Genomic DNA, 72,089 nt, shown 5'->3' on the forward strand with positions numbered 1-72,089 from the left:
ACTGGGTCATGAATTATATGGAAGAGAATGTAAGAAGATGGGAAAGATGAGAAGGGACCAGGTTTTAAGGAGGAATTAATATTTTATATTTAAGACAATAAGGAGCCCCAAAAGTTTAATGAGTGGAGGAGTGATGTATTGAGACCTAAGGTTTAGAGACAATCACTTTCTAAGCTGAGTGAAGTTTGGCTTGGAATAGGGAGAGACTTGAGGCAGGCACCATGCATCACTGGTATCTTTGTGACATCTGGAAAAATTGAGAACAGTCTCCTGGAAACTGAGGGGATCACATTTGGTGGATAGCACAGAAGAGGTGGGCATGAATGGAACAATCTCTGCTTTGGGAGGTTCTGTCCCTAGAGCTGAGATCACAGTTCAGCTGGAGTATTTGCATAGGTAGAGGCACAGTAGTTACAAAAACAAAATGAGAAGGAGTTCCTCCCCTCAAGGACCTTACATTTTTTTTTTTTAGGTTTTTGCAAGGCAAATGGGGTTAAGTGGCTTGCCTAAGGCCACACAGCTCCTCCCCTCAAGGACCTTACATTTTTTTTTTTTTTAGGTTTTTGCAAGGCAAATGGGGTTAAGTGGCTTGCCTAAGGCCACACAGCTAGGCGATTATTAAGTGTCTGAGACGGATTTGAACCCTGGTACTCCTGACTCCAGGGCTGGTGCTTTATCCACTACGCCACCTAGCCGCCCCTTAGGACCTTACATTCTACTGTGGAGATGTGAAGGAGGGAGAGAGAAAGCGCAGTAACAATTAGGGTGATCAGATAAAGCTTTGTGTTCACTATGGTTCCTGAGCCAAGCTTGCGAGGAAACAAGTGATTCTAAGAAATAAAGGTAAGGAAGGAAAATGTTTCAGATATGGGATTGCAAACATATAGGGCTTTAAGATTTACAAAGTGATGTGTATTTGTTCTCTCATTTGATTCCCAACTATTATTAGTCCCATTTTGCAGTTGAAGAAACTGAGGCTAAGAGGAATCAAGTGATTTGTCCAAGATCCAAGCCAGATAGTGAGTGATTCAGGTGGGATTTGAACTCAGGTCTATGCCATATAAAGACAATCTATGCAAAGACAGTGTCGAATTCAAGTCAAAGTAAGTAGTTCAGATTGACAAAAATATAGAATGCATGAAAGGGATTGAGGTGCAATCAGCCTGGGATGGTCAGCTGGAGTCTCATTGTAAAGGTCTTTGAAAATGAATAACCCACATTTAACAGATGAAGCTGTTGGGGCATTGTTTCTGGCATGTCCAACTCTTCATGACCCTTTTGGGGTTTTCTTGGCAAAAATACTGAAGTGGTTTGTCATTTCTTTCTCCAGCTCATTTTATAGCTGAGGAAACTGGGACAAACAGGGTTAAGTGACTTGCCCAGGGTCACAACAACTAACACGTATCTGAGGTCAGATGTGAATTCAGGAGGATGAGGCTCTACCCACTGCACCACCTAGATGCCCACATGAAGACAGTAAGGTCCAAAGAGGGAAGATTACATGGTCACAGATCCTATGGCTAGGAAATGAGAGAGCTGGCCATTGATCCCCCATTGTCCTCCTCGAAAAGCAGTCTTCTTTTCTCTGCACCAAATGTTTTTAAACCTTAAAAATTCTACTGATGAAATGTAGACCTCTTTCAGTGAAGGGAGGAGAGGGTCAGACAGTTTGTGAAGGAACAAAGAGTTCCAGAACAACCTCTCTTTAAACTGTCGCAAAAACTTTGCCTCATTTAATAAGCAGAGGTTCCTTTTCAATCTCAAATTGCTTGGGTCTAGGTTATTGTGCTGTTAATTTTGAGGATTTACAGACACGAAATCTCAGTGTTTGGCTCATGTCGAGGAGGGAAAGGGAAAGATGGCTGAGAAGTTTCACGTGGTCAGAAGATTCAAATGAAAATTATCCCTCTATTTTAGACACCTAATTTTCTCTAATGTTCTCTTGTTGAGTTATTCTGATGTCTGAAGTACATTTTTAAAGTGGGAAAGGATGGAGGAAATATATGTAATCATGGATCTGGAACTAGAAAGGGTCTTAGATGCCAACCAGAACTTATTTTTATGGCAAGGAAACTGAGGCACAGGGATGTTTGAACTTGGGGGGAAAACATCACAAAGTAGTAAAGTGAGCAGTCAAACATCTAAATCCAGTCCTCTTTTCTCTGACCTGGGAGAGGGAAGTACAGGCAATGTTAGAAATAGAAGGATAGTCGGCCTTCTGGCCACTCAAGTTCATAACTTTGTCCTCATTCTCTATGCCTCAGTTTCCCTTACTTCAAACCCTATTATTACAATAATTTCTAAATCTTGTCATTTCTCTATCTACAGTACCTCTTCTATCCCCTTTTCTCTATGCACAACCTCCCCCCGGCCAGAGGAGCCCCTCATCAATTCTTCCCTGGGCTATTATTACCACAGTCTCCTCATCAGTCTCCCTGCCTCCAGTTTCTTCCCTCTCTTGTGCAGAGCAGGCAAACTGACTTTTCTAAAGTCTGGATCTTACTTTTCATTACCCCAATAATACTCCAGCAGTTCCCCATGACTGCTAGTATCAAATTCAGACGTTTCTGTTGGATATTTAAAGCCTTTTACAACATCTCCCTTCCTAGTGTTATTTACAGTATTCCTTGGTGCCTATGATAGAGTCCTCATCTCATGTCAAGATTCCACCTCCTGTTTGGGCTTTTATACAAGTCATCTCCTTTGCCTCAAATGCACTCCACCTTCCTCTGTCTTAGCACCCCTGGATTCTTGAGGGGAAGTGGCTCAAGAGCCATCTCCTATATGAAGCCTTGACTGATTCCCTCCCCACCCCCCGCTGCTTAGATTTCCCCTTCCCTCCAAATTCCCTGTATTTATTTTGTATCTATGTGCCTATGTTGTTTTGCCATCATAAACTGTAAGCTTTTGAAGGCAGGGATGAGTTAATTTTTGTCCTTTCATCCCAGGACCTATTACTATTCCTAGCCCATAGTATGAATGAATGAAAAGGCATTTATTAATTATGATTTAGACATTGGAGTAAGTGCTGAATATATAATTTTAGAAAGAGGAAGGAAGGAAGGAAAGAAGGAAGATAGGGAGGGAAGGAGGAAGAGAGAGAGAAACAGGGAGGTAGAGAGGCAAGAAAGGAGAAAGGAAGGAAGAAAGAGAAGGAAGTAAATGAAGAGGGAAGGAAGGAATAAAGAAAGGAAGGGAGAGGGGGAGGAAGAAAAGAAAGGAAGAGAGGAGGAAAGAGGAAGGAATGAAAGTAGGGAAGAAGGGAAGGAGGAGAGAGAAAGGGAAGAAGAAAGGAAGGAGAAGAGAAAAGGAAAAAGAAAAGGAGGGGGCAACTAGGTGGTGCAGTGGATAGAGTACTGACCCTGAAGTCAGGAAGACGAGTTCAAATCCTGTCTCAGACATATAATAATTACCTAGCTGTGTGACCTTGGGCAAGTCACTAACCCCATTGCTTTGCCAAAAACAAAAGAAAAGGAGGGAGGAAGGGACAATGAAAAGGAGGGAAGGAAAGAGGAAAGAAAGGGGAAAGGGAAAAGAAAGAAGCATGGAAAGAAGGAAGGAAGAAAAGAAGGATGGAAGTAAGAAAAGAAGATTCATCCTTTGATCCACCAGACTGACTCCTTACATGACTCATTTTCTTAGCTGCTAGGTCAATCCACTGGTAGACCAGGTCAAACAGTCTAATCAAGCCTTGACCACACTTGACTTCTATTGCTACGGGCGGCAGCGGTCTCTGCTCCTGATTCTGATTGCAGAGAAGGTCTCTGGTAGCTTTTCCAACCTTTTTGAACCTCATCTGGTTGTAGCCTGGTCAACTCCATCTCCAGATACTCATTCATCTCTGATCAAGAAAGAACAAACAAAAAAAGAGACAGGATGAACCAACAAGCAATAGAGCCATGTGTTCACAGACACATGGAAGCTAGGCGGGAGATAAGGGGTCTGCTGCCCTTCTCTGACCTGGTGACTCAACAGCAATATTCCTCACTCAAAAGCTCCAGGGAAGAGACAGAGAGATCACATACTTTTGAAACTTTGGCATACACGCTTGGTCCTAACTCAGCAATAAATTCAAAGTTGTTGTGTTTTTTTTTAATCACCATGCAGAACATTGACAGAAAATAATCAGAACATAGTTGTGCATGCTCTGAAGCTGGGGGTGGGGGTGGGAGCAGGGCAGGCAGGAAAGACCTCTCCATTCAGCATGCCAAGAAGCAGACTCACCGAGCTTCCATGAGTTGGATTGGCAGTAAATAGGGAATATTATGCGTGCTCTGAATAACTCACCAGGAAGGGTGAGTGCTCTAAGGACTGGGCCCTCATCCATTATAAAACCTTCACAATTTAGAACTGGAAAGAACATTTAAGGTCAACTAGTCCAACTCATTCTTTCTATCATGGAAGAAATTGAAGCAAGTTTTGGGGGGAATTGTAACTATCAGAAACCACAGATTTAGAATTTGTAGACCTCACAGAGCATCTATTCCAACTGTCTCATTTTACAGATGAGGAAACTGAGGCCCATGGAGATTAAATAACTTGCCTAGAGATGCACTAGCTAGCATGTCAATCAACCAATAAACATTTATTAAACATCAGGCACTGTGTGAAGGCTCTGAGAATACAAAATCAAAATGAAAAGGTCCTTGCCCTGGAGTATACTTGCTCCAGAGATACTGGAGTATCTCTTTTTACAAATGAGGAAACTGAGGCAAACAGGGTTAAGTGATTTGCCCAGGGTCACACAACTTGTAAGTATCTGAGGCCAGTTTTGAACTCAGGGAGATGAGTCTTCTCTAACTCCTTTTATTTCCAGTATTTTTTCCTTTTTAAATTATTTCCTATTTATCTGGTATATATCTTACTTCATACATACTAGTTTATGGATCGTCGTCCCCATTAGACTTGCAAGCTTCTTGAAGGTAGCCATTGCCTTTTGCCTCTTTTTGTACCCTAGTACTTCACACAAAGTCTTAGAGATAGATAAATGTGTTTAATAGAATTATAGTATCATAAATGGTAGTGATTCAGTCCAGACCTTAACCTCAATGGTTATCCATCTTCTGCTTGAAGAAGACCTTTGAGGAAGGGAAACTTCCCACCTCCTGAGGCACTTTGGAAACAGCTCCCACGGTTAGGAAATTTTTCTAGACATGAAGTCAAGATCTGCCTCTTTGCATCTTCTACCCATTCCACCTCTTCTTGGGAGATGGGACAACATTCTCTTTTTACCGTTCTATACTAGATCTGGAGCACCCCAATTTTCAGTGAGGGCACCCCCACTTTTAATTATTTTTTTTTAGATTTTTCAAGGCAATGGGGTTAAGTGGCTTGCCCAAGGCCACACAGCTAGGTAATTATTAAATGTCTGAGGTCAGATTTGAACCCAGGTACTCCTGACTCCAAGGCCAGTGCTCTATCCACTGTACCACCTAGCCGCCCCCTTGATTATTTTTCTTAATGCAATCACTAAAACTTAGATCAAACAAGTGACATGACAGAGAAAGTATTGGACTTCTGCCTGACCTAGGGCAATTCTCTCTCAGGCTCAGTGTCTTTATCTATAAAATAGGGATACTAGGGATAGCTAGATGGTGCAGTGGATAGAGCACTGACCCTGGAGCCAGGGGGGACCAGAATTCAAATCCAGTCTCAGATACTTGATACTTAGTAACTATAGGACCTGGGGAAAATCCCTTAAATCTATTACCCCACAATCCCCCCCGGTACCCCCTCCACCATCATCATCACCAAATGGGAATACAGGGTGGTTGTGAGACTTAGATGAGAAAGTACACATTTTGTAAACCTTAAAATGCTAAGTAAATACCGCCACCACCACTGATGATGATGATGATGATGATGATGATGATAAACCACACCAGCCTGACAGATGACCTTGTTTTCCCTCAGTGAACTCCCAGAGTGAGAAAGGGGAGTTTTCTAAAAACATATTTTAGAGCAGTAGGTTGAAAGCACTTATTGGGGTGATTAAGGTTTCTTCAATCATACCTATTGGCTCCTCACTCCACTACTGACTTGTTACCCCATTGGGTTTCCTCAACATAACCATTTTTCTCCATTCTGGTAAGATAAAAGAATCTATCATTCTCTTTTCATCCTTTTGTTTTATCCGAATCCCTCGCCTGAGATGGGCTTTTGGCAACACACGTTAGCGTTAGATCTATCTTTTCCCTTGAAGCATCTCCCTTTCAGTAGCCTCCTCCTAACTGTACTCAGTAAGTTCACACTGACTAGCAATGAACACAGTTTATAAAGACAAAGTCAGCATGTCAAACAAAGATAAGGAAACCTATCTGCCATGCCCAGGAGAAAAGGCTACAGGCTCCCATGAAGGAGCTCAAGGGAGAAAAGAAGTTAAAAGATTATCTCCTTGGAGTCTGGCACACCTAGTGCCCGATCAGCCCGAGTAGCCTCACTCCCAGAATCTTGACCCTTTTCTTTATTGTGTTTACCTCTGCATATCTTGCCTAGAAGGCAGTTCTTGTCTATTCTGGGGCTTATACTACTTATACTATCTGCTCTTCCAAGAGGAACTCCATGGAATAAAGGGGGTCCTCATGAGCAATCACCTTTCTGGGGGTTGGTGCAGAATATTCTGGATAGACTAGTATAGGCTCTAAGCCAAGGACTCACTTGGATTCTCTAAAGTCTTTCTGCAGATAGGGAAGGAATGGTAGGACTCAGACTGAAAGATGACCCTTCCCAATCTGGTTTGCCGGTCTGGGATTGCTCAGATGGCTTGTCAAGCCCATATTCTTTCCCCATTTGTTTCTTTTTTTGTTTTGTTTTAGATTTTGCAAGGCAATGGGGTTAAGTGACTTGCCCAAGGCCACACAGCTAGGTAATTAGAAAGTGTCTGAGGTCGGATTTGAACTTAGGTACACCTGACTCCAGGGCCGGTGCTCTAGCCACTGTGCCACCTAGCTGCCCCTTTCCATTTGTTTCTTATCCACCTAGAAAATAACTGCTTATCATCAGATAGGAAGCAGGACAAAGGCAAAGAATGATGAACTTGGAGCCAGAAGGGCTGAGTTCAAATTCTGATCCTTCATTTACTACTTCTATAGCTGTGGGAGAGTCATGTGATCTTTCCAGAAACAATTTGCCCATCCTTGAAATGGGGATAATAATTTTTCTCTATTTTCCTCAAAGGATGGTTGTGAGAAAGTTTTTTGAAAACCTTGATTTTCTATGAGAAAAGTGAGTTACTATCATTAATATTTCTCAGGCAGAATAAGTGGAAGAAGAAACACCTAGGAGAGGCCATTTTTAAGTTTCCAGTTGATGCTAAAGGGTATTTGGCATGAACTTTTTCAGATTACTTTTTAGTTTTAGTGGAATATAAGCTTGGCAGCTAGATGCCACAATGGATAGATAGAGGACCAGACTTGGAATCAGGAAAATTCATCTTCCTGCATTCAAATCTGGCCTCAGACATTTACTAGTTGTGTGACCTGGTCAAGTCACTTTACCCTCTTTGCCTTGGTTTCCCCATTTGTAAAAATAAACTGGTGAAGGAAATGGCAAACCACTTCAGTGTCTTTGCCAAGATAACCCCAATGAAGACATGAAGAGTAGGACATATCTGAAACAACTGAAATTTGTAAACTCCTAGAAGTAGAGGCTATTCCAGTTTTGTCTTTGATCCCCAGCACTGGTACACAGAAAGCATTTAATAAATGCTTATTGCATTCATAAATGAATGAATAGATGAATTCTAACCCTGACTTGGATTATGGGAGCTGCCATTTTTATAGTCTATTATGAGAGTGGAGAAGCCATTCATCTTAGAGGTATGTGTAGAGCACTGACTCTAGACCCACCTAAGGAAAAAAAGTGGGTTTTTTTTGTCTTACTTATTTTTTGTATTTTTCTTTTCTTTCCCATACACTGGCTTTCCTTGGAGTCTGTGCTGGTGTTGAAAGCCATACCATCAGGCCTCCTTTTACCCTTCCTGGAGTGTTCTGTGCCAATGTCATGTCTACAGAGTCTGAGATGAATGACCCATTAGTGGGCCTTGGGCAGATGACTGAGCTTGGAGGCAGGGGAAGAGTTCTATCCAAAGAAGCCAGGATTTGAGTGCCCTCGGGTCTCTGTAAGATACAAACCAACTCAGATCACCCCAAATAGTCAATATATGACCACACACACACACACACACACACACACACACACACACACACGGCAATTTGAGCTTCAGAGTTTGATTGCTTATCTTGGCTCTGGATGAGAGATTTCCCAACACAGGAAGAGACAACAAACCAATAACCTAACTTGAGAGACATTTGATAGAGAAGTCCTAATAAATCCAATTCAGTGCAATTCAATAAATTATTAAAAGCCTACAGTAGACTGGTATTGGAAATACAAAGATAAAATTAAAATAGTCCCTGTCCTTAAGAAGTTTGCATTCTATAAATAATACATTTACAAACATTTATTAAGTGCTTACTGTTTGTGTGCTGAGGGGAATTTTTTTTTTTACCAGAATCTGGGTTTCTTCAATGTAGGGAACTCCATGCTTTGGAAGCTCTATCCTCTAATACAGATCAATGACTCATCTGTAACTTAGAACTTCAGAAATTACCTGGGGCATCAAGAGGGCACAGGATCAGAGGTTTGTAGCTTGAAGTCCAAGTGGTTCAATTCTTCATTTTGCAAGGAGGATCTTGAAGTTCGAATAATTGATTTTTCCATGATTGAACAACTAGTTAAATGTCAAATGCAGGATTTGAATCCAGGTCTTTCTGATGTCTTCTATTATTATATAACTACTATATACTATATGCTATAATATTATACTATTATACTTCTGAGGGAATCTAAATTAAATAAGACAAAGTTTTTACCTCTAAGGAACTTAGCATGCACTCAGTGAATTCAACTATATGGATATAGCCAGTGGGCTTTCTTAAAAATGGCTAAACTTCCTAGATACATAGGTATAGCAGTAATGGCTGGCAGTTATACATCATTTCATAGTTGAAAACATGTTTTCAAGCATGTTAATGAATTTGATCCTTACATAAGTCTTATTATATGCGTTTTGCAGATAGAGCAACTGAGGCTCATTTATTTGACAATACTGACTGTATGATCTACTCTGTGGGAAAAACACCTGTCATATATGAGGCAGCCTGGTCTAGCCTAGGGGTGTCAAACCTACAGCCGCTGGGGCCAGGCCGTGTGCAACTGCCAACACTCCTGAGAACAGTGATCAAGATTAAAGTGTAATTGGAAAATATTTAACAATATGGATAAACATACGATGAAATATAGATTAGAAAGGAAGGAAAGAGAGAAGGGAAGGAGAAGGGGGAAAGGAAGAAAAAGAAAGGAGGGAAGGAGGAAAAGGAAGAAAAAGAAAGAAATGGAAAGGAAGGAAGGGAAAGGAAAAGAAAAAGAGGAAGGAAAAGAAAAAAGGAAGGAAAAGAAAAAGAGGGAAAGGAAGGGAGGAGGGAAAGAAGAAAGAAAGAAAGAAAGAAAGAAAGAAAGAAAGAGAGAGAGAGAGAGAGAGAGAGAGAGAGAGAGAGAGAGAGAAAGAAAGAAAGAAAGAAAGAAAGAAAGAAAGAAAGAAAGAAAGAAAGAAAGAAAGAAAAGAAAAGAAAGAAAAGAATCTTTTTCTTTGTCCAGGATGGCAGACCCAGAAAGAATGGTTCCCTGATCCCGTCGTGTCTCTACAGTCTTCACTCCTCCTTTCCTCACCCTGGTGCCATTTCTTATTTTCCTCATTTCCCCTCACACTCTCCCCCACCAACCCATTTTGGCCCAGAGGTACCTCAGCTGTCATGAGTGAGGTTTGCAGCTAGACTGTGAGAAGGGCAATGAGGCAGGAGGGCTATCCTTGTCTTCTTCTTCCAGCTGTGAGTCCAGATGTGAAATCCCATCTTCTCTGGCCCTGTGCCAGGTTCCTTTTGGTGTGGTCTAGAGAATTCAGCTACATTGATCCTGCAAATAGATTTGACTTGGAGGGTCATCTGCTTTTAGGAAGTAATTTCCCAGAAGGATAAAGACATATTGCCTGGAGTAGTGATCTCCAAACTTTTTTGATCACTCATTTTTTTTTCAGTATAAAAATGTTTGACATAAAAATATGTCTATATTTAGAAATCATATACATGTCCTATTGTACTAATATACATTAGAAAACATACATAAAAATAGAAATGAAAAAGGATCAATGAAGATGAAATAAAGCAATGCTTTAAACAATTTTACTTTCTATATGAATGGTACAAAAAGCCTTTTTGCACTCATCAAAACAAATGTATTTTTATTGAAAGCAATGTGAATAGAAATCCTTCATCATTATTATTTTTCAAATTTTGGCTTAGTACTTTAGAAAAGATGTTTGAGTCTAAATTCTCCAATGCTTAGCACAGCAGGCCAAGAAGCAGGCGCTTAAAACTCTTGTTGACTTGACCTATCTGGCTAAGGTCAGTTTATTTTGATACTTGGTCTTAATGGCTTTTATAGCTGAAAAAAGATACCTCATAAAGACAAATGGAGGAAAGTGTACCATTTGGCTGTGTTTGGTGAGTAACATGATATCTACATTTTGGTACCATCCGCCAATCGTGCAAAAGGTTTTGTTGTTCTTACCCCTCGGGATGAAAGAGATTGTTCTCTGACTTGGGTCTCAGGACTGAAGGGTGATTCTGGGTGGAAAGATGGAGATAGCAGCAAGTTGGTAGGATATCCATGTTGACTCTAGTATCCTGGAGACGAATGCTTTTCATTTGCTATCAGTTTGACTGATGGGTTTGATGAACAGGGGTCTTGGGAGCAACAACAGAGACCCGAGAGAATTCAGGGCCTGGACCCTTGATCCCAAAACCCACCACCAGCAGTACCTCACCTCTCATCAATCAATGGTTACTGCTGAAGCTTCTAGCAACCTGGTTCAAGGATCTCTCTTATTTTCCTGGGAGAGAAGAGCTCAGTGGTTGCACTTTTCTCATAGTTAAACATTGGAAAAGAGCACTGATGTTGTGGTTATGGGAGGAGAGTGGCGAGCAAGAATGACTGCCTGCCCAAGAAGGAGAGGTCCTTCAGGGATCATCACCAGGTCCCATTTCCACAAATCTGCTTCCTTGTCCAATGGTTTCAGACACTGGGGTGGAAGAAGAAGAATGGGTGGTGTTATTCTTGGAGTTCTCTGGCTTCTCTTGGGCATGGACCCACTGTATAATCATCAGATGCAGTTACTTTGTAAAATGGTTGGGCTTAATAATTTTTTTTACAAATGCTTTATGTGTGTTTCTTTTTTTTTGGTGCATGTGGGAGAACACTGGAAAATGATTGTGGTCTAAAAACCAAACATTAGTAAAATATTTACAAAAATTACTTCCACATAAATAGTCTTTGATAGCGCCTCATTGATCAGTATATCCTGGCCCTGTATTGTGTATCTAATTCTTCTACATACCCACTCCACCATCAGCACCACCATGAATGTGCTCCATTGCTTTCTGGTAAACTCCATCATTCCATGGAAGGCTCTCCTCCCTTTAGCTACTAATTTGGAAATCCCCAAGTTGCTCATGGTCACGCTTACTAAGCATTGTGGAGGCGCTGGTGAATCCTGTCTTCTTTCTCACTCCTAAGTGACCCATTCGTCATTGCTCAGTCCTGGCAAATGCTGGCATTTCCTATTGTGACTGCCCCCCCCAGTTGCCTTATCTATAAATAGATAAATGAGATTCCACGTGGCCCAGTGAGTAATCCCAACATCCTCTTTGAGACTCGATGAGATCTGAGTCATAGGCCCCTGGCTCTCCAGTTCCAGTATTATTTACTTACATGGTCTCAAAGGAAATTTCATCCCTACCAGTGAATCACTGGCGATTGAATAAGGCTTCAGTGAGTCCCCTGGTATTTTCCTTCTCTTATAGCCAGACTACCAATACCTTCATCTCTAGTCGTCTATTCTCAGAAGTGTATTGTGGTGCACAAGGGAGGTCTGAATGTTGACATTATCCAGTCCTAATAAAATGGACTCACTTCATGCCACTTAGCAGTTTGAACTTTTTCCTTTCTCAACTGGCTTTCTTGTTTTGTGTTTGCTGGATTAAAAAAACAATAATAACCAAAAAATCCTTAGAAGGATTTGGATGTTCTGCCTTTTGGATGTGACTCATCCAGGTGATTCCAGAGGGCTCTTTTGGATAGAAATGGAAGTAGATAACCACTTCCCCATAGATGTATTCTTTCGCTTCACCAAGCTTATGTGACAAGATTCGATGGGGTTTGACAGGTGTCCTCTACCCCCAACCTAAAAAATATCTGCCCCATGCAGGCGCCTATCAGTACATGAAATTCCACTCTTAGAGATTCACTGCTTTGTGTTGCCAAATAGAATCTCTGGTGTCATCTGATCCAACCCCTACCTGAAGTTGAATTCTATCTTGGCCTCATCTCCTCCCAAACATTCCTTCCAGGGAAAGGGAGCTTACTAATATATGAGGCAGTCTGTTCTATTAAAAGATAGTTCAAATGACTAGAAAGTTCTAATATAATTATGGTTAATAAATTTTCGGCTTCCTACAGACTTTCACTTACCTGTCTTTGGTTTACCCATAGGCTAAGGCTACATTTTGACATGAGAGGCCTTCAGACTTTGTTTTCTTTCATTTTAGCTAATGGAAGTGTAGGAAAGAGTCAGGGGAGTTGAAGAGAGAGAAAGAAAGAAAAAGAAAGGAAGGAAGGAAGGGATGGATGGGAAGGAGGGAGAGGGAGGAAGGGAAAGAGGAAGAGAGAGAAGAGGGTCATTAAAATATCTTTTGTAATAGAGAAGGAAGTATAGGGAAGGGGTGACTAGGTGGTGCATTATATGGGCTGGAGTCAAGAGGACCTGAGTTCAAATCCAACCTTAAACACAGATAAGGAAGCTACTTCGCTGTGCAACCCTGGGCAAGTCATTTAACCCCATTGCTTTGCCACTTTGTGTAATTTTGAGAAAGTCACTTAATCTCTGAGTCTCAATATCCTTATCTGCAAAACAGAGAGTTGGACTAGATGACCCCTAAGGTCTCCCTTCTGCTTCTAATTCAGTTATCTATGGGCTTTTCTGACCCTCAGTCTCTACAGTTGTAAAATTAGGGGAATGAACATCCTCATCATCCTCATCATCAAATTTCCTTCCATACAACCCTTTGAAGCTTGCAAAGTTCTTTCCTCATAACAACCCTGTGAAGTAAGTTGTATGTTTCAATACCTTCATTTTACAGATGAGAAAACAGGCTTTGGAAAGTTGCCCATGACCACACAGCTTTCTAAAGAGGTATTTGAATTGAGGATTCCTGACCTCAGCTCTAGAATGCTACCTCCTAGGCAATACTGCCTCTTTTAGAGGTTCTCCAAAGTCCTCTCAGCTCTAAATCCTAAGATCCTTCCCAGAAGAGGTGGAGGACTATGGGTATAGAACCCTACCTAGCCATCAGAATCAGTTGTTGGGTAGTTGGTTTTGTTTTGATGAAAGACTCACTGTGGGGATAGGAGGGGAATATAATTGGACATGATAACATCAAAATAAAAGTCATTTGGGGCGACTAGGTGGCACAGTGGATAGAGCACTGGCCCTGGAGTCAGGAGTACCTGAGTTCAAATCCGACCTCAGACACTTAATAATTACCTAGCTGTGTGGCCTTGGGCAAGCCACTTAACCCCACTGCCTTGCAAAAACTAAAAAAAAAAAAAGGCAAAAAACCCCCAAAGAGTCATTAATAAAACTTTAAAGAAATTTAAGGGTAGAAAACACTCATTATTCCACAGTCCTATAATCTTGTCCTTTCCAATCTTGTGCTATCCAGAAGCACTCTGTCTATAGCATTTCCCAGATCTACTGGGGGGGGGGTGGTGAAAAGGATGGAGAGAAGGAAAGGAAATTAGTATCAAAAATTCATTAAACACCTACTATGTGCCAGATACTTGTTACAAATATATCATTTGATCGGTTCAGTTTAGCAATATTATTTCCAAAAAGAAAGGCAATAACTAGCTCCAATTATTGTTATATATCAAGATGGAAGACAAAATAGCTAACAATTATATAGCACTTTAGATGCAAAACATTTTGTAAATATTATCTCTTTTGACCCCCACAACAACTCTGGGAAGTTGTACTACTATCACCATTTTACCGATGAAGAAACTGAAGCCAAGGCAGGTCAAGTGATCCTTTCTGAGACAGGATCTGAATTCAGGTCTTCCTCATTCCAGCATTCTTTCATATTTACCATGACTTGATCTTAGTGAATCCAAGATCACCATTTTTCCTTTTAAAGTCTCATTTAATCATCTTTCCCAGAATTTTGCTGAGCATTACCATCGAGTCCAGGAGTCTGTAGTAATAGTACAGTAGATTGTCTTTTCCTATTTGGGAAAATCTCCAACCTTTTGCTTCTTCTCTTATTCTCCTTGATTCCCTAAGGATTACCAGTAGTGATTTAGCACTTTAATCATCTGTCAGAATTTCATTTCTGAGAGTCTCAATCATTTTTCTCTTTTTTTGAGTCTCAGGTTATAGGATTGTTTCTCTAAAAATATTTTTTTAAACCTGCATTCCTATAATCAGGGTTCATAACTATGCCTGTGGTGTATGTTGCAAACTCTAAAATGGCGATTCTACTCTCTCCCAAGGTTCCTGCTGTTCCTACTTTCCTAATCAGATCCTCCTTTAGGGTTTTAATCAGATCTAGAATAATAGTTTTTCCTTGTCATGTCTATTTTCTGAGAAAGGAAATTATTTTCAAGTTTATTGAAATACTTATTAGGTGCTTTTTTTTGTTAGAAGGAGATTTATAGATATGTTTAGATTCACTATGTGATCCTGGACAAGTCACTTGACCTCTCTTGGCCTCATTTTCTTCAATTGTAAAATGGGGATGAGAGAAGCAACCTTTTTCATGGTTATTGTGAGAGTCAAGAAAGATATTTATAAAATGCTTTGCAAACTTTAAATATAAATATATGTGTGCATGTATTTTTAGATAAGTAGATTGCCCTATCATATTACTATTCTATATGATATTTTGTTGATTTGTATCAAGAAAAGCATCATTTATAATCTTCACTTGGCTGAATGAGTTGTGTAGCATAGTATAGTAACAATATCACAACTATCTATTCTTCTCTTTTTATCTTTTTCCAAATGCTCTCCACTCTGATTTCATTCTCAAAAATAAATATCTTCTTTTTTTCTAAATTCGGGAATTTGTTTTTCTTGACTTTGCCATCATAGCAAAAAAAAATTCGTATAAAAATGTTTTTTGGTAGACTGAAAGCTCAATACAAATCAACTGATTGCATGTCAACCAAAAAAGTTGATACTCTCCTAGGCAAATGATTGTTCTGCCATACTCTGCCCTGCTCAGATGACATCTGGATATTGGATTCATATGGACGCCATATTTTGTTATTTTTTTTAGTCATATCCATCTCTTAGAGGTCCCATTCTAGGTTTTCTTGATAAAGATACAGGAGTGGCATGCCATTTCCTTCTCCAATTTATTTGGCAGACAAGGAAACTGAGGAAGACAGGGTTAAGTGATGGGTCCAGGGCACATAGCTAGTACTGGAAGCATTTCACATTTTAGGATGAGGACTGAGAGCAGAGTGTGTCTAGAAAAGGACAATTGGATGGATTAGTTGAAAGAATTGGAAATATTTAGTTTGGAGGAAAGAAGACTTTAGGGAAGGGAGGTATCTGTTGCAACACTGGGAGTCACGGCATCTAGATTCAGCTGTTACCTCTGCCAATTTGTACTTTTGACATCTATGTACTTAGGAAAGTCGATTTGCTTCCTCCATCTGTAAAATGAGAGGGCTTGGCTAGATAGTTCCTGATGGACTTTCTCCACCTCTATGATTCTCTCATTCCATGCATTTAAAGAACTATCACCTGAAGAAAGGAGTCTATTTATTCTATTCCTTTTAGCCCTAGAAGACAGGAGGGAGGGGTCAGCATTGCAAAGATGCTAATTCTGGCTTAGGTCTGAAGGAAGACTTCCCTAAAATAGGAGCTGAACTTTGAAGGCATTTTTTTAATTAAAGAATTTATTTGAGTTTTACAATTTTCCCCCCATCCTTGCTTCCCTCCCCCACCTCCACCCCCCACAGAAGGCAGTCTGTTTGTCTTTACATTGGTTCCATGGTATACATTGATCTCAGTTGAATGTGATGAGAGAGAAATCATATCCTTAAGGAAGAAAAAAAAGTGTAAGAGATAGCAAAATTAGTTTTTTTCCCTAAATTAAAGGGAATAGTCCTTGAACTTTGTTCAAACTCCATGGTTCTTTATCTGGACAGATGGTATTCTCCATCACAGACAGCCCCAAATTGTCCCTGATTGTTGTACTGATGGAATGAGCAAGTCCATCAAGGTTGATCATTACCCCCATGTTGCTGTTAGGGTATACAGTTTTTCTGGTTCTGCTCATCTCACTCAGCATCAGTTCGTGCAAATCTGAAGGCATGTTTTACATTAAGTTTTATCCTGGCATCTTTAGGATCCAATACAGGACCTTTTCCATAGTAAATCTCCAATTCACTTTTGTGGTATTGAATTGTCTGTTGACCAGGATGCTGTCAAGCCCTGAACTACCCTTGAAAAGACAAGACCTGTTCTCGGTACATTGGATCTCTTGGCTCTCTTCTTCCTTTTCTCCCATAGATTACCTTCTTTTACTTGCCAACATCATGCCCTTCCACACTTCCCTCTCTTTTTCTTCCTGACTTCTTTCACCAGTGCTTTCTTCCACTTCATCTTCTCTAATGAGTAGGAAGACAGAAAACAACCTGTCTTGAGTCTCTCCACCACCTGCTCATCTAGGGCAGTTGGTTTGCAATGAACATACTCCTAGATAATGAATCCCTCCTTTAGGAACACAAACCAAAATCATGGCTGCTTTTGATTTTTATACTTTGTGATAATAGAAAGGTTAGGGTTGGGGATTAGTCCCATCTTTTTTGTGGCTCTCCCTGCAATCACTACACCTTTGGATGGGTTAGCCCTTTTGGTAGTTCCTGTTTCTAGGGGGGTCTTGGGTCACCCATCCCTTACTCCCCTGGAGCCCTTTGGGGTGCCTGCTCCACAGTTCTCTGTTCTAACATTCTGTGCCCTAACATTCCACATTATGAGACCCCTTGAACTCTGACATTCTAGGACTCTATGAGAGAAGGGGTAGTTGAGTAACCAGGGCTCTATGCGTCCTGGGGGAACGAGTGTGGAGCTGGGCCATTCCCTCCGGAAGAACAAGCGCCTCACCACCTGGAGCAAGGACGCGGAGCCCGGCGCGCAGGCGAAGACTCCCTCCCCGCCTTCTTCAGCCCCCACAGCTAGGGGTTGAAGGGACGAGGAACACAATGACTGAAACCCCAGGACAGGGCCGCGGCGAGTCATGTCCAGACTATGGCTTCCTCCGCTCCCTAATGGGCATCCTGATGATCGTGGAGATCCTGACGGGTTTGGTGACCTGGGCCCTGATTGCAGACACCCATTATTACTACTATTCGATCTATGAGTGGGTGATGTTTGTGGCAGTCTTCACCTGGGTGATGACAGTCATCTTCTTCATCATCTACCTGTGCCAGCTAAATTCCAAACTCTATATAGTCCCCTGGCCTTTGGTGCTAGTGATATTTAATGTAATCGCTACAATTCTCTACATCACTGGATTCATCTGCTCCGCAGTCGCAGTTCGAAGAACATCCATCCGTGGCTCCGAGGCCTACGACAAAAAGGCTGCGGCTTCCTTCTTTGCATGCGTAACGATGATCATCTATGCCTTGAGTGCCTTCTTCACCTTCCAAGACTGGAAAGGGGGCAGCGGGGGAGCCTCTGGCCCAGGTGGTAACTATTTCTGAATCCAGCAATGTTCGTGGACCACCTTGGGGCTGAAGTCTACACAACCATCCATCATCCATCACAAGGAGGCTCCACCCAGCAGAAAACCAGCCCAGCGATGACCCAATTTGCTATCCTCTGCTGATGGGATTTGTTACCCTCACCCCACTCCTAATGGCACACACTCCGCCACCCTAGATGGGCAAGCAATGAGCAGTGGTGAGCAGGGACAGGGAATGATGCAAAGAATGTGAAAGGCTCAAAGATGTTCAATGACCTTCCCAGCCCTTGAAATCAGAATTAGACCTGCCTCTCCAGAAGTGGGGTTGTGGCCATCTCTCCTTGGAACTCATAAGGCTTCAGTTTCTAAGGCCAGGGATTCAGCCTGTTTTACCACCATTAAATCTGCTAACAAATTGTCCACCTCAAACCTTGTGATCCTGTCATGTATGTCCACCTCAAACCTTGATGAGATGAGTAAGTCCATCAAGGCTGATAAGATATCCTGTCATGTATGTACTCTAAAAGTAACCACAGTAATGGGTATTTAGTCTCATAGTTTAGTGAAGTGTCTTCAGCTACTCAAGGCGTCTCTTGGAGTTTCTCATACTGGGACTCCAAAACTGGTCGCACCTCAAACAAAAAGCCAATGTTCAGTTAGACAGTTATCTAGCCATGTAAATTCTCCTCTCCTATTTCAATGGGAAAAGGAAGAGATTGTCATCTTCATTTTCATCATATCCATGGCTAGTTAGGGCCTATAAAATGTTAAAAATCAATCCCATGAATAGGCTACTAAAAATAAGATAATGCTTAAGTATTCGTTTAAGATCTCACTAATGGATAGGGGACATCAGGAGGATTTTCACATTTTAGAAGCTTGTATTTAATGGAAACTCTTGTTTTTACATGCTTCTCGAAGATCCTTGTTCAGTTCTTTCTCTGTTTTAAAAGATCATTGTCACTTAGATATCCCTTCCTGACAATACTAAATACCAAGACTGATTTTTCTTCTCGACACTACTGACTGAGCCCAAAGGTTGTGGATTTGGGGGGGGGGTGGCTCACAAGCTTGCCTGATTGTTGGCTAGTAATGATTTTGTTCTAGGCACATAAAGACTCTGTAAACAAAAAAAAAAAAGGAAAGGGGTAGTTGGTAGAGGGCAAGAGAGCCTGAGCAGGGGCCCAGCTCCTTCCCAGACCTCATTGAAAATGCTGACAGCAGAGGCTTCCATCAGATGGGACTAAATGACAAACTCTCAGGAGATTTACAACTGGGCTTCAGCTGGCAATTCCCAGCCATAGGGCACTGAAATTCAGCCCAAGGGTCGCCCTGCTCCAGCTCCATTGCACAAAGAGCAAGGGAGGAAGGGGCTCCAGGTCACTTCCCTTCTAAGGGCAGATCACTTCAACTGAGCCAGAAGCTTGTTTGGAGACTGCCTCTTTCTGACCTTTAAATCAACAAGACCACTTTGGAGACAAGAGAGGAGCTGTTGGTATTCTAGGGGGCAGAAAAATGTTTCTGTCTCTCTGTCTCTCCTTTTACCCTTCTTTCTCTGTCTCTTCCCCTCTCTTCCCTCTCCCCCATTTGTCTTCCCCCCATTGTCTGTCTCCCCATCTCTCCTCCCTCCCTTCACCCTTCTCTCTCTCTCATTTGTCTTCCCTCCCATTGTCTCTCTCATCTCCCATCTCTCTTGTCTCTCCCTCATCTCTTTGCTCTTCTCAACTCTCCTCTGTCTTTGTCTCTTCCTCTCTCCCTTTGCTCTTTATTCTGTCTCTTCCCTCTTTCTTCCCATTTGTCTCTCCCCACTCTCATCTCTCTCCCCTCTGTTTCTTCAATCTCTTTCCATTTGTCTCCCCCTCCTTTCTCCCCTCTCCTGTCTCTCTTGACTGTCTCATCTCTCCTTCCCTTGCTCTCCCCTCCTTGTCTCTGCCTGTCTTTGTCTGTCTCTGTTTCTGTCTCCCCTATTTATGTCCCCTCCTCTGGTTCTCTTCTGTCTCTCCATTTTCCTCTGTCTTTGTCTCTCTCCTCTTTGCCTTTCTGTTTCTTCCTTCCTATTTGTCTCTCCCCTTCCCCAGTTTTCTGTATCTGTCTCTCCATCTTCTGTCTCTGTCTTTTTCCTCTCTGCCTATGTCTGTCTCTATTTTTGTCTCCCCCCTATTTGTCTCTCCCCCTTCCTCTCTGGTTCTCTGTCTCTCCATCTCCGTCTGTCTTTCTCCTCCCCACCTTTATCTGTCTTTGTGTCTCTCTCCTCTTTTCTTCCTGCCCATCCCATTCTCTTCTTCCCTCCTCCATCCCCAACTGGGTGGTCAGATTGGGTGAAGCTGAGCATCCTGAATCCCCACAGGTGCCCAATGGGATTTGGAATTGAAAAATTCCCTAGGGCCCATCTAGTCCCAAACTTTCCTTTTACATACGAGAGGTTCATTGGTTTAACCCAAAATCACACAGGCAGCTAATACTCAGGTAAGACATAGGTCAGTGGAGGTGGCAGGGCCAGTGTCCACCAATAAAAGTGTTTCTTCTACCTGAGTCATCACAGAGCAATCACTGACCATTAGGAATGGAAGGGGACTTGAAGCCGCTGTTGTTGTGTTCAGATCATCTGACTCTGTGTGACACCATTTCAGTCCCTTCCTCTTACAGTGGAAGAACATTGAAAGGGCTTGACTAATGGGCCATAGTTGGTCAGTGGTACAGCCAGGGTTGATAGATAACAGTTTCTTGATCCCTGATCCTATTGTATAGTCACCTAGAGTTCAGTGAATCTCTTTAGTGAACCTGGGGAAGAGTCAAATATTGACCATATCCCTAGCTTGGGGAGTTGGAGAGGGTCTCAGACAGTTGTCATGGTTTATAGCTATGGAGGAGGCCTCAAATTGGGTGGTCACTAACCGGGCCTTGGCATGAGTCCATGCCAATCTCATTAAAAATGTGACTGAGCACTATGCCCCTGAGATGTATTTTGTTTCATGTTGGCTCCTCCAAGTTTCCTCATACCTGCCAGCAGTCAGACACCCTGACGAGGACAGAGATGTGCTTGGAATGCCAGAGTTCCTCCTGGTGCCTGTCCTATGCCCAGCCTGTTGCTCCTAGGAAGGGCATTAGGCTACACTTGGGGTAGCAGAGAATGAACCCTCCTTAGATTACAAAGTGCAGGTCATTTAGCTCATCAAGACGCAAATAAAACAGCCTCTCCAATCCAAGGCCGACGAGCTGGGGCCACATTACTCAGCCACTTGGCAGCCAAGGAGCCCCAGTCACAAGGAGCCTTGCCTAGAAACAAGGGCACCACTGAGGCTGGAGGCTCCCCAAACTCAGCTATCCCTAAGCATTCCTCATATCTTCTTTCCCCTCACAATAATCCTATCAGAGCTACCCAGAAGGAGCGAGCTAACCTCTTGACATGAGATGACTTTTTCAAATTTATCCAAGGATTTCATTCTCATATCTCAGTTAATTAAAAAAAAGTTCAGTTAGTTTTTTGAAAAAATTTTTTAAGGCAAGTGATTTGCCCAAGGTCACACAGGTAGGTAATCATTAAGTATCTGAATCTGGATTTGAACCCAGGACCTTCTGACTCCAGGATCAGTGCTCTATCTATTGTGCCAACTAGCTGCCCCTTAATTTTTTATCAATACATTTTTTTATTCATTTTATTTGAAAAAAAATTTGAGGATGCTCTCAATACAATATAGTCAATGTCTTTGCTCACCTTAACACCATTTCCTCAACCTTCTGCGGGCAATAGAATATGCTCTGGAAGAGTTGACTCAGTAAATTAAGGGACTCACATGTCTTAGTTATGTTCTTAGTTTTATTCATAACATTTTTTTTTTTTAGTTTTTGCAAGGCAAATGGGGTTGTGGCTTGCCCAAGGCCACACAGCTAGGTAATTATTAAGTGTCTGAGGCCAGATTTGAATCCAGGTACTCCTGACTCCAGGGCCAGTGCTCTATCCATTGCACCACCTAGCCACCCCTATTCATAACTTTTTAAACAACTTCAAGTATAACCTTCCCCTTCTCTCTCCCAAAGAAACATCCTTTATCGAAAAGGATTTAAAAAAAAAGATCAAGAAAATCAATTTTGGCTATATTATATCATACAACTAAATTATAGTCAGTGTTCCTCATTCAGAAGTCAATCAATCAACATGTATTCATTTATTAAGCATGTAATTTTCCCAGGAAATCCCAAATGGGGTCATAGAGAGTCAGCTCCAGATACTGTGCTCTGCTGCTAGAAGTACAAAGACTGAAACAATTCCTGCCCTCAAGAAGCTTACATTCCGATGCTCGAGAAGGGAACCACAAATACATAGATATAGAAAGGTGTGTATGTGTATACAAATTAAAGCAAATAAATACATAAGGAAGTTAAATTCAAGGGAGTTTGGGAGGGAGGACACTAGCTTATTGGGAGATCTAAGATCTTGCAGATGGTGTCTGAGTATCTTAAAGAGTTGAGAGGGAGGCATAAGGATGGAGCTGATGCCAGGTAAAGACCCATAATCCCTCACCTCTGCAAAGGTAGGAAGGAAGGTACCTTCTCAGATTTCTTCCTGATTTGTAAAATGAAGGGGCTTAGACTAGATGACCTCTAAAGTCCTTTCACGACTCCATGATCCACTTTCTAGCTGTGTGACCTTGGATAAATCACTTCATCTTTCTAGGCCTCAATTTCATCATCTGTAAAATGAGAATATTTAAATTTAAATTAAATATTTAAATGAGAATATTTAATCTTTTTTTTTTCCTTACATGCTCCCAGATCTACATTCCATTCCTTGAATGGTCAGGGGTAGATCCTCCAGCAGGGTGAATGGGGATACCACACCTTAATTAGGATGCCACATGAACATTTTGGGGGAACTACATTTTAGCATGTGAATGGGTTGGACCAACACCAGGGTGCTGAAGGGAGATGGGGTAGAGCTGAAGCTTATACCAATTATTAGGTATTAAGAGAAAGATGAAAAAGAGAGATAATATCTGCCTTTACCCATAAGAAGGGCTGCCCAATGAAATAAGAGTGTAGACTTATCTTTCTGGGCTCATCTAAGAGCAATATTGCAGGCTTGGGGTTTGATACGAATAGGGAAAAAACATCAGGGATGGGGTCTGCAATTTCGCTGACATCAGAGACAGGTCAGTGACACAGGGACTTCCCAGATGAGGAAACTCCCTCCACCGATACAGGTCAACAGGTGTCTCCAAAAGAAGGACTTTGCCCATCTTCAGTTTGTTTCTGAGGTGATACTTGAACACAGATCTTGGCCCAAAGGTCAACCATTGGCCTTCCAAGTAGCAGCTGCAGGGCCTATCAAGGATATATAATGGTGTCCCTGCTTTGATATGGGTTGGATGAAACCAAGAGTTCTAGATCGAGCTTTCTTGTGTCCTGGGTCCTTGTGTCCTGGGGTAAAGCCTGAGAAGCACTTCTCAGAATAACATTTTTAAATGCATTAAACAAAACACACAAGATTCCAAAGGAAACTACATGAAAAAAAGCTATAAAATAATTTATTAAAAAAATTCATGGAACCCAAGTGGAGAATTCACAAATTAGATGACTTATAAGGTCCCTTCCAACTTTGAGATTTTATGATTAAATTTGCCAGATGCCAAGCCAATTCAGGAGGTGAGTTCCCCCCACTATATATACACTTCTTTGTTTTAAATGCTTTGTTGAAACTTTTTTACATCATTTCCCCATGATTCCCTGAATTCTCTTATTAGAACCCATATTGGTCTTTTTTTTTTTAAGGTTGTTGCAAGGCAATGGGGTTAAGTGACTTGTCCAAGGCCACACAGCTAGGTAATTATTAAGTGTCTGAGAATGGATTTGAACTCAGGTACTCCTGACTCCAGGCCAGTGCTCTGTCCACTGCACCATCTAGCCACCCCTACATTGTTTTTTTAAGACCAGTTTTTAAGACCAATTTTCCAGCTCCCTTCAAGGGAGCACTCACTTCACCATCAATCCTTCAAACTTATCATTGATCACCAGATTTGATAGGAGTCCTGAATCCTTTAACCAGTCACAAATATCTATTATTTGTACTTGGAAACCTTGAAGGAGGGGAACCCCTTTTTCATTTAACTTTTATTGTTACTTTGCTTTCATTTCCAAATATTCATCTCTCTTCTTGCCTCCCCAGAAAGCCTTCTCTAGCAACAAGGTTTAAAAGATAAAAGGAGGCAGAGAGTGGTTGCAAGAGAAACTATTCACTGATTGAAAAAAAACATTATTTAAAAAACATCAAAAGAGATAAAAAGATCATCAAAACCAGTCAACATACAAACCAAGTTTGTCAATATTTAAAATATTCCACACCCAGACTCTCCCTCCTACCCCCCCCCAGTCTCCACTGACTTTTATAATGTTGGCAACATGTTGTATGTTCTCAGTTCTTTCATGGGCCAAATTTGTCAACAACAATGAATGAGGCATTTATTAGGCTTTTACTGTGTGCAAAGAATAGTGTTAAGCATTGAGGAAAACACAAAATAAATGAGGGCAGTCCTAGCTCTCAGACCTTCCCCTCTAATTGAAGGTTTCAGTCAGATGGATGGTCCCATGATCCTTAGGATATACATTGACAGAACCTTTCCTTTCATGCCATTTCTACCCACAAAATCTTTGCCAGAATTCTTACAACCCCTTCTCCATCTCCCCTACTTCAGAAGGTACAATGTTTCTTCCCTGTCTTTGCATCCACAACATTATTTGATGGAACCAGAGAAATTATTTGGTTCAGTCTCCTACACAAATGTTGAAATTCAATCCCATTTGGAGCTTGAGACTGGTTTGACTCCATGACATAAGGTCTACTTTCATTGATTAGATAGAAGAAACAGAACACAGAGATAAGGCCAATTCCACCCTCTAGTCCAGCCAAACCAAATAGCCTACAGGCTTTCCTCAACTCTGTCTGATCCCCAGAAGAAAACTGGCAAGTGAAGAGAAACACTTTTGTCCCATCTTGATTTCACTGGCCTTTGTCTAGGGAATGCTTCAATGAGGACTGTGTCTCCACTTGTTGGGCTGAAGCTACAACAGGTCCTTCCCCCAGAAGACCAAAATGCAACAGGGTTACTGGGAGACTGGTAACAGAGAAGAAGGCAAAGGGTCTGAGGTGGTAAAGGGTGGCAGACAGGGGATGGATATTGGATGGTGAAATGGCTGAGAGGAAAGAACAAGTCATTACCCATTCAGGCTTCAGAAAGAAGGAAGGGGCAGGTAGGTGGCACAGTGGATAGAGCACCTAGCCCAGGAGTCCTAAGGACCCAAGTTCAAATTTGACCTCAAGACACTTACCAGCAGTATGACCCTGAACAAATCCCGACAGCTTCCAGGGGAAAAAAAGGAAGAAGCATGAGAGGGAGAAAAAGCTCCTGTCTGGGTAATGCCTTCAGCTTTGACATCTAAACCTTTACATGATGCAGTGAAAAATAGGAATGGAGATTGGAGTTAAAATCCTAGCTTTGCGACTTACCAAGTGTGACAAGGCATAATAATAATGTATGTATTACCTGTCTCATAGGTAATTGTAAGTAAAATGCTTTGGAAACCCCAAATTGCCATTGAATTATCATTTTTCCTTTTTATAAGTTTGTTATTTATTTTAAATAAAATTTTTATTGACAGTATGGTACAGTGGAAATATTGTTGACTCTGAAACTTGCTTGTCTTCCCTGGGCCTCAGTGGCCTTGTCTATGAAGTGAGGAGGTTGGATTAATTGACCTTAAAATCCCTTCCAGCCCTTGATCAATGTTCTTTTATCCATGAACAAATTACTTAATCAACCTGGCCTTCTGTTTATTCATCTATAAAACTAGGGCAAGGACATCAGGACCCAGGACTTCCAAGGTCCTTTCTAGGTCTTAATCTGATCTAGGTCTAAGTTCCCAGATCTTGAGTGAAAGATATTAGTCATCCCTAGTTCAGATAGTTAGAGTTCTGAGTTAAGTGACTTGCCCAGGGTCACAACAGCTAACAAATTGAGACGAGGTTGGAACTTGGGTCCGGACTTGGGCTGGTGCTCTATCCATTGCACCACCTACCTGTCCCAGTACAAGGAAGTTCTGACAGGATTGACCTGCAGGTTTTCCCTACCTGGCTCCTCAACAGAGAAGGGGAAACATATTAGATCATGGTTAGAAGGAGATCAAAAAAGGCTATACATTTTCTAGAAAGCTGGTTTAATTGGTCTCATTTCAGGCCTGACTTTGTAAATGGTTCCAGAGAGATGAGTGGGGCAGGTTTTAGCTGGCAGAGGACATCAAGGGAAAAGAAAAAAGGTCTGAAAAGTCAATCTGAAAAATGACCAATCATATCTCCAGACCTGTGATGAAAAATGTTACCCAGCTGTTGATAGAGAGGTGATGCTATAAGGTGCAGAGACATACATTTGTGGATGTGCCTGCCATTTTTTTTTTTTGTTTGAGTGCCTTTATTTCTTACAGGGGTCTTTTTTTCCCCCTTTCAATTTTTATCAGAAGAAGAGGAAAATGGAGGGTTAAAAGGTTAGCAATAGTACTGGAAAACGTAAGAGGACTATTGTAATTTTTTTAAAAAAAATGCATGGAAAAGAAGTAAGCATAGACAAGCAGGACAGTTTTGAAAATAAAGTCTTTTTTACTACTTGTTAGGCTGCCACCCTATCTGCCACCCTTTGCCACCTCAGACCCTTTGCCTTCCTCTCTGCTACCAATCTCCCAGTAACCCTGTTACATTTTGGTCTCCTAGTGGGGAAGGACCTGTTGTAGCTTTCAGCCTAACAAGTAGTAAAAAAAATAAAAAATTTTTAAAAAGTAAGTGGTACAAAATGGAAATTCACATTTCATATACAATACTATTTTTACAAAAAAAAAATCTGTGTATATGGAAATGATTTTTAAATTTTTTGGGGGGGGTGTTTAGTTCAGAATTTTTTTCTAATTCAAGCTAAGAAAAAGAATCAATCTGCAAGGGTTGGCCTCTGGTGTTCAGGGGTGGAGCAGGCAGGCCAGGGTGAGGTGGGAAGGCATGATGCCAAACCAAAGAGGGACTGAATCTGAGCTATTGGGCCCTCCCCACAGGAGCCTGTGAGCCTGGAGAGCAGCCACAAAATCATATGGGGAACTATGGTCTTCCACCCCAAGACTGGTTTATCTCCCCAATCTGCAGAGTAGCCAGGGCCTAGCAGGGAAATGCCCCCCGCCAGCACCACCCTCCTTCACTCTGTCCTCCTCTTTCCCTCCTCACACACACACACACCCTGCTTGGGCCAGACGCTTCCTGGAGGGGACAATGCATTGGTTTACTCACTGTGCTGGCTTGAAGCCTGGTCGGCAGCTCCTAGCTGGGCCAGGGTACATGACTCCTGACAGTCTTCCTGATCAGAGAAGAGGAAGAAGGGAAGGTCTCATTGGGTGAGGGAGGATCCTGGCTTCCAAAGGATAGGGCAGCCCTGGAGTCTGAAAACTGGCACATAATGTCCATCATGTCTCCAAAGACAGGTCTGCTATTTATGGTATCGTCTCCATATGTCAAAGAGATGTGTCACCTGTGTTATCTACACTAGGTCGTAGATGAAGTTATTGATTAAATGTCCTCAGGGGCAAAGGAAAACTTTGGATAAGCCTCATTCATCCAGGTGTCCAAATCCAGAGCATGGCCCAATGTGGCATCAAATAATAACTGATTTATGGACCTTAGGATCCTAGAGAAAGAGGAAGAAAGAGTCAGCTCAAAGCCACTTGTGAGAATTGGATGTTAAATCTTCAACATGAACGCAGATACCTCAGAAATGGGTGAATCCTACTAATAAGGGTTTAATTGATTGTTTTGTTGATTGTCTTCACTTAAGCAGCAATGCAAAAATTGTTAATAATACAGATCAAGTATATTCTGCATACAAATATTCCCCCTCTCCCTCCCTGCCCCAGTCATTCTGAACTAAACTAAATTCTGAACTAAACACCCCTCCCAAAAAAATTTAAAAATCATTTCCATATACCTATAAACACTTATCAGCACACCACTGGCTGAAAGGGATCCTAGAAGTTACGATTTTCAATCCCTGTGTTTTTTCAGAAGAAAATGAGCTCCAGAGAATTTAACTGCCTTGCCAAGGTCAAGAAATCTTAGTGTTAAGCTGGAAAGGGTCTCAACAGATCACCTAGTCCAAACTTTTCACTTTTATGGATGGGGAAATTGAGGCCCAAGGGCAGTCAGTGACTTCCCAAGGTTATGCAGATCAGTAGAATGACAGAGAGGGGATTTGAACCTGAGACTTCTGACTCAGTCAACATTTTTCTGCTATACTTCATCAACATCCATTTATTTTTATATTTTGCTTTTAACAACTAATTGTGTATGCTGTGTCACCTTATAGATGGGCACAGGAAAGGGTGGCTGAGAAAAGGACACTTGAGAGAAAAGGAAGAATGGGTGAAGAGGCTAGTGTTGAGTGAAAACAAGACAAGGAATGCAAAGTGAGAAAAGAATGGATAAATGATCATGAGAGGCAGAGAGAGAAAGGGGCAAATGGAAACAGAAAAAGGAGCAAAAAAGGAGATTGAAAGGCAGAAAGAGACAAAGAGATGCAAAGAGAGGTGATGAAGGGGCAAAGGGAGGGAAAATGGGGAAGAGAAGATAAAGAGAGGGGCAAAGGAAATTGATGAGAAGAAGGGAAAAGGGAAGGGGGAATGAGGAAGGCAAAGAGAGGAGAAAGGTAAAGGGAGAGGGGGGAAGAGAGGAAGACAAAGGGAGGGGAAGATGAAGAAAGGAAGGGATATTTGATGGGGGAGGAGGAAGTCAAGAGAGGGAAAGTGAAGGGGAAGGCTAAAAAAAGGGAAGGGTGTAAAATAGAAGCGCAAAAAGGAGGGAGAAGAAATGGAGGGCAAAGAGGAAGGGAGAAAGGGGGAAGGGCAAAAAGAAAGTGAGGATGAAGAAAGGGGGAGGGTGGGTAAAGAAAAGATGCAGAGAGAGAGAGAGAAAGAGAGAAAAGGAGGAGAATCTAATTAAAACCTACGCCACATCCTGGGTGTTGGCACAATTTTGTATGCCTTCATTATTTACTTTTACAAAGTGAGCCAATACCACCACCACCACCAGTGAGTTTCCCACCTTGGAGTGGGTTGGTAAATACTTAACAACCAGCTTCCTGTGGGAAGAAAATATACAAATGCTAGATTTTTTTTAAGAATAATGTGCATTAATAACATTTTACCCATCCCTTTGTTAAATCTAGGTAATTAAGTTCTGATTGGTAGCATTTGCTGATTTCCAAGTTATAAATGACATTGAACATTTTTGACAATTGGGTCTCAGGACCCCTTAGAACCTGCTCCCTGTCCTGCTCCATCCATATAAATAGATGCACAAATACCAGACGAGTTCATATTTCTCTTTGGAAATCTGTGCCCAGAGAAGGTGGTAGATAGAGTCTGCTGAGTAATCCTGGCTTCTTGAAGACCCACTATGTGAGAGCAAAAAAAAAATGGTCTTCTGATTGCAGGAGATTTCAGGGAGGTAGAGGTCGACAATGGGTGAACCTACAGAGGACATAGTCATTTTTTCCAGATGATGAAAGAATAAGAACTGGTGCCTTGGAACATTAAACAAGATGAAACAATATCCCTGAATACCTGGTGGATGAATTTCTTTGTTGCCATTTAAGACCAACCAAGTCCTGATTCTCTGTGCCTGTGGGAAATGTCCTGCCTTGCTGGGCAAGGTTTTTTTTCCCTCATTCCCATAAGTTGGAAATGGTGATTTCTGGCTTAAGGTTTTGGAGTTTTGGAGTGAGTATTTTTTCTTTCTTTTCTATTTTTTTTTAGAGGGAAAGGTGTGGTTCCTATTAGTTGAATTTATTGTAGTTTTAATTTATTTTTTTAATTTATGGAATAAAAAAGCATTTCTATGATATAGTATGATAAAAAATAGGATTGTGCATGAAACTACAAATCTGTCATCTACAACTAGCTATTCCTTTTAAATAAAATATAATTTGTTATCATGGAAATTTCTTTTTCTTCCCTTTTATTGAATTTTTTCTTTTACATTTTAAAAATTTAGCTTTTATTGAATTTTAAAAGAAGCACAGAGAAGAGGTAGCTGATTTTGGAGACAGGAAGACCTGATTCAAGTCTTATCTCTGATACATTTGCTGTGAGACCATAGGAGTCTCAATTTCTCAGGGATCTTTCTAAGGAAGAGTGCTAGATTTAACATCATTGCATCTGGTTTTGGAATTCTGCCTCTGCTACTTACCATCTGTATGATGTATCTCTGACCTTTAGTTTCCTCAATTGTAAAATGAGGTAGCAAGGCTTGGTGACTTTTAACTTTTCTTTGGTATTATATGTCCTACCTTTTTATTTTCTTTTTCTTTTTTAATTTTAATTTTATTTTCTCCTCAATTACATGCAAAAACAAGTCTCAACATTTGCTTCCAAAACCTTGAGTTCCAAATTCTCTCCTTTCATCCTACCCCACTTTTTCTCATTGAAAAAGCAAGTTATTTGATATAGGTTAAAAATATGTAGTCATGAAAAATATTACCATAATAGGGTAAATGACTTTTAATTTCACTTCCAGCTAAAAGTCTTTGATCTGTGAAATTACAGATGAGCTACTGATCTCCATTGGTGGAGGGCATTTCCACACTGGAAGTTACCTGTTATTGGAAGTTCCCTGTCTGGGTTTAAAAAAATTGTATTTTGACTATCTTCCAGAGATCCTTAGACCAATTCAACTGAGTTATGTGCCTCTAGCACAAAAAAAAAATAGTGGTCATTTATAACTGAGAACTTTGTAAGAAATATTAAATATCTTCTCATCAGAAAAGAAAAAAATAAAATCAGAGAAACTTCAGTAAATAGCATAGAAATCTGATTTATCCCAACAACAGACAAGGATGGCAGAGATAGACAGTTTCCATAAAACAAGCCCAGGAAATTCTCATAATCACAGAATTTATGGGACCACGGAATTTAGAACTAAAAGGAATCTTAGAGATTCTCCAATCCAGTGTGGTTTCAGGACCACTGGGGATCTCCCTAGTTGTCAAATGAGATGTCAAACACACAGCCAGAATAGAGGCAGAATCAAATTAAAATGTAGTTGGCAAATATTTAACAAAATAAATAAGAATATAATGCAACATAATGCTGCTCTGCGGTTTTCTAAGTTAATATGTAACTCAAAGGGATCTGTTTCTATTTGGGTTGGACACTACTACCCAAAACTGTCTGAGGAGATCTAAAATACATCCAGGAGGTCAGAATTCGTTTCATAATAACATTAAGCAGACTGTAAACTGCATGAAGTAGGGATTTGGCTAATTTCATTTTAGCCATCAGTACTCCCAGCACAATACTCTGCCTTCATCACTTAAAACATATCCTTCAAATCGAGTTGAATCCCCTGACCCAGGGAATCAGTTGAATAATGCCAATCCAATCAGCATCTAAAATTACAATTACATTAAAATTATCATTATATTATTAATAAAGACTGGTGTTATGTTTTATAATTGTTGTCCCTGGTTTTTATATCACTTTCATTTCCAAATATATTCTCAAAAAAATTGAGAACTACTGATCTTAAGTAATCTTTCATATTATTGATGGACAAATGGAAAAATGGAGAGGTAAAATGATTTGCCTGGAGTTCCATGAGTAGGAGTATCAGAGCTGGGACTGGGACTTGATGGGTCTGATTCAAAATCCCCTTTCTCATTCCATTGTATTCAGTCCCTAATTTTACAGATAAGGTAATCATCAACAATGCAGAATTTCTGTGGCCTCTCTGGAAAAGTTCACCTTTCATAGAAATGGATGATCATGGATCTGAAGGGATCTCAGGGTCTACCTGGTATGACTCCCTTGAGGAAACTGAGGCCCAGAAGAATAAACAAGTAATTTTTCCAAGTTCAGATAGGTAATAAAGTGTCAGAATTTGAACCCAAGCCCTCTAATTATAAAATCAATGCTCTTCCCACCAAACCCATCATACCCCACTCCTCTCTCATGAAAATGTTCAAAATGGTCCATGAGGAATCCCTTGCGGTAGTATCTATTCCCTTTAATTACCAAAACCAACTAACTGGATGTATTCCCTCTATAACCAGCTATGTGTGGTTATGGTGTCTTCATTATCTTTCAGTATAAACACTTACTCTGAAGCTTCTTCCACAGGACGCAGCCCATTCTGGTTCTCTTGAGGATGGCTGTTCCGCTCCTAGAGGATGCTCTATGATCAAATCACAGATTACCTATTTTTAAAATAGATGGGTTTTATTCTGGGTGATGGACTGTTGAATCTCAGAGCTCTCTTTCCATTTTGAGGAAATCCCAGGAATCCCTTCTCTGCAGCCTTTTCTCCATGGAGATGCCAGATGAACATTGCAAGAACAATAAGGATTTTTAGGGGCATTATGACTGAGTTAATAAAACACAGCTGCCCCTGAAAGTCCCTCATTTTTCTTGCTGCCTTTGAGGGCTCTCCAGACAGGTTGGAAGATGGCAGATTGGTCTGAGGAAGCAGGAGATGCTAGGGCCTGAGAAGAATCAACTAACCAAGTTGGTACCAAGATGGTAGCTTGGGAATCCTTGGAGATCTGTCAACATAAGCTGAACTCTTCCTAAAGCAGGGAATGTGGGCAGAATCCCCAGTGACAAACACCAGGTCACCAGTGAACTCACCACCCATCCTCAGCTACTTCTCACCAATCAATGATCTAGAAAAAACTGAAAATCTAGAAAAGTTTATTTTCTACCTCAACAAGATTTTTTTTTTACCAGATCCATGATTTTTATTGCTATAAAGGGAATATCCAGTAAGGGAGTTCTCCCTGTTCTCCATCTTACAGTCTGGGAGAGCTGCCTTGATCACCAAGTGGGTAAATGACTTTCCCAAGGTCCCACAGACAAGATGTGACAGAGGCAAGGACTGAATCCAATTCTTTCTGGGTGTGAGGCCAGTTCTTTGTTTACTTCTCTATGTTGAAGGAAGGAAGGAAGGAAGGGAGGGAGGGAGGAAGGAAGGAAGGAAGGAAGGAAGGAAGGAAGGAAAAGGAAGGAAATTTATGAACTCCTTAGAATGTTCTAGTTACTGAACTAAGTACAGGGAATACAAATACAAGTAAATAAGATAGAGCCAGCCTTTGAGTAGCTTGTATTCCAACTGAGGGAAGACAACACACAGAGAGGAAATGGCAGCAGATGCCAGAGTATGGAGCAGAACAGGAATGGGACAGATGAGGAAAGAAAAAGAGGTTGATGTCTGCAAAATATTTTACAAACCCTGAAGCACAATATAAATGCTAGATTTGGGGGGGACTGGAGGGAGAACTTCCCTCCTGGATGTTCCTTTTATAGCAATAAGACCCCTTTGGCAGAGTTTGGTAAAATGTATGATCCCCTTCTCAGATTAATGTTATAAAAAAAAAAATATGCTGCATTACAAAAGAAAGGATCCAATGACCAAACCATTGAAAACATGGCCCCCCTAAAATCCAGCCCTGGCTAAGAACCTCATCCCCAGACTATAAACTGCATGAAGGTAGGGATTTGACTAATTTCATCTTAGCCTGCCTTCATCACCTAAAACATATCCATCCAATGTAGCTGAATCCCCTGACCCAGTGAATCAGTCGAATAATCTCAATCCAATCAGCATCTAAAATTATCATTATATTATAAAAATTGGAGTTACATTTTCTAATTGTTGTCCCTAGTTTTTATATCACTCCCATTTTCAAAAATATCCCTTTCCATCTCCTATCCAGGGTGCCAGTCTTTGTAACTAAGAGGAAAATATGAAGGGGAAGCTGTTCAGCAAAACTTAAACAACCCAGCACCTACATCTGACTGTCAATCCAGGCCACATAATATTCCATACCCATACTGCTTTTCCCGCCCCCACCCCTTCACACATAAAGAATGGAGGGCGGACACATTTTCTCTTCTCTTCTCTTCGACCAAGCTTGGTCATTGTAATTAAACAGCATTCAACTGGGATTTTTTTTTCTCCAATTGACATTTTTTAAGTTCCATATTAAGGTGCTAGAGTTATAAAGCCAAAGCCAAAAGCAGTCCCTGTCTCAAGAAGTAAATTCGACATCCATCCATCCATTCTAGTTTCTACACGTCCATCTGAGGGGGGGAAAGGGAAGGAGAAGGGGCCAGTGGTAAAGATCAGTCAAGGGTAGGCAGTTAGTTCAATGGTCTGCCCCTTCTGGAGAGCTCATACAAGTGCTAGCAGCAGAGTTTAAATGGAGAAATCAAGGCTCCTCCTTGACCTTGCATACGTACTCTGTGAATCTCAGTTTTCCCTTCTGGGAAACAGAGGAAAGGACTAGTCCTTTCCTTGCTTCATCTTATTTCAAAAGCATGAATGGGAGGGAAAACAAGATAGGATCATAGGAACTAAAGATGTTTTTGATGAAAAGATTTCAATCTTGCTCTATTGTTTCTGCTAGGAAGAAGAGACAGAATGAATGTAAGCTCCTTGAGGGGAAAGATTATTTCCTTTTTTTTTTAATCTTTGCAACTCCCCGCCCTCACCCCCCCCAGTACCTAGCATGTAATATTTGTGACAGGATGATGATGGGAATACTAAATATAGCCAACTCTCTACACATGAATTATTCACTTTGTGGGTCAAAAATTTGGGCATTATAAACCCAAATAGTCCTCTCCTTACTATGCAAACCCATTTTTAGTGAATTTACTCTACTATCATTATGGACATGTATGGTAACTTGGTCAGAGGGGAGAGTCCACATCATTTTAAGTAACTTCAGTGTGGATATTGTTTCCATGGATGCAAATAAGTTACCTCTTATCCTTTATAGTCCTAGAAATGTTACTCAGGCCCTCTTTCCCTTTTTCCCTCCTTCCTTCTTTACATTTCTTCCACAAACTATCTAAAATTAAAAATGTTTTACATGATTGCACATGTATGACCTATATAAGATTCCTTACCATATAGGGGAATGAGAGAAGTATAAAATTTGGAAATTAAAACTTTAAAATATTAATATTAAAATGGTTTATACATGTAATTGGCAATAAAAAATCATTTTTTGTTTGTTTTTACAAGGCAATGGGGTTAAGTGACTTGCCCAAGATGACACAGCTAGGCAATTATTAAGCGTCTGAGGTTGGATTTGAACTCAGGTCCTCCTGACTCCAGGGCCGATGCTCTATCCACTGCGCCACCTAGCTGCCCCCCAAAAAATTGTTTTTTAAAAAAGAAAATTATCAGGCTAGCTAAGTGGCAAGGTGGGTAGAGTACTGGTCCTGGAGTCAGGAGGAAATGAGTTCAAATGTGACCTCAGACACTTAATAGCTACTTATCTGGGAGACCTTAAGCAATTGCTTAGCTCCATGGCCTTGTGATTATCCAGAACACTGAGGCTTAAATAATTTAGCCAGGTCATACCCAAGTCTCCCTAAGCCTAAAACTGGCTCTCTATATACTCCTCAATCTTGCCTTAAGTCACAAGGGTTCTTTACTTGGGGTCTGTGAACTTTTAAAATATATTTTAACTGTCAGTATAATTGGTTTTCCTTAATTTAATGTATTTTATTTTATGGTTTTACAAACATAATTCTGAAAAAATATCCATTAAGTTTCACCAAAATACCAAAGTATACAGAGGAACACAGGGACACACACACACACACACACACACACACACACACACACACACCCCAAACCACCACCAAAAAACCCCATTAAGCATCTGGAGTTCACAGGTCATATAGCTGTATTGCCCATGCTCTAGAAGCAAAGCTTTAAATGTCTATAAACGGAGTTTAACTTTGAGAACTTCTCATACAAATTCCTTTTCCTCCCCCCCCCCCCCCCGCCCCAACCACAACAGCAAAACTCCTAGGACAGATTTCTACGTTGACATAAATCATGTTGAGTTGTTTTCTGATTGCAGGACTGAGGTCCTCTACCTATGAACTGACTGGTCCCATGGCTCAAAACAAGTCATTGGATAGAACGCGTCAGAAACCAGTCAGGAGGAGGAGGAAATTGCTGCTCAGAAGAGAGGAACAGGGGAGTCCTTGTTCCTCACCTCTCAATCCCCTTTTCTATGACATCTGACATCCCTGGGAAGGCAGAGTTGTTCAGATCAATCCTCTATAGTATTTTATTATCTGAGAGAAGGATAACAGTTGTGAATCAGAGGCCCTTCTGAAATTTTTTTGTGAAGTCAAAACTCAGTTGAAGAGAGGTTAACAGAGAATTATGGTTTGAAGAGTAGTGGAGAAGCCTAGGAGACCCCCACAGGACAAAGGGATTAAGAAGACACCCAATGCTCCATGGGTAGCCCGGGCCAGGAAGGGGATGACCTAGCTTAGCTTGTAGGAGGGTAGCAAACCTTAGCAGAAGATGTGGGATGTGTCTAAAAAGATTTTTTTTAAAAATTCAGCTAAATGGGAGGTTATTCAGGGTTCTGACTCTAGCCCATAAGGCTAATAATTCATCTCTGGCTTCCGCTTCTAGGTCCACAGCTCTCTGCTCTACCCCAACCCATCCCCTAATGACATCAGGAGGAATGTTATCAATTCTAGGAATGTCACCAATCAGCAGAAACTCTCTCCCCCCCACCCCAGCTCCACCTCCTCCCCTGGCCAAGCCCAGCCACCCATCCAGGGCCCTGACCCCATTGGAATTTACCCAGTTTATTTCCCAGAGGGTCAAAGAGACTGCCCAGAAGCCTTGCTCTTCACACCAGCCAAGAGTCACCATTGTCAGTCTCCTCCAGGAAACAAGCTCTCCCTTCCAGCTTTCCCTTTTTCTTTCTCACAAGCTTCTACATTGAGTCAGATTTGAGTCACCTCCCCACACTACCCATCAGCAGCCAGGAGCTGCAGTTGTTACCAGTCCCTTGGGGTCTTTATATGAATCACTGTGGGGAAGGGAGAGAGATACTTTCCTGTATGATCCTGTGGCTCCGAATGTTTAGATGGACCCTCAAAACCCTCATCCTAACCTTGCTCTGCCCCACCTAATACACTGTCTAACTAGGGACTAGAACCAAAGCTTTGAGTTCCTACAAACTAGGTCCAATCTTCAGAACTTCTCAGACAAATCTCTCTTTGACTTGTACTCTTACTTAAGGTTCCCCCTGGGAATATCAGAATTTGGCTTGTATCTAGAAAGACACTAGAAAAAAAAAACAAGGGAGTAACTAGGTACATAGAGTACTGGCCCTGGAGTCAGGAGGACCTGAAATCAAATCCAGCCTCTGATACTTAATAGTTAGCTGTATGACCTTGGGCAAGTCACTTACCCCCCCATTGCCTTAAAAAAATGAAAAAAGAAAAAACAATGGGTCCTCAGAACACATGCAAGCATGTTGCTAATATGTCATTTCGAGGACAAGTTTTAGGATGCATAATATAAAAGACAAAAACTCATGCCCTAGTCAAAAAAAAAAAACCCCACAAAAACTCCCAAAAGCTTTATACCTCATTTCAAGAGAGACAAGGAAGGATTCAGAATACCTGACTCCAAGTCAGGAAGACCTGGGCTCAAAAGTCACTTTGAAACCCCTTGTTATTAGTTGTATGACCCAAGGCAAATCACTCAACCTTTCTGACCCAGTTTCTGCATCAGTAAAATGGTGGTGGTGGGGTAGTAATAACTCCCATTTCACAGTGAGGCAGCTAGCAGGAGCCATAGTGCAGAGAGTGCTGGGAAGATTCATCTTCTTGAGTTCAAATCTAGTCTCAGACTCCATTTGCATGTCCCTGGGCAGGTCACTTAACCCTGTTTGCCTCAGTTTCCTCATCTGTAAAATGAACTGGAGAAAGAAATAGTAAAGCACTTCAATATCTTTGCCAAGAAAACCCTAAATGAGGTAAAAAAAAAGCTGGATGTGACTGGAAAATGACTAAAGAACAACATTCTTATAGGGAACTGCTACTATTATTAAATTCGTTAAATATTCATTAAGCATCTACCTTATGCTTGATAATATGCAGTTTGGTGGCACAGTGACAGAATGCTGGACCTGGAGTCAGGAAGACCTGAATTCAAATCCTACCTTAGATACTTGTTTAGCGACCATGGGCAAGTCACTTAACCTCTGTCTTCCTGAATTTTTCTCACCTGTGAAATGGGGATAATAACAGCACCTGTCTCCTTATGAAGATCAAATGAGATTACATTTATAAAGTGCTTTCAAATTCTGTATAAATGCCAGCTATGATTAGTGCCAACCAACTCTGCCATTAGTTGACTATGTAACCTTGGGCAAGTCTCTTCCCTTCTCTGGGTCTTCATTTCCCACAGCTGTAAAAATGAAAGGTTTGATCCTTTTCTTTGTCATGGACCCCTAGAGCCATCTAGAGAAGTTTATGGACTCCAACTCAAAAGAAGGTTTTTAAATGCCTAAATATAAACACATAGAATGACAATGGAAACGAATTATATGAAAATTTAATTTTTTTGAAAACCAAATCCAAAGTCTCCAGTTTAAGAAATCCTGGTTTAGGTAGACTCTAAAATAAATATATCCAGTTCCTGATGAGTATAATACCATGAAGTGGTTGCATATTAGAATTTGTATTCCATATTTACATTGGACTGGAACAAATGACCATATTTCCCATAATTATAACTTTCAACAGTGTGAATTCAAATACATATGACCACTTCCCGGGATTCATTTCTTGCACAAATCTCTATATAGCACCAAATCATGACAGCGTTTCAATTTGGCAGTTTGTAAAATGAAGGGGATTGAACAAGAGAATCTTTGAGGCTCCTTTCATTTCTGAATTTATGATCCCAAGTCCATGTGAGCTGGGTAAGGCAGGAGGGTGCTGCAGCAATGATGTAGAGAATGGTGTAGAGTAGACTAGCCCACACAGGGCTTCCACCTGCCCTGCTAGTTTTGTTCAGGCTACTTTCTAACTCATCAATCAATAAACATTTATTACATACTATGCATTTAAAGACCAATTTGATATTATGGATTGCCATTTCCTTCTTCACTTCATTTGATAAATGAGAAAACCAAGACAAATGGGGTTAGGTGACTTAGCCAGGGTCACACAACTAGTAAGTGTCTGAGGCAGTATTTGAATTCATGAAGATGAATCTTGCTGACTCTAATGCTCTATCCACTGCAGCGCCACCTAGCTATCCCAAAAGCAATAATGATAAAAATATGCTAGGGATACAAAGGCAAAAAACTGAAGCTAAGAGGTCTGGACAGCCACCAGATCTAACAAGTAGCCCACTACTTTGAGCTCCTGGAAGAGGGATAGCTTTCATCCCTCTGTAGAAGCCCCATCTGCTTATTATGAGGAGGACCCAGATAGACTTTAATTAAGAGCATTATATTACTTAAAAGTTAAAAAAAGAAACACACAAAACCAATGTAAATGAAAAAAAAAAACACACCAGATGTTTAGCTCCCATTTGGAATTTGCTTTGAGAAAGTATGTACCAACCACACCCCCGTAGGGAAGCAGGCCATCCAGGCAGAGGGAGACTTTCCCAAATTACTGGAGAAAAGAAGAAAAAGTCTCCCAGCCTGGGATCTAAAAACTAATTAGGACCTGCTGGAAGATGGACCTTTCAGAACTTCTTTATTTAAAGTGGTCTAAAGAGAGAGATATTGTGTTGAATCAGGGAGAAGAACATTGAATTTGTTTGAGTTTGAATCCCAGATCTGCTACTTACCGAGCTGCCTCAGACCTGTCCCTCACCCTTCCTCAGTTTCCTCACTCCAAGTTTTCTTCAGGTCTAAATCTCTGAACCTGTGAGCACTTAGAGGCATTGGGTTCGAACCTCACTCTGGTCAATTACTAACTATGTGATTTGGGGCAAATCAACCTCTCTAGGCCTCAGTTTACTTATTCATAAAATGGATGGAAAGTACTTTAGGAACTGTCATTGTTTGAGCCTGAACCTAAGATTCTATAATGAAGCTATGGGTTCAGCATGAGCAGAGAGGACAGAGTCCCAGAAACATATGCATCAAGGATTCTGCACCTTCCTGGATCACTGGCAAGTCTTGGTTATATGCACCCAGACCCCTACATAGATACTGGGAAGGGGGGAATGGTATCAGCCTGTGGGGCATAAAAGGGGCATGGGGTGGGGTGGGGGGGATAGGAAGGGTGTAACTATCCTAAATGTAGTCTAGATATACTCAGCACTTGGGGCAACTCCACCCAACCCCATTCTCCTTCCCACAGTCATGCCCGTGCCAACCCAAACCCAGTAGGATAATAAAAGGGTTCAGTTGGACTCCACGAGGCCTTGGCTTGATGCTGTGGCTAGGACAGACCTCTGACTCACTACTCAAACCATGTTGAACTTTCTGGGAATTGTGAAGAATGCCAGGAGACCTGAATCCTATCCACCAGGGCTCCAAGGCTTTGCAATAATCTGAATGTCTCTGCCAAAAATTATCTTGCTGATAAAAAAAAATATATATTGGCTCTTAAACATCCCATGTTCCCCATTTCCCTCCCTCTCCCTGTCCTCACAAGGAAACATTTCTACAGATGTGGCTCCCTTCCCAGGGGCCAGCTTGCCCGATTTCAACAACTTTCAGGTTCCCAGGGGCTCAGGAATTATACCCATTTACAATAAAAGTTCTCTCCTCCAAGAGAGGATATTTCTCTCCCATCAAATGAGATGGAGCCTCAATCTCTCAGCTGTAGGGGAGGACCCTGATACTAAGAAGAATTTTAGACACAGATGGAAATTTCTGCAAAAGAAACTGATACAAAAGAGAAGAGAGGCTTCACTTAGCCAATGCTCCTGACTCTAATTCCAAATACTGTGGAATACAATAGAAAGATAGTTGATGTGGAGTTGAGGGGTTGGGGTCAATTGTCAGCTTTGCCACTTATCTGTGTGACCTTGGGCAAATGACAGAAGCTCTCTGAACCCCATCTATAAATTGAGGGTTGGATTAGATGATGTTTCCACCTTGAAATCTGTGATCCTTTAATGCTAAGTCTAAGAAGGAGGAGGAGGAGGAGGAAAAGAAGAGGAAAGGAAAGGAAGAGGAGATGGAGAAAAAGGGAAAGGGGAAGAAGGAAAAGAAGGGAAAGGAGAAGGAGGAGAAAAAGAAGGAAGAGAAGGGGAAGGGGAGGAGGAGGAAAAAGAAAAGAAGAGAAAGGGAAAGGATGAGAAGGGAAAGAAAGGGAAGAGAAAGGAAGAGGAGGAGAACAAGGCTAAGGAGAAGGAAAAGAAGGGGAAAGGAAAGAAAGAGAAGAAGGGAAAGAAGGGAAATGAGAAGGAGAGGGAGGAAAAGGAAAAGGGGAAGGAGAAAGAGAAGGGGAAGAAGGAGGAGGAAGAAAATGAAGGAAAAGGGAGAGGAGGAGAAACAAAGAGGAAGAGAAGGGAAAGAGGAAAGGGAATGAGAGAAGGAAAGAGAAGGAAAAGAAAAAAATGAGAAAAGCAAAGTAAAGAATGAGGAAGAGGAAGAAGAGAAAGGAAGTGAGGGTTTTTGGGGTTTGGGGCTTTTTTTTCTTTTTCTTTTTCTTTTTTTTCATTTTTGGTAAGGAGCACATCTGAGTCACGGCCTGGGAGTGGCAGGTGGGGAGGCCAGAGAACTTTGAGTCTAGGAAAGAAGACGCCTCGTGCTCGGTGAAGATGGCCCAACACAGCTAAAGCACATTCCTGTGTAGGTCAGATTTTCCCTTTCCCACAGCACAGGAAGGACTTACTTCTGATGGCATTAACGCCTTCTCACAGTGGCAGCTGGGCATCTTTGCCCACTCACACTCCCATCCCCATCCAAGTTCAGCAGCCTCTTCTCTCCTCTCCCACTGGCTTTTCTCACTTTCCCATTTCCCTTCTTACCCTTTTTCTTCCTTTCCACATTCACCTGCTGCTGTCCCCTGACAAACTGTCCCTGGTCATGAAGAGGAACATGAGGTATCTTCTGTGTGGTTCAGAACAGAAGCTGCCAACAACAAAACAGCTGGCTCCCTCTGTCCCTGTCTTTTAGTCATACAATTGAAGTTTTGCTTTTTTTTCTTTCAGGGGAAGAGAAAACTGGTTTTAGATTCTAGAATGTTGTCTTGGACCAAAGAAAGGCTCGGCAACAGAGCAGGGAAATGATGGTTTATACAGTAGTAATAATGATGCTGATGATTATTATCATTATTATATAAACAAGAACATTTAATATTAATGAAAACACAGGACTCATTACCCCAAGGCTGCTAAGGAAGATGAAAAAACTGCTAGATGTTTTTAGAATACATAACAATGTGTCAGAAACCTTCAGATATACTTTTGGAACAAACAGACCTCCTGTTATGGAGTAGATGTAAAAGTTGACAGCAAATATACTTCCTTCCTCCTTCTTATTGAGGTTTACCTCCAGAGAAAACCTATGAAATCGCTAAGAGCAGGAGTAGGAGCCAAAGGCACTCCAAGACAGACATTGGTACAAGATCAGTCAATGTTATGCAGACACCGAAACATCGAACATCGAACAAATAACTAAGGAAAATTTGTTTATGGAAACGATCAGTTTTCCAATGACGATTCAGTAGCCAGACACGCCAGAAGACGAATCCTTAAGCAACCTAGATTTAGTGGTCAATGCAGATTATGCAAAGAAACAGTAGAAACTGGGCAAAATATCGGTACAATTTGCAAAAAAAAAAAATGTTTTTTAATGCTTACCAAATACCTAACAAGACCCAACCTGATGGTCATAATTATATAATAGAAATTTGCTGCCTTTCATAAACTGACATCAAATAGCCTCAAACTTTCAACAATAAACTGTATTGAAACAGAGCATTATCTTAGAAAAGTTTCTCATAATCAATGTAATGCTGATGAAAACATTCAAAATATGGACTTAGAAGAGATCAAAACCAAAAGTGGGAAAAATTGTATCCCACCATCTTGTCTACTTTAATGTAGCTGGCCTGAACTTTCATTAAGTCATCAAAGTGAGCTTATATCCCAATATTTGTACCCTATTATAAAAAGTAGTCATTGTTTTCTCTTGGGTAGTTATGTGAAAAACATGTAATATCTTTCTTAAATTGCGTTAGTAACCTGTGCTGGCACCATGTCCACCTGAAGCTCATTAGACAAGCACAGTGGATAGAACATTGGACTTGGAATCAGGGAGACCTAGGTTCAACTCCAGCTCAGACACTAGCTGTGGTGACCCTGGGCAAGTCTCTTGATCTTGTTTGCCTCAGTTTCCTCAACTGTAAGATGAACTGGAGAAGGAAATCGCAAACCACTTCAGTATCTTTTGCCAAGAAAAGCTCAAATGAGATCACAAGGAGTCAGACACGACTGAAGAACAATAACAAAATGGGGATAATGGGGAGTTGTGAGGATCAAATGAGATAATTATGTAAAATGCTTTGCAAATGCTGGCTATTTTATTATTATTCTTAAATAATAACAAGCAACATTTTTGCTTTAAGGTTGGCAAAGCTATCTATTTATCGTTGCACTTGAATGCATTATAGCCCTTGTTCTCCTGTCAGATTTATGTCTCGGTTGAGTTGGCTTTAGAGGCTCTGGAGGATTGTGAAAGTTCAGTCTTTAAAAATTCAGACTTGTGATTTCATCCATGCCAGGAACCCTCCCAGTGTGGAAACTCCTTCTACCCATCCAGATTGGCAATCCATTGGGAAATTGATAGTCTGGGAGAGTTGCCTGGGACACTAAAAGTATAAGTGGCTTGCCAATGGCCACACTACTGGTAGGAAAACAATTCTTTGCAACTCTCTGGTTGGGCCTCTCTATCCACAATGCCACTACTAAGATTACTATTTTAAAAAAAAGTCATTGGTGTCATTAATAAAACAAATTACTGACAAACTAAATGCTTTTGCTTCAATATTATTTTGAAGAATACAGATCAAGTAAAATCAATATTGAAATGATTAAGTGACTTTCTTTGTCTGGAAGAATAGGAATCAAATCAGACAAAAACAGTACACTTTTCCTCTTACATTCATCTCCCACAAGGAGAATAACCTGGCTCCTCTGTCCTGTTTACTGTCTCTTCCCAAGAAAACCCTAAGTTATCACATAATGTAAAGGAGTTGGACTAGATTTAGATGCTTCCAACTCTCAATACAAAATGGGTAGTCAATGAACTGGGAAGGGACAGGGGCAGAAAAAGTCTTATTACATATTGCTTCTTACTCCTGGGCCTTCTTTGGGTCCTAAGCAACAATGACCGAAAACAAGTTCCCTTTCATCAAAAAATCTTAACAATCCATTAAAAAAATGTTTGAATTGGCCCAGGGTTCTAATTATAACAAGGCTTATATAAGTGGGTCAAAGTTACATCCCTACCAGAGTTTCTTCAGAAAAGAATCAAGTATTCACAAAGGAAAAAAAAAATAAGGCAAAACCCAATTGTAATATTTGAAATATTGTACAAAGATCACTGTTAAAAAAATTATGTGATACTAATGGATACTAAATGACAAAGTGACATAACTGAAAAATGATTAAACCACAATGTATAAGGAGATGATTCTTTATGCCTTTGACATATACTGTTCACTCTGCATTAACTCGGGCAAGGCAAAAAATATGAAGAGATTTTTTTTCAAGATGTCTGAGGGTCTTTTTTTTTCCCCCCAATAAATAAAACATTTCAACAATCTGAAATCTCAAACTCTCTTTCTTAATACACAACTATTTTGGATGTGCATGGCTCCTAAAAAAAAAAGATCCCTTTAGTGACAGAGATTTCTAAACCCAGAATTGGGAAAGAGTTTTTTCATACTGCTCTGGAGAGCTCTGACTTGCTTAGAATTGGATAGGTTTCTGGAGAGAAATTTAGCTTGGTCTGGTTTTTTCCTTTCCTTTTCCTTTTCTTCCCTCCCTCCTTCCTTCCTTCTTTTTTCCTTCTTCCTTCCTTTCTCTGTATGTTCAATATGACACAGTGTCTGGCACATACTCATATTTAATAACAGCTAATTGACTAGCTAAAAGAATCAAACAAATACATTTCTCAAAACTCATTTCTCAAAATTCCATCATTCTGATGGAATTATCCCTTAAAAAGAGGATTCTAGCTCTACAGGAGGAAGAGACCTCAGAGGCCATCTAATCCAAAGGTTCTTAACCTGGGACCCACGAACTATGTAAAAAATATTTTTATAATTACTTCAATATAATTAGTTTCCCTTGTAATCCTACATATCTTATTTAATGCATTAAAAATATTATTCTGAAAGAGAGTTCATGGACTTTTTATAAGACTGATACAAAAGATTAAGAATCTTTAAACTAATTGAACTCTCATTTTACAGTTCAGAAACTCAGAGCAGACAAGTTAAGTGATTTATCCAAGGTCTTCCAGAGAATGAGGGTCCAAGAGGAATGTGAACCCAGGAAAATCTCCCCCTCCTCCTCTTTTAGAGGAGGAAATGGACATGGGATTTCCTAAGCAGAAGATATGAATCTCTGATTGCCCAAAGCATGACTTTGAGAATTCTGTTTATGAGGACCCACTCTTTCAAGTCAGTAATTCATCCCCCAAAGAGATCTGAAACCAACCCAGCTAACCAAACTCTTGCAAGGAAGTGAGGGCTGTCTATGTATTCCTAAGCTAAATTTAGTCCTGGTTCTGATGCTCTGTAATTCTAATCTCAATTTACCACTGAGGGCTGCAACAGGCCACACTCAAAGAGAGAATTTTCTCCAGGCCAGTTTTCAGCCTTGGTGGCACAAGCTTACAGAGCCTGTAAGAGACTTCTCTATGTTCTTTACTAAAGACAGGTAGGAAGTAGAATTCTACCAGGATTATCTCTAGAACCTTCACTGTACTTAAATACTGTATAATGACATTTCTTTTTCTTTCTTTTTTTAAAAATAAATACCAAGGGGCAGTTAGACAATGGGGTTAAGTGACTTGCCCAAGGTCATAAAGCTAAATAATTATTGTGTCTGAGACTGGACTTGAATTGGAATCCAATCTCAGACACAATAATTACCTAGCTTTATGACCTTGGGCAAGTTACTTAACCCCATTATCTCACAAAAACCTTAAAAAAAAAAAACCAAACAGATACCAAAAGGAAATTGGTATAGATGTCTAATCTGGATCATGGACCTGTTCATATTCTAATCTCTGCCTGCCAGTGAGACTGCCTCCTTCCTTCTGGAGGCTGGTAGATTAGGATCACTCAGTTTTCCTTTCTGGTGTCCTTTGAGTCTCTCTCAGTGCTGAGCCAAAAAATCAGTATTTTAAAATACCAAACCAGAAAGTTCTCCAAAAAATATATTTCCTGTTATTTTCTTTTGGTCTTGAAAAGCATTGCACTATAAAGGAAAGCATGGGAAGATTTATATGAACTGATGCAAAGTGAAGTCATAAACTGAGCCAAGAAAACAATCTAGTCAATCATCGAAAGAATGGAAATGGAAAGAACTGTAACATGGAGACTAAGCTTGACCCAGAAGAGGAGAAAGAAGAAAGTACATCTCTCCTTTCTTTGTAGAGGTGAGAATCTATGGGTGTAGAATACTGCATATACTGTCTAACATCACTTAATTTTACTGCATTCCTTTTCCCTTTATTCTTGGTTAGAAGAGACGGCTCTGTGGTGGAAGGGAGAACTATATTGAAAGTGATATAAAAACAGAAGATATAATTTTTGAAATTTAAAATATATACATTATATATCAAATAAAATATATTAACATTTAATACATTTATATATTTGTTACATATATAAATTAATAAATTTAATAAATAAAAAAGATATTTTAAAGAAAAATACTGCCCTTCACTGGATATGGTTTAGTAAAAATCTCGACTGGGCAGCTTCAACTTGCTGAACTAGTAATGGGATTATGTGAATAATTCTGATAAATAAAATAAAATGTTATTTTCTATCTAAGGGATAAAATTGTCATAAGATGATTTCTATTGAGGCAAAGGCTTATGAACCTCATTTCTTGCCCAATCCTGGCTCCTCTAGGGAGTGGTTTGGTCTTTCCAGGCAAGACAGCGCACAGCCTCACAATCTCTGGCCCAAAGAGCTCTCTAAGGAGAGTTTGTCAAAACTTGTTTGACTGGAACACATTCCATCCAGCTGCCAAGAAGGGAGACTTCTCAGTGTGCCTAGGGTCGTGTCCCATGGCCACCCCTCAGATTCAATTGCTAGGATCACAATTTGAGATCTCAGGCCTAGTTTCCCCCCATAAGAAGTTGTCCCTTTCTCTTTTCTCTGCTATCCCCTGTCTTAATTCAAAAGTAGAATTCCCTTGAAGATATTGTTAATTTGCATTAAAAGCTAATACTATGAATTGGAACTCTGGCATGGTAGATAAAGAACTTGCCTTGGAGTCAGAAGATCTGGGTTCAAATTCTGAAAATCCCTACTTAACTTCTCAGTATACCTAGACAACGTGTGTGTGTGTGTGTGTGTGTGTGTGTGTGTGTGTGTGTGTGTGTGAAAGAGAGAGAGAGAGAGAGAGAGAGAGAGAGAGAGAGAACATTAAGTTCTTACTGAGTACTAGTCATTGAAACTTTAAAACACAAAATGGACCCAAAGTTTTGGTTATTTCCTCAGCAAGAGCTTCCTACTTCAATTAAATCATATCTAATCTAAAATAAACAATTTATTTTTCAGTGCCATAGGATTGCCAGTCTCTTCTTACTCTCCCTGACCCCAAATATACAACACAGTTGGCAGGATGGTACAGTATAAGGTTCCTAACCAAGGGTCCATAAACTTGTGGGATTTTAAAAATATTTTGATAACTATATTTCAGTATAACTTCCTTTATAATCTCTGAATTTTATATATTTAAGAACATTATTCTGAGTAGGGAACTGAGTTGGGGAAGGGGGAAGAAATATATAATACAGAAAAGATTAGGAACCCCTGGTCTACTAGAAAGAATGCTGGAGTCAGAGAAAGAGGATGTGTGTTCAAATTCTGTCCCTACCACTTAATAAGTTTGGTCTTAGCCAAGTTGCTCCCTTTCTGGGGCTGATTTCTCTATTAAATGGGGGCTGAACCAAAGGAACTCGAAAGTTCTTTCTTAGGACCCTACTCTGCTAGCTCATCCTGACCCCTCTGTGTCCTCGGAAGGTGTGGCAAAGCATCCAGGGCCTGTCTGGGAAAGATGCCACTTCTCCCTGTATATTAATACTCAGCAATCCTTCAGTGGCTAAACAGGATAAGAATAAATACTGTATAAGACCAACTAGGAAAGAACAATAGAGAATCTTTTGCCCAGGTTCTCACTCCCTCCCCACCCTAAACAGCCCTCGTCACCTACATATACCCCAAGAATTTCCCTGGCTATTTAATTTTGAAAGAGGGATGTTTAGAATATACAAAATCTCCGGTCCTGAGTATTTAATTTCCCCTGCAAAAGCAATAGTAAAAATACTCATTTCCTTTGTTAAAAAGCATAAAGATATTGTGAATTGTGATAACTTTTCATGACTCCTTTTGGGGTTTCCTTGGCAAAGATAATGCAGGCATTCACCATTTCTTTTTTTGGCTCATTATGCCAATGGAGAAATGAGGTGAAGTGACTTGACCAGGATCACATATCAGTATGCATCTAAGGCTGGATTCGAACTCAGGAAGATGAGTTTTCTTGATTTCAGACCTAGCACTCTCTCTCTCTCTCTCTCTCTCTCTCTCTCTCTCTCTCTCTCTCCCTCCTACACCACCCAACTGCCCACAATAGAGCATGTACTGTGAGAGAATTGGATTTAGGAAAATTAGTTTTGTCTTGACTCTACCATTTTTTTTTGGCAAGGCAATGGGGTTAAGTGACTTGCCTAAGGTCATGCAGCTAGGTAGTTATTATGTGTCTGAGGTCAGATTTGAACTCTGGTCCTCCTGACTCCAGGGCCAGTGCTCTATCCACTGTGCCACCTAGCTGCTCCCCTACCATGAGCTTTCTATGTGACCAAGTAAAATTCTCTTAATTTCAGTTTTCTCCTTTTTAAAATGGACTGTGAGAGAGATGGGCATGACAGTTTCAAGGTCCCTTCCACCAGCAAAATCAGATTTCTGTGGCTCTCAATAGTTTTCAAAATTAGAAATCTTTCACCAAGGCATGTTTCTGGAGGGACTTTCTGATTAAGAAAATCTTTCCTGAAGTATAAGAAAAAACAAAAAAACCCCAACTTCTTAGAACCCTTCAAACATTTTTCCTCTTCTTACATGGAGCATCTTTATGGGTACCAGGGAGGTTGGGGGATTTTTCTTTTTTTAAGCTTCTTGTTCACTGACTTCTGGCTGATTATGAGGCGAGCTATCCTATTACCCAAATATGAAGTTATTTTTTCCTCTCCCCTGTATTGGGTTTTTCTGAGGAGGCCAGGTGCAAACAACAAATCTTACACCAATGTGACAACACTGGCCCGAGTTCAGGGTTCCATGGTGGTGGGGCTTATTTCTGCAGAGGAAGGCCAGCCACTGGCATTCTAGAAGGTTATAAAGATCAGGGTTCAGTTTGGGATCCCAATGTTCGGGTGCTGTGTAATCTCAGAGAGGTCATTTGAGAAAACTGAGTCTAAGAGGGGTTAACTGTCTAGGGTCACCCAGTTACTATCCAAGGCTGCCTATTAACCCTATCTGCTGCCTTCTATCCATTAAATGACAACAATAATAATGATTTATTATACCATTACTTATATAATAATTATTATCAATTATTTTAGTTCATATTATATCATCTTTACATTAAAATAAAGCATTCTTTTGTGTTTTCACAAGGCAATGGGATTAAGTGACTTGCCCAAAGTCACCCAGCTAATTATGTATTAAGTGAAGTCAAATTTGAACTCAGGTCCTCCTGACTCCAGGGCCAGTGTTCTGTTCACTACACCACCTACCTGACCCTAAATAGAGCATTCTTATCGAAAGATCAGGGCTCATTTCTGGGTTCTAATTTTCACTTCAGTGAAAAATTGAGGTAAGTGGAAGTTAATTGATTTATTCAAGGTCACATAGCTAGAAAGTATTTAAGACAGGATTCAAATTCAGGTCTTTCAGATATCAAGTCAAACTCTCCGAAACTCAACTGCATGATGTCCCACCTCACAGGGCTGCCAAGAGGATTATATCTGATTGTGCCTTTAAAATGACTTTAGTTTCTAACTATAGAGCCATGAGCTGCTAAGCTATGCCTGGGGAATCTCAGACTTTAAACCAGGATCCTTTGGGAATATTATTTTAACATAGGTCAAAGGCAAAGAATATGAGATGATTTCTAAGACTCCTCCCAGATCTCAAGCCCAGATCTTATGAACTCCAGGTCCCAGTGAAGAGAAAAATCTGTCTTATCTGCTTGAATCCACTAAGGTGAATAGGTCTGACTCCCCAGCCCATGCTCACCCTACATCCCACCCAGAGTGGAATGAAGGCAAGGCTTTTTTTCATGAGAATAACCCACAAACCCAGGAAGGAATAAAATAACACATCCTTCCATCATGATAGCAGAGCCCTAACTAGGATTAAATTCATTTTGGGGAGCTGAGGGGTTAACTCAGAGACATTTCAAATGGATGGGGCAACACTACCTGGAGAGGAGCATTCTGTCCCTCCAAGCCACATACTTCTAGGAGGAGGACGAGGGATGTAGGGTCACATGATGACAGAATCCGAAAGGCAGCAGCCAACCCTAGGAGGTTATCCCAGGTAGCATGGACCTTCAAGGAGGAAGAATCCAGGCCTTCCCAAGAGTGGTGCTTCAGCCAAGCCCCAAATTCTCAGCCCCTCTTTTTGCTCTGTGATTCCAACCTCAGAATACCTCCCCAACCAGCATCCTGCATCTCCCAACCTCCAAAGTCTGAACATCCTCTGTGATCCCCAGGGTCACTCCCATCACAGGTTTCAGCAGACATTTACCAATTTCAAGCGGCCAATAGAGGAAGGAAAGATCTAGATATTCTACAGTGGTGATAAACGTCCAAGTCTAGAAGTAGCAAGGGGACCCCCATGCCCGCCTGTCCTGGGGTTCTTTTCTGAAGCTAGTACAGCCACATCTGAAGCCCTGGGTAGGAATGTCCAGTAGAGACTACAGATTAAGCTTCTCACAGTCGCCAGATGGCAAGGAGAAGGACAAAAATTCAACTAGTGGGGGACCAGGGTACAGTTGAGAGGGAAGACAAGGATGCAGACTCTCTCAAAAGGGTGTATTCTCACACTCGCACACACATACACAATGTTGTTTGGATATACCCCCCAATTATTCAGTGCCTATCATGCTGAACTTGGAACCTGGAAGATCTGAGTTCAAATTCAGACTCTGACACTTAATAGCTGGGTGAGTCCCCAGGGCAAAACATTTGCCTGCTGTTTGTCTCTATTCCTCATCTGTAAAATGGGAACAATCACATTAAAAAACCCTAAACTTCCCAGCATTGGTAAGAGAACCAAATAAAGTAATATCTACAAAGAATTTTGCAAATATTAAAAGCACTACAGAATGAAGAGCTATTTTATTTTTTTAGTTTTTGCAAAGCAATGGGGTTAAGTGGCTTGCCCAAGGCCACACAGCCAGGTCATTATGAACTGTCTGAAGCTGGATTTGAACTCAGGTCCTCCTGACTCCAGGGTGGGTGCTCTATCCACTGTACCACCTAGACGCCCCTAAGAGCTATTATTATTCATCCATATAAATGCTAGTGTTTATCTACACAGTGTATTTAAGTTTACAAAACACTTTCTAGGCCCCCCGCAAATACAAAAAAAAACCCCATGCTTGTTTGTTGGCATTTATTAATAATAAAAAAAAAACCTTTCGAAGGGAGAAAATTGCCAGACATTTGGGAAGTAATTTATTTGAAACAACTTAGGAGCCAGGGGAGAATCAATGCCATTTTACAGCTCATGAAGGTTAACTAGGCAATAATTCAGGTTAATGCACAAAGTCGGACCTAACTTCAAGCCTACAATGTCTAATGTACTGTTTTGTCCCAGAACTCCAATCAACTGACTGACTACAGAATGGAAGCTCCTCTGGTTTTCTGCTCTAGGGTTTGAGGGGGTTGGTGGAGATGGCCCCAAAGTGCCTACCCCAACTCCTGTTTTAGCTGGTCTATTTGGATTTGAATGAAGTCTGCTATCACTCAAAAGAAATTGCTGACTCTGGGGGAATGGAGTGGGGGAGAGGGAGAGGGAGAGGAGAATCTATGGTGCAATTTTTCAAGATATTCTGTTGCAAGTTCAAAGGCAGGAGAATGTGTCCAAGCTTGTTGAGATGAGCTGGCCTCCTCCCTTCATGCACTATTTTGACCTCAATTTTGAATGCACCTGTCTCCATGTACAACCCCTTAGGAGCTAACCAGGATGCATCAATTTTGTGACAGGCTGTCCCCGAGAGCAAGAAAGAACATACAGTACAACACCTAGTAACCTGGATACTCTACCTATCAATCACCAAGCATTTATTAAGCTCCTATTGTCTACCAGCTGCAGTGTTAGATTTTCAAGATTAAAGACAAAAAGAAACAAATTCTGCCCTAGAGAAGCTCCTGCTAATGTGTCCAGAAACAGTCTAGTAAAATGGACTCAGTTTATAATCTGGCTCCCTGACTCTCCCATACAACTCCTATGTGACTATAGGTAATTGCTTCTCTTTTCTGAATTTCCACTCTCCTCTACCCTCATAAAGTGGCAGCATTACTAATACTGTTTTCACCTTACACTGGGTTTGCTTTAAGGATCAAATGAGATGATATGGCAGTGAGGAGGGCTCCAAGGACCTGTGTTCAAATGCTGCATCTACTCTTTTTGACCTATGTAATCTTGGGCACCATGGTGGGCTTCTGTTTTCTACTCTGTAAAATGAAAAATGTTTTCTACTCTGAAAAATGAAAATAGACCAGATGCCCTAGGGAAGAGAGAGTCCTCCTAGCTCTCAGTATGCATGTATGTTTGTAAAGTTCTTCTTCATATCTGATACATCCGTATATACCAAAGATGTATAAAAACCCAGAGCCCAGAAAATATGCCTTTCTCCTCTAGCCTAAGGGAAAATAAGAAAAAAATCCTTCTGGAAAATGGGCTGATGCAGAGATGAAAAAATGCACCACTTTTTTTTTTTCTTGGCAAAGGTGTAAGATTATGTGTGTGGAATATTATATAGAGGTTTTGGTTTCAAAGGACCTGGGTTCAAATTCTGCCTTTGATGCTCACTACCTGTGTGACCTTGGACAATTATTTAACCTCCCTTGAATCTCCAGATCTTAATTTCTAAAAGAAGACAAGGTTTAAAATAGATCAAATTTTCTAGACCTTAACTTTTTAAAGACTTCAATAACTGTAATTCGCTATCATTGCTTCCTTTGTAATCCTATATATTTATTTTATGCATTTGAGAACATGGGATCCATAGGCTTACACAAACTTCTGCACTAAATGACCTCTGAGGTCCCTTCTACCTCCTGTTTAGATCTGCAATCCTAGGATCCTCCTGTCTAACTAACCCAGTCAATGTGTCAGTTTTGCCAAATGTCTCCTTTTCCCCCTCTTATTTTTGAAATCTCTTGTTATAAGGGAGAGGTCACTGGATGAGCAAGAGGGTAACAGATATATTTGGAAAGGAAAATGATGCAAAAATAAATGGTATCATGATTTAAAAAAAAAACACTTTTAAGGCTATGAACTGATTCCTTCTCTTTAGGAAGGACCATATCAAAGAATGGCATTTCAACTGTGTTAAAGGACCAAGGCCAACCAAATATTTACCAACTCTTTCAGAAAACCTCAGCTCAACAATATAATAAATGCCTGACAAAAGTCATGATCCATGGGAGAAAGGGTCAACTCGTCGCAACACAAAACAAGCCAGCTCTTCTACTGGGTCTGTGGCCAAAGCTCTCTGACCACCACCCCCATGCCCCCAAGAAAGCTGGCTCTGCACAGAAGAAGAGGGCCAAAGGTTCCAAAATAAAAACCAAACACAGAGGCAGGTTATGCAAAGGAGACGGTGGCAGCAGAACACCAGGGCCTGAAGCAAGCTCAAGAGGACAGTTGCTATCAGTTAAAACAAACTCTTCTCTTCCAGGGTTTTCTTCCTACAGTTAGTTATCTTCCAGTTGCTTGGGTGGGGTGAGAATTGAATGAAAACCTCACAGGAATCTTACTTGCCATTCTAATTTTGTTAGTTCAAACTCTATCCCAAATGAGAGTCTTCTTTCTTTGAAATAAAAAAAAAAGGCAGAAGGATGAAGTTAACTATTCACCAAGTTAGAATTTACTTAAGAGTTGACCGAATTTTTCTAAAGAGTTGGCAGATTATAGAAGCCAACTTGAATCTGGCGAGTCCCCCTTCAGGCTCTTGGGGGTATATATGCAATTAAAATATTTTTGCAAATGCTTGGGATATATGCAAGTAAAATATTCTCCGTGGCATTTCCACTACCAATTTTGGGGGGCTTGGGGTTAGAATCACACTCCCTTAGGTCAGTCATTCTATTCCATTCCATAGGCAGAGTACCCATTGCCAGCCATGGGCTATGGGATGGACAATCCTGCAGCTGGTTTGTGCTAAGGAAAACACAATAAGGAAACCCAATCCCTCACTTCCTCCAAGAAAACAACAGTAAGTCATTTCCTAAAAATCCCTAAGCTGTTGACCAGCCCCAGACACTCATAGTGGAAGAAGGGGGCAGGGGCAGAAATAGTTTGCCAGAGCAGACTTCTGAAGTTCAGATCCCACATCCCAAACTCTCCCAGCCTCCAGAGCTGCCTGGGCTGAGCTTGGGCACAGAACAAAGCCTAGCTTTGGAAATGTTGATTTATATCCAGCCACTGCCTCCTGCCTCCCCTCTCCCTTCAGAGGATGCAAATATTCTCTTATGCCTCTTTTTTCAGCCAGATCTCTCATTGCCCCTACCCCACTGTCTATATCATTTTATCTAAAGAAGCTTTATAGGCATTCTGTATGTGGCAACACTCCAACACTACATATACTTTGATGATTTCATTTAATTTTAAAAAATGAATGGAGAAGGGAGGAGAAAAGCAGAGAAAGTTGGTGGGAGGGGCAATTGAGTATGACCTCATAGAATCTCAGAAAGTCATCTAACTTAATACCCTCATTTGACAGATAGGGAAACTGAGGTTCAGTTCAAAGGGAACCTATAATTGGGTAAAAAAGGCATTTCCTTTAATTAGGGGTAAATCCTCTAATGGAATCTCCTACCATGAAATTTTTTTTAAACCTCTCTTTAGGATTTTCAATTTGTTGAGGTGGTTCAAAAAACAACAGGGGCGACTAGGTGGTGCAGTGGAAAAAACACCAGCCCTGGAGCCCTGGGTTCAAATCCAGTCTGGGACACTTGATAATGACCTAGCTGTGTGGCCTTGGGCAAGCCACTGAACCCCATTTGCCTTGCAAAAAAACCCTAAAAACAAACAACAACACAACAACACAACAACAAAGACCAAAGTAATGTGTCTCCCATCTATCCCCTCCCCTCCCCCTGCTTCTAAGCCTCATCTATGAAATGGGCACAAATACTACTTATATTACCTACCTCACATGATTCTTGGGGGGAAAATACACTTTAATGTATTATAGAAACGCAAGTTATATCGCAAATACTTTAGCCCTAGTTCATGTTTGGTGAGTTTTGTTGAAATGCCTTTTCCTCCACCTCCCCCACTTTCATTGCTACGAGGGATAGGGAAGGGTGGGAAGAAAGATATTTGGGAAAATAGAGTGATGTAAAAACATGATAGCTCTTTAGGGATAGACACTTTCATTTTTGTCTTCCTTTCCCCAGTGACTAGTCTCATAGTTGGAACTTCTAAAGACATGTTTATTGATTGATGAGTCCCATATTATTAGGATAAAGAAAGTTCATTTAGTTCTTTCGTTGATTGAGATATAAAGACTACTATGATTTCCTTCTTAAAGAAGGATTCAAATACTAGTTTTGGTGGGATAGGGGAAGGATTCCCCCTAACCTGGAGAGTTCTGGATGAGGCAAACCCCTCCACTGTAGCGGATCTGAACCTTATAGCTAAGGTATAGTTTCAGAAATGGCCTTAGACAGTTAAATGGTTAAGTAACTTGGCCAAGGTGAAAGAGCCAAACCAGATATGCGTGAGTCAGGACTTGTCAGAGCTAGTCTTTCTGACCCCAGCCTGGTCTCCTCTCACTGGGCTTCACTGTCTCACAATCACTAAGGAGGCAGGAGAACTTTCTACCGATGGCTTCAATTTATCAGAAATTCACCTAAAGCTGAGATAAATTTTACAAGGATGACTTGGGAACTTTTTAATGGAAAAGGCCAAGGCTCCATATGTCATCATTTGTGTTCTGCCCCAGAAACGTGGCTCTTTGAAGTAGAAGACATGGGGAAAACTCCAAGAGGTTTTCCAAGGGGAAGAAAAATTCCAAAAGAAACTTTAGAAGAAGTCTACCTAGATTCAGAAAGGAATCTTTCTTCTACTTTTCCGTGGACACCTCCTTAGAATCTAGTAAGTGTGGGCAGCCAGGTGGCATAAATTAAGCTAGAGCACTGGCCCTGGACTCAGGAGGACCTGAGTTCAAATCCAACTACAAGACACTTGATATTTACCAGTTATATGATCTTGGGCAAGTCACTTAACCTCCATTGCTTTGCAAAAACCAAAAAAAACCCAAACCAAACCAAAAACCCCCAAATGGGTCATCTAGCAAGTGAAATATTAATCAAAAGATTATAGATTTAAAGCTTCAAGGCACTTCTCATTTCACAAAACTAAGGTTCACTGAAAGGGGGAAGTGATTTGTTCCCATTCACCCACTTATTATGTGAATGAGTTGTATTTTGAATCCAGGACTTCTGACTCTGAAGTTGGGGTTTGTGCTAGCCTTGTTCCCTCCTTAATCAGTTCTAGTTGGATAATCAAAACTCATCTTCCTCTTATCTCTTCTGGATAAATGATTTTCATCTAATTTTCCAAAGTGAATGCCAGTAGCAAACAGCTTAACTTTCAACTCACAGAAAGACCCTCTTGGTCTGTCGTTCACATTCCAGATCATTCCATGCCTTGAGACTCTTTAACAAAGTGAACCTCTGTGAATTCCCTAACAGTCTGTCTATATATGCAATCCATAGCCTGACAAAAATCTACAGTGGGGTAAAGGAAAAAAAAAAAGCAAAGGATAGGGGGCAGTTAGAGGGAGCAGGAGGACCTGATTTCAAATCCAGCCTCAGACACTTAATACTTAGTGGTGTGACCTTGGGCAAGTCACTTAACCCCATTGCCTTGCAAAAAAAAACCAAAAAAAGATAAAAAAAAGAACAGAGGACAAAAGTTGATTATAAGGAAGGGTACTACCTCAGCTGTACCCCATCCCTCCCAACACTCCCATTCCCAGGAGGCTACCAGCAATGTGCACACAGTAGGCACTTAATGTTTATTGATTGACTGACAGTCAATAGAACACTAGACTTTCAGGCTTAGCTTTGGACTTCAGCTCTGCTTCTTACTAGCTGGAATGTTGGACAAATTACTCACTCTCTCTCTCTGTACCTCAGTTTCCTTATGGGTAAATTGGGATATTGGTAATACACCTGACAGGCTTGCTGATAAAATAAGAAAAAGTATTAAAGAAGTTTCAACTGTTATAATTATTAAATGGCGATCCATCATCCCTTCCAGGCGCGTTCGGAAGAATGTTTTGGAGGATTCTATAAAGGTGAACTATTTCTGTTAACCACACTAGGATAACAACCCCTTGGAGCTCCTTCCAACATAAAAGTTCGTCCAGTCCTTTGGATCTGTGCAAAAAACTCAGCTTCAAAGGAGGCTGGGGGGGGGGGGGGGGGCTGCCTCTTGTCTCTGGAAAAGGCCCCCGAATCCTGGAACTTTGTTTTCTCCTCTAGGAAAATATTGTCTGCTGGTGCTCTGTCAGATCTCCCCCTCCCCCCTCTCCCCAATCGCCCCTATGCTGACCAAACTCCTTCCCTAATGGGAGAAACAGAGGCAAGTCCACAAAAGGAGAGAAGGCGTTGGGGGCTGGCCCCAAGTCCCTCAAAATTAGAGCCGAGTCCGGCCACTGAGACGGAACGTTGTACCGAGCAGGCCTACTGTAATGGCATTTCGATTTTGCCTCAGCTGCCACTAGGACCTATTTTATTTGGGAGGTGGATTTGCGAGTTGCCTAAGTATTATTCAAAGAGCCTCAAGTTCTCGGGGGGGGGGGGCGAGTTACCCTTCCGCTCATCATTTAACGGCCCCGCCCCCCCCCAAGCTGTCCCCTGCCTCCTCTCTGCCCTATTCAGGTTGGGGGAGGCGATAGGCAGCCGCTGTGGACCCCCAGGCCTCTCCCCCCTCCCCCAGGATTAGAGCTTTGGAGTGGGAGAAAGAGGAGGAGAGGGAGGGAAAGAAGGGGGGGGGGGGGCGCAGGTTCTTGGGAGCCGAGAACTGGGACTTTGTAGGCCAGTTGAACTGACACCCTCATCTCGCCCGCAAAGACCCAGGCCTCAACTCCCATCCTCCCCCGGGATCCAGGGGTGCAAGGGTGGAGATGGGGGGTGACGGGGATCCCGAAGAATGGCAGCCCTGGCTTTCTAGCCCGGAGATTTCCTGTGAGTGGCCACTGCCCCGTCCTGCCCTGCCCCACCCCCAGCTAAGAAAATGCGCCCAAGAAACTAAAGGAGGTCCGGGTTCTGCCAGGCGGGCCGGGCTCGGCCCCCGGGGGTCCACAGCGCTGGGTGGTCAAAGGCTTAGACCGGGGTGGCTACCAACCTCCCCCGAGGCCAAGGCATTCGGAACTTTCGAGTCCGGGGCGGGGGGGGGGGGGGGGGGGGGGGGCTGTTCCCTCCAGACTTGTTCAGGGCCGGCGAGGGGGAGGAAAACAAGGGCAGACCCCCCCCCCACCCTGGGGTGCAGCCCCAGAGCTGCCCTCGGGAGCAAGCCAGGTGTGCCACCCTCCCGGGTCCCACGAACGCCTGGGGGGGGGGGGGGCTTTGCAAAAAGGCAATCCACGGGTGGGGGAGGCTGGAGGGGAGGAAGGTCCAGCGCGTGGCGGCGCATCCAGACGCCCCCGTTACCTGCCCGCGGCTCCGGCGTGGACGGCGTCCCCAGGTCCGGTCCCGTCCCGTCGGACCGGCGCTTCTCTCCCACCCGGAGACTGAGGCAAGATCTGCTGGGGGGGACCCCGGTGCAGTGCCGGGGTTCTGCCCCTGCGCCCCAGTGGGGGAGTCCCCGAGGGCGCCCCCGCCCTGCTGTGGGAGGGCACCTGAAGCACCTCCTTCCCGGGGGGCCAGCGCAGGCTGGGGGCCAAGAGAGAGGAAGATGAAGATGGGGTGGGGGGAGGAGAGGTCCCCGGAAAGTTTGGGGACCGACTGGCCGTGGGGCAGTTCTGCTCTCTTTCGCCTTCTCCACGTGTGGGTGACTCATCGGGCTCTCGGGGCCCGGCCCGGCCGGACCAGGCTGGCCCGCCCGCCCGCGCCTCCTCCCCGGCCTCTGTGCCTGGGCTGCGCCAGCTCCGCCCTCCTCCTCCTCCTCCTCCTCCTCCTCCTCCTCCTCCTCCTCCCCCTCCCCCTTCCCCGGCCCACCCCCACCTCTCGGGCCGGCTCCCCTCCGCCTCTCCGGGCGGGGGGCTGCCCGCAGGCCCCCTCCCCGCCCCCTCCGCGGCCAGACTTGGAGGGAGCTCCCCGACGGGAAGCGCAGGAGTTTGCGAGCGCCTCGCCCGTCCCCCGGAGCCCTCCCTGCCTGCCCCCCGCGGCCGGGCGCCCCCCTCTCCCGCTCCAGCCAGCGCCCGCTCCTTCGGCTCGGCCCGAGCGCGGACTCGGGGGGCCCCCTGCTGGAGGACGGCGCCCCTGCGCCCTCCTCCCCCTCCCCACCTGCCGGCCGGCCTCTGCAGCCCCGGAGGGTCCCGCCAGACCCTGGGGCGCGGGGGCCGGGCCTGGCTCTCCTCCTTGCCCCCGGTCTTCCCGTCCCCCCTTAAGCACCCGGCTTCCCGGGACGCGGCTGTTGGGAGGACAGTTGAAACCCGAGGCTCCGGCCCCCCTCCGACACCGACTTGGCTCCGCGAGCTCGGGCCGGGCCGTCCTGGGTTCTCCGTGTCGGTGAGACGGGGCCGGGGCCCCTCGGGCTCCCGTGGCACCCCAACGTTGGAGCCCGGCGCCGGCCGTAGAACGGCCCGCGGACACGGCAACCGCCCGGAGGGTGGGCTCGGAACGAGGACCGTGTGGGCAAGAAGCGCCGTGTCCAGCCCGAGCCGCAGCTGCTGTCCAACGTTCTGTTTCAATGTCCCTCCGTCTGCACCCCGAGAGGGGCAGAGCCGGGGGGCGGGGGCGGAGGGGCCATCGGATCTGGGGTCAGCAACCCCCCAGCTTTGTGAGACCGGGCCAAGCGCGGCGATAACAGCAATAACATAATGGTGTCGGGTTCGACAGCCTCCTGGGGCCCTTCGGCTCTGAATTTGGGGGAGGAAGGAAGGGAGGGAGGGAGGGAGGGAAGGAGGAAAGGAAGTTAGGAAAGAAGGAAAGGAGGAAGAATGGAGGGAGGGAGGAAGAAGGGAGGAAAGGAGGAAGGAAGGAAGGGAAGAAAGGATGGCTGGATGGAGGGAAGGAGGGAAAGAAAAAAGGGAAAGAGGAGGAGAGGGGGGAAGGAAGGAAAAAAGGAGGAAGGGGAAGGAAGAAAGGATGGATGGGAGGAGGGAAAGGAGGAAAAGGAAAAAGGAGGAAGGGAAAGAGAAAGAAGAGTGAGGAAGGAAAGAAGAGAAAAAAAGGAACAAAGAGCCAGAGCAAGAAAAAGAAAAAAATTCACTAAGATTATTTGTTATATTGCATCTTTGGAGGTTCCCTGGAGTTCAGAGAATCCCCTTTTTATTTCTCTCTTCACATCTGACAAGACTCGGGGTAACTCTGAGACCTGACAGGGTTTGGGATCTGATATCCTGGGGGGATGAAAGGGCAGGGATGTAATGGGCTTAACCCAAGTCGGGTCCAGAAAGAATCACGCAGAAGATTAAGATTTGGTCCCCTGGAGTAAGAAATCTCCTGCTATCCTCCAGCCCACATCAAAGAAGCGCCATTGTTGTGGAGAGGGGAAGGGAAGGGTCCCTAATCCCTTCAATGTAATCACAGCTATGAAAACGAAAACTGAAGCTTTGGAAAGTAGCCGGATGCATCAGAGATAAAATGAACACATGTCGCCCACCTCATTTGGCCTAGGTACACACCATGAGATCAGGAAATGTGCAAAGGAAGCGGGAGTACCTGGTCTGGACTTCCCAAAGGAATAAGAGAGAGGCCAAGCTAGCTGCATAGGCTCATCAAGTGTCAGCTGGAAGAACCTCAGTTAACATTTTGTCCCGGTGCCTTCCTTTTCAGAGAACACTGAAGTCCAACTTGGGAAGGTGATTGGCTCAACTCTGTCCTTTCGGTGGTGAGGAGCTACATCTTCCTAGAAGAAACTCCTTGATGGAATCCCGAATCATTATGAATTCTCTGTGCTGCTCCTCAGTCTCCATTTGTCCCAGGCAGAGCCGTCTTCTTGGTCCCCCATCCTCTATTAAACCTAAAGTCCTTAACCTAGTTTCAAACTACCCTATACCATCCTTGAAGAGGCATCTTTTATAATAATCACAAGTGACTCGATTCTTTGCAGAGGCAGAGGACAATGAATGTCAGACTCAGTTACTATCTGGTTGATTTTAATAGGTAAACATGGGAGAGACTTCTGAGGTCATCAGGTCTGATCCTCTCATTTTTTAGTTGAGGAAACTGGATTCCACAGAGGTGAAATGGCTTATACTTAAAAAGTGTCTGACCTGAGGTGGGAACTCAGTGCCTATGACTCCAAGTCAAGAATTAATCCATTTTTTTTTAGCTTTTTGAGCTTTTCTTTACCCTTTCTTTTAAAATCTTGTGTTATGAGGAATGGCTCCTTGCATTATGAAAGAGAATTTGGAAATAAAGATAATGTATCTCAAGACCCTAAATGGCCACTTAGTTCATTTAGGTCATACAAATACTATCCAAGGTGGTATTCAACTGCAGGTCCTTTTGACTCCAAAACCAGACTAGACCCCCTTTCATTGGACCATCTTATCAATAAACATTAGCTTTAAAAGAAATGAAATATTTTTTTGGACAAATCAATGCTAGAATGTGTTTTATTTGATGATGTATATTCTTTACAAGGATGTTTTGTTTTCAGTTGGGGGCGGGTAAGAAAAATTCTTGATCATTAAAAACAAAAGGCAGAAGAATATACAAAGATAAAGAGCAAATATCAGCAATTCTTCCCATTTCTCTAGCAATTTACTCACAGGCAGGTCATGCAAATATCTCGATATTACACTGCCTGCATCTCTTCATTGAACCACTAGAGTTTCTTCTACCTTGGTTCAAACATAGCCATTCCATATTCTTAGTCCTAAATTTCTGTTTTAATCATACTCTGTTACTCATTCTTAGGGACTGGTTATTAGTCCTGCCTCTCAGATGTTCAATGGGTGGCACTAGATTCAGTCTCACTTAAGATACAGATGTCTTTGTTCACTTTCTAAAATCCCAGTGTCTCTTTGTCCCTTTGTGCATGTCATTTCCATGAGTTCTTATTTTTTTTTCTCATTTGCCAGCTGTGAAAGTTTCAATTTTGCTAAATTTATTCTTAGAATTCAGGTAATTGACATTCTCCCCTAAAACCAACCATCTGTTCCATGTAGTGATTGCTGCATCCCACAAAGGGATGTTTGGCCAATAACTCACTTTCAAAGGTTCTGGGACCCTTCTGTCAATCCTTTGAGACACAGTCCTGTGTCAAAATAAGCTATTTCATCACAGAGATTTGTATTGATTGATACAATTGTTCCTTCAAAAGCTAGAGTAATATTCAGTGCTCATGGCTAGGCCATGCCAGTAAGAGAAAAACCATTGTACTTCCAAAGTTACCTTATGCTTATTACCTTTTAATGTTATGCCAATCAAATGACCAAGAAGATGCTTTGTAGAAATTGATAAAAGAATCTGAAGGGAAATGAAAAGATTGAAAGAATAGTACCTCAAATTATTTTATAAAGCATTAATAATCAAAATCTTATAGTACTGATTGAAAATAGATATATAAATAGAACAGATAAAGGGGAATTAAAAATGAAATTCAATTCAGTGTTTGATAAAATGGTAAACTAGGGAAAAAAAACTTCTGGGAAAACTGGAAAGTAACCTGGCTTGGAGCAACACTTTACACCACCTTCAATTTTTAAATGAATGCTCAATTTAATCATTAATGATCAAACTTAAAAAACTGGAAACATATCTCTGACACCTGTGGATAGATGTGTTCTTAACCAAATAAGAATCGAAGGAATTATGAAAGAAACAGTGTCTAACTTTGATTACATGCACCTGAAAGTCTTTCGCATGACAACATTAATACATCTAGGATAAGAAAGGTAGTACTTAAATGGGGAAAAAAAATCTTTGTATCAGATTTCTCTGGTTCAGATTTATAAATTTATAAATATATGTGTATGTAGAATAAAATGGTACATGGCCTTTGATCCAGTAATATCACTACTATATCTGTAACCCAAAGATCATAAAAAGGGGAAAAGATTCATAAGTACAAAAATATTAATAGCAACTCTATTTGTAGTGGCAAAGAATTGGAAATTCTCCATCAATTGGGGAATGACTGAACAAGCTATGATATAGTAATGGAATATTTTTTTAAGGTTTTTTTTTTTTTGCAAGGCAAATGGGGTTAAGTGGCTTGCCCAAGGCCATACAGCTAGGTCATTATTAAGTGTCTGAGACCGGATTTGAACCCAGGTACTCCTGACTCCAGGGCCGGTACTTTATCCACTGCATCACCTAGACACCCCCCCTCACTGTGCCACCTAGCTGCCCCTAGTAATGGAATATTATTGCTCTATAAGAAATGATTTTGTGGGTAGATTTCAGAAAACTGGATTCATATGAACTGATGCTGAGTGAAGTGAGCAGAACCAGGAGAGCAGTAACAGCAATGTGTGATGGTCAGCTATGATAGATTAGCCCTTCTCAGCAATGCAGTGATCAAAGACAATTCCAAAAGACTCATGATGGAAAATACCATACACTTCCATAGAACTATGGAGTCAATGCAGACTGAAGTAGATGTTCACTTCTTTTTGTGGCTTTTCCCTTGTGTTCTTTTTTTCTTTTACAACATGATTAATGTGGAAATCTGTTTATTTGATTGAACATATATACCCTATATCAGATTGCTTGCCATCCTGGGGAGGGGGAATGGGAAGAAGAGAGGGAGAAAAAATTTGAAATTCAAAATCTTATAAAAAATGAATGTTGTAACATTTAACATGTTGTTGGAAAAAATAAAATAAAATAAATAATAAATGCTATTTCTAGATAAATAGTTTTAATCTTATATATTGATATTCTATCCTTTTGTAAATTCATTCATGCAAAAGCATTTATTAAGGCCTACTATGTGTCAGGGGATGAAGACACAAAGATGAAAAAAGACAAAACAGCATTTACTTGCATGCCTCTAAGGAGAAAAATAAAGTGGTATTTCTTTGAACCTGTTATTTTTTTTTTTTAGATTTTTCAAGGCAATGGGGTCAAGTGGTTTGCCCAAGGCTACATAGCTAGGCAATCATTAAGTGTCTGAGACTGGATTTGAACCCAGGTATTCCTGACTCCAGGGCTGGTGCTTTATCCACTGTGCCACTTAGCTGCCCCTTGAACCTGTTATTTCATTAGTACAGTCAACACCTTTAGCTCAAAAACTTAAGAGTCTTAAAGAAGCAACCCCTAAGTCATTATGATTGGAAACATTCCCCTAAGTTTCCATGTGGTCACTCAGATTAAAATCATTCAGAAAGGACAGTGGGACATTGAAAGTTTCATGGGATCCCACATTCTGTGAATGACAGAGGTGGGGCTTAAACCTAGGTCTTCATGGAGGTCATTAGAAATAAAAATGAAAATACAGATGCTAAATGCAAAGTAATGTGAGGTTGGAGTGGCACTAATAACTAGGGAGGCAGGAAAGACTTCTTGAGAGATGTGGCTCTTGAGCTAAAGTCTGAAGGAAGTTGGGGGTTTCAAGAGGTGCAAATGCATAGAAATGAAAGTGGGGATATTGTGGACACTAAGTAAGGCAATTTCACCTAAATTTAGAATTTAGGAAAGGAATTTTTGCTCCCAAAGAAGCAGAGTTCTGGGGAACTATAATTCTAGTTCAGTTGCTTATGAGCCCCTACCAGTGTGCTTTCCCATTAACAACTATCCAAACTTCATTAGCTTTTAGAAAAGGGATTTACTGAGAAAGTCGAGTAAGAATAGTTGGTGCAAAACATTTCCTTCAAAATCTGGGGCACAGTCTCACACAACCACAAAAAGAGCTGTGGGTATAATGAGAGCTAACAAAGCTTAATGGTAGTGAGGCACCCATGGGGAGAACATGGGCAGGGGGAGAGGCGGGCAAAGCTTGCCTCCCAACTTTAGTCCTTTATTCTCTTACAGAGTTCATTTGGAGGCATGATATCAGTGATTGAAGATTCATTCTACTGTTGAGCTGAGCTGATTCCTATGACCATGGCACCTCTGCTGGCTAATCCACTGCTATGGGGCTAGATTGCCCCATTGCTGTTGGTACTCTCCCCCACCTTTTGCGCAGGGGAAGACTTGACAATGCTCCAAGATCAATGCCTGGGCCTCTACATCTCAAGGTTACTGCCTGGTCCCTTATCAGGGAAATTAATGAAGGAGAAGCAGCTCTGTTCTCATTGTCACAGGTGAGAGATAGGGAAGTCTTCTCCCCTTCTTCCCCCACCCCTCCCCACCCCAACCTCACTATAATCTAGGGAAGCAACTATTTCTGCCTCCACAAAGTTGCAAAGGAAAGGAGTCTGAAGAAAAGGTGTGTTGTATACCTCTCTTGGTTTCAACTCAGAGACCCAAGAGACCAGTTCTTCCAGTTCTGTAGCCAATTCATGTCGTCATAGAGAAACAAAAGCTCTAAGTCATCTTGGCTGGGATCCAGCTTCCCCCAAGTCTCCAGGTGGATGCCTGGATTCAAACCAGAAAACACCTGCTTGTTCTCCAAGGACTGACCCGGATGGCTAGTCTACACTCAGTTCAGGAGCCCTAAGTCATATAATGAAGACCTTTAAATAACAACCAAGAATTTGTATTAGATCCTCGAGGCAAAAAGAAACTAGAGCTATGGCAGTTTGTGGAGCAGAGAAGTCACTTTGACAAACCATGTAAAAGATGTATCAGAGAGAGAAGAAATGGTGACAGGATTTTCAGGAGGACCAGATAAAATAATATCTGTTTGTTAAACAGAACTACGCAAAAGTTCATTTAAAAAAAATACTCCCATAGAAATGCCCCAGGCCATCAAGGCTACTTAGCCAATCATTGTACTTTGGCATTTTAAGCCTTTCACAATCTGACCTCAATCTCTTTCCAGTTTTATTTCATGTTCCGCAATCCAGCCAAAATGGCCACTGGCCATCCCAATATTCCAAATCCCACTTCTCCCTTAGCACAGGTTTGGGATATTCTCTCTTCTTTGTCTTGTAATCCATAGCTCTCTTCAAGGCTCAACTCAAATACCACCTCTTAAGAATATGAGATATTTCCCAATCCCCGTACTATTTATTTTTATATTTACTGTATCTCCTGAGCAGTATACAAGATCCTTGAGGTGAGAGACACTTTTTGTTTTATCTTTATATATTGAGTGCCTGGCACAGTGTCCAGAATAGGTATTTTATAAATGATTATTGGATTCCAGAATGGAAAGACTTATTTGTTCTTTCTTTTTGAAGAGGACCAATGATGGTGATTTTTTTTTTTGGTGGGGCAATGGAATTAAAGTGACTTGCCCAAGGTTGCACAGGTAGTATGTATCAACCATGTGAGAGCAGATTCAAACTTAAATCCTCCTAACTACTCCAGGACTAGTGCTCTATCCACTTTGTCATCTATAATAATGTTTGTTCTTTATTTTCGAAGAAGTTCATGATATCAGGGAAGTGATGCCATGACAAGCACATGAATGGATGTGAGTGAGGGGGTGCTGTGCTAAGTGACTTGTCTAAGGGCACATAGCAAGAGTCAAGCATCTGAAGTCAAATTTGCACTCATCCCCTTGAGTCCAAGACCAAAGCTCTATTCATTGTACCACCTAGCTGTCACTAGCAAGGGCAGTTAGGTGGCACAGTGGATAGGCCATTGACCCTGGAATCGGGAGGGGAGGAGTCTGAATCCAGCCTTGGGCACTTGAAACTTACTGGCTGTGTGACCTTGAGCAAGTCACTTAACCCTGATTGTCTCAAATCCAGAACCATTTCCAAATGTCCTGATTCATATCTGACCACTGGATCCGGACAGCTGAGAAGGAGAAAGTGAGATTGGTGAATTAGCACAGCACCCCTCTCACTGAAATCCAATTTATGACATCACCACCCTGATGTCTTGGTCTTCTTCAAAAACTAAGATCATCAGGGGCAGCTAGGTGGCACAGTGGATAGAGCACTGGCCTTGGAGTCAGGAGTACCTGAGTTCAAATCCAGCCTCAGACACTTAATAATTACCTAGCCGTGTGGCCTTGGGCAAGCCACTTAACCCCATTGCCTTGAAAAAACTAAAAAAAAAAACCCAAACCAAAAAAACCCCTAAAACAAAACAAAAAACTAAGATCATCTTTGGATTGTATTCAGTTTTCATTGCATTTGATTCCAACTATCATATATAATATATGGGCAGCTCTGTGGCATCCTGGAGTCAGGAGAACAGGAATTCAAATCTGATCTCAGACACTTGATCCTTACTAGCTATGTGACCTTGAGCAAGTCACTTAACCCTGATTGCCTCAAATCCAGGGCCATCTTCAGTTGTCTTGATTCATATCTGGCCACTGGTCCCAAGATGGTTTTGGAGGAGAAGGTGAGGTTGATGATATTGCAAAGCACCCCCTCACTCAAATCCAATACATGTGCATGACATGTTATGACAACACCTCCCTGATGTGTTTGTGTATATATATATATATATATACATATATATATATATATGTATATATATATATATAATATGATAATGCATATATATATAGCTAGACATATTGTGTGCATGCATAATACGGAAATGCACAATAAACACACAAAAGCAAATATGTATATTTGTAAATGTGTGCATACACACATACACACACACACATACATCCACAGAAGTCTTCCCCTTATATATTTGATTCATTCATTGAACAAATAGTTTTTTAAGGTCCTAAAATGTGCCAATTACAAAGACTAAAGAAAAGGAAACAGCTCCTGACCAAAAGGAATTTACAATTCTACTCAAGAGGAAAAGGATGTATATAGTTTTATTACACAGTAAGAGGGGATGGGGAGGGGGCAGCTAGGTGGCACAGTAGATAGAGCACCAGCCCTGGATTCAGTTCAAATCTGACCTCAGACATTTAGTAATTGCCTAGCTGTGTGACCTTGGGAAAGTCACTTAACTCCATTGCCTTAAAATGAAATTAAAAAAAAGTAAAAGGGGACCCTAAGTAAAATTAAGCATTTTTTTAAAAGAGGGGATGGGAAGACAGGAGCACTTAAGAGAGGTCAGGATTATCTAACTGTAGAAGGTCTAACTTTTGACTTGAGTTACAAAGGAAGGTAGGGATTCTATCAGGTGAAGGTGTAGAGAGAGTCCGTTCTGGGCTGGGGGATGAGGGGACCAATATCCTGTGTAAGGAATAAACAGTCTTGTTGGACTGTACTTTATATACTAAATAAAGAATTTTTTGTTTTATAGTCAAAAGGTACCCGTAGTTTTTTGATCAGGCAGTGATATGTTCAGACTGGTGTTTCAGAAGTGTCAATTTAGTACATATTGGAGTTTGATTTGGAGAGGAAAGAAAATGAAGGCAGAGTTAAAAGACTATTATCTACACCTAGCAAACTGGTGAATTTATTAATTAGTTAATGCTGGAGAAATGTGGGAATAGAGGCACACAGATAGATCAATACAGTCATTTTGGAAAGCAATTTGGAATTACACAAAAATAAAAAAGCCACTAAAATATCCCTACTCTTTGACTCAAAGTTTTCACTACTAGATTTATCTTCCAAGGTCACTGATAAGAATAAAGTCCTCAAACGCACCAAAATATTCATAACAGCACTCTTGGTAGTAGCAAAGAATTAGAAACAAAGTAGATGTCCATTTATTGGGAAATAGCTAAACAAACCTTGGTACACGAATGTAGTAGACTATTAATGTGTTGTAAGAAATGATGTATACGATACTATAAAAATCCCATAGCATGGAAAGATTTATGAAATCTAATGTCAAGTGAAGCAACTGAGCCAAGAAAACAATATCCACAATGATTACAACAATGTAAATGGAAAGTACAACCACAAAACAATCAAAGTGATTGTAAATCTCAAAAAATAAGCATAGTCTCAGAAGGAAAATGTGAAGACCCCACTTCCACCCCAGCACACACACACACACACACACACACACACAGTTTCCTTTGCAGAAATGGGAGGTCCACGGGTATGATAAACAATATATTTTCAGGCTTTTGGGGAAAATGTCTGAATTTTTTATGCTTTTTCTTTTAAAATGTTATTTGTTTACATATATTCATATGTATAGAAAACAAATGTTATATGGTTTAGCTTTTGGGAAAGGGGAAATGGAAGGATACTGGGAGAAAAATCTAATGAAATAAAAAATCTGAAAGAATGCTATTGTTGGGGCAGCTAGGTGGAGTAGTGGATAAAGCACCAGCCCTGGAGTCAGGAGTACTTGGGTTCAAATCTGGTCTCAGACACTTAATAATGACCTAGCTGTGTGGCCTTGGGCAAGCCACTTAACCCCGTTTTGCCTCGCAAAAACCTAAAAAAAAAAAAAAAGAATGCTATTGTTCAGGTAAGAGGTGACAAGAACTGGGATGGTCATCTGAGTGCAGAGAAGAGAGACGTGAGAGATGTTGTGGCAGAATTGGCAACTGATTAGATGTGAGAGTTGAAGAACAAGTAAGAGTCAAGAATGACCCCAAGGTTGTAGGTCTGGGTGACCAGATGAATTGACCTTAATAAAGAAAGGGAATATGTTTGGGATATGTCAAGTTTGAGAAGCTCAAGGGATATAGGCATAATAGAAATATATCCAATAGATTGTTGATGAAATGGGATTGGAGCTCAGAAGAGACATTAGGAATAGATATATAACTCTGGAAGTTATAATAGTTTGACCAATGGGAGCTGATGAAATTCTCATGAGAATGAGAGGAAAAGGAGAAGGGGATTTTGGATAGAGACCTAGGGGATATCGAGGCATAACAAGTGAATAACAAACAAGAGGTGGTTTCTCTCTCTCTCTCTCTCTCTCTCTCTCTCTCTCTCTCTCTCTCTCTCTCTCTCTCTCTCTCTCTCTCTCTCTCCCCTCTACCCCCCACCCCAAAGACTTGAACAACATGGTAATGTCCAGTTCTTCCAGACATTCTGTTTCCTTGTTTTTATTTGAGTAGGCGTGTGAATTTTTAACACATAGAATAGACAGAATAGGGAATAGACAAAAAACTAGAGCATTTTAATTCAATATTTCAATTGTTCAGATTGGTTGGCATTTAATTCAAAGGACTTATTCCCAGTTTTAAAGACACTTTGAGCAAGTATCTTTCCTTCTAGGTTTTCTCCTTCAGAAATGAAGGAGATATATACAAATATAATGTAATATCATTGCACTGTAAGAAATAACAAATATAAGGAATTCAGAGAAACATGAGGAGACTTGCATGAAGTGATTAAGGGAAGTAAGAACACAGTGTATAGATTGTTATATTCACACTGAGTATAATAATATAAAGAAAAATAATCCTATCAAGGCAATGACCAAGCTTGATTCCAAAGGACCCATGACAAAATCTACCCATCTCCTCTCAGCAAAGAGAGGATGGTGGACTACAGGTGTAGAATAGGGAATGTTGTTGGACATGATTAGTGTGTGGGTTTCTTTTGCAGACTTGAATAAAAGTTCAAGAGAAGGTTCTATTGCAGGATGATGTATCAGTAATTTTTCTCTTTGGCATCAATAAAACATTTTTAAAAAAAAATAAATAAAACCTGAAATGTGCAGTCCATACTGTGGAGTTCTCTTCCGTCACTAGGTTTCATTTGAGCAATCTGGCAGGCTCAGAGAAAAACCACAAGATCAGAGACTGAGCAGTTTTCTGCTTGTCTGACTGAATTTGGCTTTTGATTTTTCTGACTTCACAGGCTTCTAACACCAGTCCAACGGAGCCAGGAAGTCAACCATAGTGTCTTCAAACCACAATCAACAATAGGGGATCACGCTTCAAAGAGGGGCAGAAAGTTACTGGTGCTTTGTTTTATACCTCTCCCTACCCTTCCTTTTTATTTCTGCCTAAGCCTGGCACCCCGCCCCCCGCACCTTTAGCCACAATGATCCCTGACCCCCGAGTCAGTAATCCCCTGTAAGCAATGCCCAATTTCCCACCTAGGAAACAGTGGGGCAGGTAGGCCCTTTTCAGAAATGTATGTATATACAGGGCCTTTGATACTATCAGTCATGAGGATTTATGGAAAATTATATCAAAATTTGGTTGCCTGGAGAATTCATCACGATTTTAAATGACAGTATACGTGTCCCATGTTCTGGGATGATGCTCTTGAGATTTCCCAATCACCAATGGAGTCAAACAAGGATATGTTTTTAGCTCCCATACTTTTTAGCATGATGTTTTCAGTAATGTAATCAAACATCTTCAATGAGGTCAGCTACTGCACTGATGGCAAATCCTTCAACTTGAAAAGGCTACAAGCCAAGTCCAAAGTGGAGGGAGTGTTGGTGCAGGATCTTCTGCCTCAATGCAGCTTCTGAAGCTGAGATGCAACAAAGTATGGATCAGTTCTCTGCTGCTTGTGCTCATTCTGGTCTAGCAATGAACACCAAGAAAATCTAGGTGCTCCAGCAGCCAGCACCACATCATCCATATGTGGAACCATCCATTACAGCAAATGGAGATGTTTTGAGAACTGTGGACATCACTTCCCTTGGCAGTGTCCTTTCCAAGGGGATACACATTGACAATGAGGTTAACACTCAATTTCCAGATCTAGCTCAGTATTGGGGAGGCTCTGATAGAAAGTATGGGAGAGAAGAGGTATTAGACTGACTACCAGCCTGAAGTTTTACAGAGATGTTGTGCTGACCTCATTGCTGTATG

At 41.6% G+C, this 72,089-nt stretch overlaps 1 long non-coding RNA gene across 4 annotated transcripts; it reads right to left on the reverse strand.

The window, feature by feature from the left end:
- Positions 1 to 2,859: 2,859 nt before the first annotated feature.
- LOC141488696 (uncharacterized) lies at positions 2,860 to 59,278 on the reverse strand. 4 transcript variants are annotated; one of them, XR_012468761.1, is made up of 5 exons: positions 32,045 to 35,701; positions 27,187 to 27,580; positions 9,803 to 9,972; positions 8,612 to 8,731; positions 2,860 to 3,841 (listed from the first exon to the last, which is right to left on the reverse strand). It is a non-coding gene; the product is annotated as an uncharacterized LOC141488696 (long non-coding RNA). The 4 variants fall into 4 exon arrangements; XR_012468760.1 differs by lacking the exon at positions 2,860 to 3,841 and having other exon boundaries at positions 6,412 to 8,731; XR_012468759.1 differs by lacking the exons at positions 2,860 to 3,841; positions 8,612 to 8,731; positions 9,803 to 9,972 and adding an exon at positions 58,898 to 59,278 and having other exon boundaries at positions 21,924 to 27,580; positions 32,045 to 32,140.
- Between the last annotated feature and the right edge of the window lie 12,811 nt (positions 59,279 to 72,089).

Source organism: Macrotis lagotis, chromosome 5 (genome assembly GCF_037893015.1).
Source record: "Macrotis lagotis isolate mMagLag1 chromosome 5, bilby.v1.9.chrom.fasta, whole genome shotgun sequence".
NCBI lineage: Eukaryota > Metazoa > Chordata > Mammalia > Peramelemorphia > Peramelidae > Macrotis > Macrotis lagotis.